This window comes from Cupressus sempervirens, chromosome 9 (assembly GCF_028749045.1).
Source record: "Cupressus sempervirens isolate cs-2001-9-10 chromosome 9, ASM2874904v1, whole genome shotgun sequence".
Classification (NCBI taxonomy): domain Eukaryota; kingdom Viridiplantae; phylum Streptophyta; class Pinopsida; order Cupressales; family Cupressaceae; genus Cupressus; species Cupressus sempervirens.
Window position 1 is genome coordinate 403923315 of NC_143126.1, and position 72089 is coordinate 403995403.

The following is a 72089-nucleotide window of genomic DNA, read 5'->3' on the forward strand; positions in this document are numbered from 1 at the left end:
TTATCTAAATCTTGCACTTTTGTAGACGTGGTTTGCCATAAAATCCTTTTTTGAGCATTATTAGTTGGACCATATACATTTATCATCGAGAAAGAACAATGCAATTTTTTTACATATACTTTGATCCATTGCCAGTTAGTGTCCAAATGAGTTTCAATTATTTCTAAATTATCTAATCTCCATAAAACAACCATACCTCCTGAGGCTCCCTGAGCCCTTGTCAACAAACATTCCTATCTTCTGAATTTGCTTTTGAAATTGGTAAAATCCTCCTCCTTAATCTTTGTTTCTTGTAGAAGCACCAAGTCTAGCTTCAATTAATCAAGACACCTTTTGATCAATCGAATCTTTTCAAGGGCATTGTAGCCCTTGACATTCCACGATAGAGTTTTCATGGCTCTCGGGAAAAGGCTAAACCTTTTCCCAATCTCAATATTTTTGATTGGCTTGCTACATTGCCTGCCAATTCCAATTTTAATTTGATAGATTTGGGGCCTCTTTTCTTCTTGCTCCCTACATTTGGTTTCTTCTTTTTAGAGCTTGTTTGCTCTATGGATCTTTCCTCCTGAATGCTTGGATATTCTAATAAACCTAAGTCATTTAGGTTATCTTCCTCTTCTAAAGCTTCCTGAGATGATTCTCCTCCTTCCTTCGTGCTGCTACTATCCATTGTTTCCTCAAAGGATTCACCTAGGTTTCGGCTTGGGGATAATTCTATATCCTTACAGACTTGGTTTTCTTCTCCCGGTATAGTCATCCCACTTTGATCTTGTATTTTCAAGGGTGTTTCTAACATTTCCTAAAAATATTTTGAGGTCTAGATTTTCAGGTAGGATAATTTCTCTATTCTTATTAGACATCAATATTTGAGAGGGAGTATCATTTACCTTTTCATGCATCTCTCTTTCCTTCTCTAGATTTCTCATTTGCAAGTCCTCTCCCCTATTTGCTTTCCATTGTTCCATAGGGGTTTCTGTCACCAATTGGGTTGAGATCTCTTTATCCTCATGCTCCCTTACATCTTTTTCCAAAAAAACTTTCTCCATCATGATTTTATTGTAGTTGAAATCTCCTGATTCTCACAGAGATCTTTTAAGTGAATATGACTATTTAAGCTTTTTTCTTTCTCCAATTGGCGTTCCCTCCATTCCAATTCCTCAAAAAGTTTGTTAGCTTCTAACCCTTTCCCTTTCATAAAACTACTAATTTGTAATTCTTCTTCTGGGATTTGATTTTCTTCCCCTTCCCATACCTCGATAGGCTATTTCCATACTCCATTTTCCATGCTTAGAGTGATGAAGTCTAGGCAAGGGTTTCCTTCCTTCATATTGATTAGAATCCTTGGGTGAGAGGAAGAATCTTTAATGTTCAGAACTTCCTCTACTTTAACAAAAGTTCCAATCATGTTCGCAATCTGTGCTAGAACCTCCTCCCCCCAATATTCCACTAGTAAGTTGTACAGATTAATCCATAAAGGAAACATCTGCAACTTTTCTTTGCCTGGGTCAAAATTTGGCTCCCAATTCTTCATAAATATACCTTTGCCTTCTAAAAGGTAAGGGCCATTGTTTAGGATATCCCATTTGTCTGTTTTGCTCTATGCTAACCCCATGTAAAAGCCATTTGTTAGGGTTTTCAACCTACATTCCTTTCCCCATAAAGCTTTACATCCTAACCTTATTGTTCTTACAAAAGGCCATGGGCCTAGCCGTTTGAAAAAGAAAGCTTTTTCCTTTAATTCACCTATAGTCATTATCTATGTGAATAGTAGACATTACCTCATAGGTGATATGCTCTTCTGGGTTTTGGGAAGGGTCTTTGACTGCCTCTTTCTCCTTCGCCAGAGCTTGTTGCTACTATTTGGGTTTGTAGAACTTATGTGCAATCTTTGTAAAGTCAAATCTATTGAACTTCCTGTAGATCGGCTTTTGTCCATGGGCCTGGTTTCCCCATTTCCTCTCATTCCCCCTATTTTGTCTCCTTTGTGGTGGATTGAAATGGTCATTTCTTTGGGGGTAGGGCATTGGTCTCTGAAAACTTATTTTATTATATCTATTCAGAGGCCATCTATTGCTCATTTGCTGCTCGTAAGACTAGCTTGCATGTTGACAAAAACTTGATTGAGCATTTGCTTTCCATTCATGGTTTCCCCTGCCATTTGCAGGTAGTCATTGCTTCCATCGTTCAAAGCGCTCCTGCTCTCGCTCCCACGCCATAGCTTTTTTTTTTTTTTTAGGTTCTTTGATATGTTAATATTAAATTAATTTTTTAAAGATGTATATGATTTTCAAATTTAATGTAGAAAGATAAAAATTAACGTTAACACACTCCGCCCTTTCCCATTGTAAAATGACATTAATTAGCAACAAATTCAATAATATTTTAAATTTCTTAATCTATATAAAAATAACACTAATCATGAAGTGTGGTTCCTAAACAATTAAGAGTACTATTATCTTTTTGACATTTTCCTTATTTTTTGAATCTAAATCAATAGAATAGAAACTTCTTTCTTGATTGATAATAAAAAGATCTACAAAACAAATTTTTTTATGGTATGACAAATTTTATTTGATAATAGAAATTTTGTTAAGATAAAAATAGAAATTCTACTAATTAGCAAATCTTGATTAATAATTAAAATCTATATGAAATTAACTTGCTTATCTTTAGAAAACTTAACATTAATATATGAAGAAATATCATTATAGAAACAATTAATTTAATTAATTTACATTATTTTCTATATTTTTATTTTTTATTACATTACTTATTTATATTTTATTAATTTTTTTAATTTTAAAAAATTATAAAAACAAATTAGTTTTTTAATAATAAAAATGATTTTAATTTACATTTTTTTTTTAATGCTTAATTTTTTAATTTTATCAAAATTATATGTATTGAAATGTTTGTTATATTTAAACTTTACATTAAGAAATGATTATGTTCAACTCATAGTTACAATTATTTTATAATTATATACTCACTTAAAGATTTTTCATATTACTTTAATGTAATTGTATTATTTTTTATAGATTAAATAGTGAGTGATTTACATGCATACTCATAAATAATTTAAACAAATATTTCATTCAATAAACAAACTGCACCATTATTACCACTACGATATTAGCTTTTGTGCTCTTTTTTTTTGGGTTTTTTCAGGGGCAAATTAGCTTTTAAAAAATAAAATTACGTACTAAACATTTTTACAAGTATCATATTATTAAAATTTAAAATCAGTTTGCCTACGGTAAGTTCGTCAGGTTATAAATCGAAGGCTTTTTGTGAAATCTGAGGCGTCGGTAGCGTAACATGAATGCGAGCACGCAAATCTGAAACTCTTTATTTTTCATGCGTGGGATTGATAATTCATCATTTCTTCATCTATCATTAATCAAAATGGACATTGATAACGAGAAGCAAGCAAAGATTGCTTCTTTTGTTGAAATAGTTGGTGAATCCACAGACAAGGCACGCCAGTTTCTTCAGGTCGGTAAAAAAACCTAAAATTTATTTGCTTCCTTTATTCTTCTGAACCGCCTGGTTTTATGATAGTGAGACACAATGAATTACATTTTACATTTAATTGTTAATGGGGATAATATTCCTTTCCTTGGCAACACGTAGTTAGGTCAGAGAGTGACGCATCTCCTGTTTTCAAAGATGAATGAATAGGACTTACGTGATAAACAAATAAAAGTTCCGCAGATCTTAATTTGTTAGATGTAGGCTTCCAAGGTTGTCTGTATGATGTTAGCAGTGCTGCATTTTATGCATTTCATAATTATAAAGTAGTAAGCTTTGGACTGGTGTGCAAGACAACACAAAAAAACTGATATTTATCAGGCAAACTGCGGAATGCATCCTTTCTTAAGGAATATATGAATCAATTTCTCACATCATGTGGAAAATTTGAGACGAGTCCGAGATGAAATTGGTGTGGTTTTTTTTGGATTACAAGATTTGTTTGAAGGATTTGTTAGCATATGAGGTTAGATTTTTATTTTATTTTTGCAAAATGCTTCACTTTTCCAATAAATTTACATTATAATTCAAAGATCGCTGACGCAAAACAGTGGGCAAGGCAAGGCACATTTCTAATACAGGCCTGGGACGGGATGATGGTCAAGTCCAAAGGGCTATTAATTCAAACTTTATACAGTAGGCGCTTCAAACCAAGAGCAGCTAACCCAATTTCGCCAAAGTCAATTTTTAAGGATAGTTTTTCTGATAAATAACTGGAAGGGAGGCCACTATTAAGGGGCCAGGCTGTGGCTCAACCTGGACCAGCATTGGGATAGTCCCAGGGCTTTACTAGTGGACCTAACTCGCATGCCCCAATTTAAGGATTTAATAAGATTAAGAGTGAAATAATTTAAAAAACAGTAACTTGTACTCCATTTAGCTTAAGGTAGCCAAGGGTCTGTATTCTTTATTTTCCAGCTGTCAGTGGTTCAATTGCCTTGATCTTAGTGACATATTCAGTCCAGAAAAAAGGCTGTTTTGGGGATTTGTTATTACTCAATGATGGGACTTCCTGTGTTAGAATATTGAGGAAATTCATAATGCTCTTGAATCTATAGTGTTCGGTGGATGGGCTCAATTGTGTTCATTGAAGTAGCCTTTAGATCCATTGCCATATGGCTTTGGCATCTACTCATACGATATTTGTGAGCAGTTAGATTAGGTCTTCAGAATAACTCTTCTGACATTGCATGGAGCTTTCTACCTTAACTTGGAATGAGCTAGCAAAATTGAATTCACTTTCTCAGATTGATATTATGTCCTTTGTAACATAACTTTTAGTCTTACATGCAAGCTGCTGTTAATTATTGGGTTGATTATAGGACTCATGCCAAAATGGGACTTAGAAATGACTCTTTTGAGTCTTTTCAACTAGTCTAGTCCAAAAAGGCATCATTTACTTGATTAACACTGTTGAGATAGGTTTTAACTAGAGGAAGTTGAAATACCTTTTCATGAAATTATACTTGTTTCTAGCATCCCTGCTCAATCTTTGTTTGATTTTCAGTGGTTGGAAGTTTTTGGCAAGATTATTGGAGAAACTATTTTAAAAATGGTATTAACTATTATGGAGCTTGGAAAAGTTGTCTAGTTCTATTATTCAAGCATATTTGCAGGTATTAATAACATGGCTCATCCAGATCATTATCAATGAATATCACATTTTAGATTTTTTTGGGGAAAAATCCGATGTTTTGTAATTGCAATATTGCAAGTTTATAGATCTAAACTTTGAACTTTGAAGTATTACCTTTTTGAGTGAGATACCCCTTTATATTTAAGAAATCATTATTGTATGCACAATCAATTAACTGGACTAGCGTAGTCTTAGCTGAATACAAGTCTTGAAACTGTTGTTGAGTTGCCTGCATTTACAATCAAAGACTACCATTTTCTGAAAATGTGTATTGTCGATTTTGCTATTGTACCCACAAAAAAAAAAAAAAACATTACTATCTTTCATGGGTTAATATAGAATTGAGATATGATCAATTGCCACGCTTTCTAAAATTCAAATTAGTAGTGTTACATATATCATAAGAGAACCACCATCCAAGGTATTGGATTGGAGGCCCAAGATGGTTATGGATATCCATATCATCCAACATCATGTGATTGTTGTTTTGGGGCAATACCATGACACCTTCTTGGCATATGAAGACTGTAACAGAGAATGTATCTGTGGTCCAGGAATATGAAATGAACTAGTCTTTAACATATGCATCAATGCCAAACTATAATGTATTAAAGAGAAAGCAATGCATGCTGTATTTGGCATGACTGGGGCATTCATGAGCCTCTGGATCTTGAACAGCCAAGTTGCATACTTGGAATCTAATTCCTTGTGATTGTTGAGCTTTTCATTCAATAATAGAGTTCAGGCAGTGGTATACATCTCTAGGGTCTTTGAGTTGTTTCCAAGGAACTCGATAGCCTCTAGAAAACAATACAAATGCTGAAAAGGAAAAAAAATGGTTGTGTGATTAATCCCACATCGATAATAATTTTTAGAAAATGTAGACTTACAAGGCATTAAACGCACGAAAAATGTCTCCAATCCGGAAGCAGGAATTGGGCTGAAAATTCTTGGGTTTATGTGCTAGCATTGTAATGACCCATACCAATAAGCCACTAAACAAAACCCTAAATTTAATGCACGGCTAAAGTATATTGCTGAAATAAAAGAAATAATAGTGCCAATGTATTCATTCAATGAAAACCAAATGTTTTTACAAATGATATGGAAAATTTCAGCACCAAAACATTATGACATAGCACATTACAGAGAAACCCTAATTGGCTGTATACAATTGAGAACTTGTTGCAACTATAGATTGAAATGAAGAACCTGGACTGATCAAATACTGGAGACTAACTGCTGAAGATGATATGGTGAAAGTAGAATTCCAACTGAAACTCCAAATCAGCAATTAAGCACAAATGAAAGGACTGAAATATCCTTCCCACAGCTGCAATAATTCAAGTGATCTCTCACACCCTCAAAATTGCGTACCAATTGAGAGTTTTCGTTCTCAATGGCCAATTGTGACTATTTGCAGAAACCCTAGGCTCCACAACGCACGTAAGCAAAAATCAATAATAAATCTTGATGATAGGCAATGAGCCCTCAATGCCTATTTATTCTATTTTCCTTGATAGGTCGGCCTCCCTTTTTAATTTTTTCTCCGCTTCTTCCAGCAACCTCTAGAAGCTTTTTTTTATTTAATTTATAAAGTTACCTTGTAATATATATTTTTTAATTGATAAATTTATAATTAATTCCTCCAAAAAAATGGGACATTACAGGTCCACCCCTCCTAAAATTGCTTGGCCTCAAGCAATCTTAATGCTGGATGCTGCAAAATCACTTCTCCCTCCCAAGTAGCATCTTCAATAGGTAAATCTTTCCACTTAACTAGATACTCTCTGATTACTCTCCTGTGAAGCTGCTTCTCTCTAATATCCAAAATGGATTCTGGCACTAAGATCAATTTCCCCTCATCATCCAAGGGAGGTAATACTGCAGAAGGCATGATATTTTGACTCAACGCCTTTTTGAGGCGTGATACATGAAACACATTGTGCACTCTACTATCTGTGGGAAGCTCCAACTCATAAGCCACCTCACCAACTCTTTTGATGATCTTGAATGGTCCATAATAGCGTGGCTTGAGTTTCTCTGTACCACTCTTCTTGAGAGTGGACTGCTTATATGGTTGCAACATGAGGTAAACTATATCATTTACCTCAAAACTACGCTCAGTCCTCTTCTTGTCTGCATACTATTTTTGCTGGTTCTGAGCTCTAGCAATGTTGTCTCTGAGAGTAGCAACTATATCCTTACTTTCCTGTAATAGTCCACCTGCACGGGGTACTCGACTGTCTCCCAACAACAAATCTAAGAAACTAGGTGCCTCATAACCGTAAAGTGCTATGAAGGGTGTCATTTGTATAGTCATATGATATTTAGTATTGTAACAATACTCACAAAGATATATCCATCTGACCCAAGCTCGCTGTTGATCTACCACATAATTCCTCAAATACCCTTCCACCCATTTGTTTACAATCTCTGTTTGACCGTCAGTCTGTGGGTGATAACTGGTACTAGGTGTAAGCTCAGTGCCACACAACCGAAATATCTCCTGCCAAAAGTGACTCATGAAACGGCTGTCCCTGTCACTCACAATGCTCCGAGGCAAACCGTGTAATCTAAAAATCTCCTTGAAGAAGACCTCTGCCACCTGAGTTGTTGAGTATGTAGTAGTGATAGGGAAGAAGTGAGCATATTTTGTCAGCCTATCCACCACCACATAGATACAATCACGCCCCTGGGCCCTAGGCAAACCCGTAATAAAATCCATAGAGATGCACTCCCACTTCCTGTCAGGAATAGGCAGTGGCTGTATGAGCCCTGCTGGATAAGTGTGCTCTTGTTTGTTCTGCTGGCAAACATGACACTCACGCACATACTGCAAAACATCAGCCTTAAGTCCCTTCCAAGTGAATCATTCCCGTACTAACTTGTAAGTCTTGAAATACCCAGGATGGCCTGCTGTAGGTGAATTATGGAATGCTCTAAAAATCAACTACTTCACTTTCGATCTGGGGACTAAGTGAATCCTATTCTTGTAAATGATCAAATCATCTATGAGAGTGTATCTGGTGTCAATTGTTGTCCCCTCCACTATAGAAGAGGCCCACGTGTCTTTGGCATATTCTGCTACAATCAAGTGTCGCCAATCCTCTGATATCTGAATCATAGAAGTGAGGTGTGGCCTACGGGATAAAGCATCTGCAACAATATTTTGCGTCCCCTTAACATATGTGATATCAAAATCATATGCCTGTAACTTACTCACCCACTTCTGCTGACGATCATTCAGGTCCTGCTATCCCAAAAAGTGCTTCAAACTATTATGATCAGTTTTAATACAAAATTTGCTGCCCACAAGATATTGTTTGAATTTGGCCAAGGCATGCATGATGGCCAACATCTCCTTATCATATATACTGAATGATCTCTCAGCCCCTCTGAGTTTCCTACTCTCATAGGCTATAGGATGCTTGTCCTGCATGAGTACAACACCAACTCCCTCTCCAGAAGCATCACATTGAAGCTCAAATGGCTTCGTGAAATCAGGCAATGCTAATACTGGGCATGTAGTCATTATTTCCTTGAACCGCATAAAACACTCCTGTGCCTCCCGAGTCCACACAAATGCCCCTTTCTTCAACAAATCTGTCATGGGCGCTGCATGTCGTGAGTAGCTGCTAACAAACTTGCGATAGAATCCACATAGACCAAGGGACCCTCTTAACTGTGTAAGGTTCTCTAGTGGTGGCCAATCAACAATAGCACGAATCTTTTCAGGATCCATTCGCACCCCTTCTGCACTAATGATGTGTCCAAGATACAACAATTCTGTCATCCCCAAATCACATTTGGACTCCTTGGCATACAAGGACTCGATCTGTAAAATGCTTAATACTGTCTCCAAGTGCTCTAAATGTTCCTGCCATGTCCTGCTATAGATCAAAATATCATCAAAGAACACTAGCACAAATTTCCTCAATTGATGGTGGAAGACCTTGTTCATAGTGGACTGAAAAGTGGTAGGTGCACTAGTCAAACCAAAAGGCATGACTACAAACTCAAAATGCCCATAATGACATCTGAAAGCAGTTTTTTCAATATCCTGCTCTCGAACTCTGATCTGGTGATAGCCTGATCTCAAATCAATTTTTGTGAAATAACAAGCCCCATGCAATTCATTTATCAGCTCATTGATGCGTGGGATGGGATACTTGTTCTTTATAGTTCTCTTATTCAACACCCTATAATCAATACACATTCGTAGAGTTCCATCTTTCTTTTTTACCAAAACAACAGAAGATGCAAAAGGTGACTTACTTGGTCTGCTGTGTCCCATTGCTAGCAACTCGTTGATGGTCCTCTCGATCTCATCTTTGAGTCATTTTGGGTGCCGGTATGGTGTGATCATGATAGGCTTAGCGCCTTCCTCCAACTCGATAATGTGCTCAATACCTCTGTCTGGTGGCCTGCCTGGTGGAATCTCACTGAATACCTTCCCATACTTGATTCTCAATTTTTGAATATCTGGATGATATTCAGTCTTATGTTGCTCCCCCTGGGTAGGCATCAAGGCACATATTGCTGCCCACTCTATATTATTATGCCTGGCTAATCTCTCCAACCGCCTAAATGAGATAGTCCTAACATCACCATTACGGATAGCCTTCAGCACATGAGTCCTACCATCCACCACGAATCGTATCTCCATATCCTCCAATCTCAGGGTAAGCTCCTTCAAAGAATGTAGCCATTGCATCCCAAGTACTATGTCCATGTCACCCATGTTGACCACATGATAGTCTGCCTTAAACTCATATTTGTTCAGGCGCAAAGGTAGATCTCGCACCATCCTATCACAACGAAGAGTATATCCATCAGCTACCTTAACTCTCAATCCCTCAAACTCCTCAGTAATGAGTCCACGCCTCTCCACAAATCATGCATCAATGAAATTATGCGTGGCACTTATATCCAACAGAGTAATAATCTTTTGTCCTGTCAAGACTCCTCGAAATCTGAAAGATCCCTCTCTTTGAATACTAGACAGACGTGCCTCCTGTAAATGTATCTCTGGAGCCTCTTTTTTCTCAGCACTATCTACCTCTTGTTCACCCTCTACCTCATCAGGATCCTCATCATGTTGCTTTGAGATGTCTGAATCTGAACCTTCATAATAAGCCCACATCACTCGGTTAGCCTTCCCCTTAGGCTTCATAGGACAATCATGACCAAACTCATAGGGACCTTTGCAAAAGAAGCATAGCTTCTTCCTACGCAGGTCATTAAGTGTTTCCTTATCCCAAGGTGCAGCTAGCTTGCCTTTTGAGTCACTAACCTTCTCTTTACCCTTGCTGAATTCCCCTTTGTTATCTCTAAATGATGAAGAACTCTTTGAACTAAACCGGTTTGCTGGAGCTGCAAGTTCCATACTGCGGGCTTTCTTCATGGCTTCCTGTAATGTAGGAGGATCAAAGGCCTTTACCCACCCCTTGAGTGGTTCAGTTAATCCCTCTGCGAATAAAATGACTAGCCTCCTTTCTGAAATGTCAGGGACCATCACTGCAAGCTTCTGGAAGTCATTGATAAATTGTTCTAAGCCTCCTGACTGTCTCAACTGGGCTAACTCCCAGAAATAAACTTCAAGATTCTTTTTATCAAACCTTTCTATCAATCTATCCACAAACTCCTGATAAGTGGTTATCTGATTGTGTTGCAATGTGATCATGCCATGTGTCCACCAATCATGTGCTGCCCCATCTAAGTGTAAAGTGGCATACTTGAGTGCTTCAAATTCTGTCATAGTTTTTAGAGATAGGAAAGTATCCACCTTATGAATCCAAGCACGAGCAGTCATTTTTCCACTGCCATCAAATGTGGGTAATACCAACTTGTTGGTGACCTGTTGCAACTCACTGTGTTTATCTACTTGCTTCTGCTTGGCAGCTCTATAGTTCAGGTACCTGTCAAATGTCCATCCATCCTGTACATATTCTGGTAATGAATCCCACTCATTCCTCCCTTGTCGGAGTTCATCTACAATATCTGTTACCATAGCATCAGGTGTGCGTATTGGAGTTTCTTCTCTAAATGTAAGACGTGTGGGTCTATCAGCTGTTCCAGACTGTGTCCTATGTTGTGATCCTGCTATGCTTCTATCATCCTGATCATGATTATTTCTCCTAGTTTCCCCAATCAAATGTTGCATCATAACCATCATTGCCTGTGTACTTGCCTCTATTGACTGTAGAAGCCTCTCCTGGTGCTGTAAAGTCTCATCATTTCGCACACTTTTGGATGGACTTTGAGAATGTCTCTCAGCCATATTCTTAGTTATGCTGGTTCCTTTGTAAACTAAATTAAATGGTGGCTGGGTAACCCTATTAGGCTGGCAGGAAACTGCTCTGATACCACTGTAATGACCCATACCAATAAGCCACTAAACAAAATCCTAAATTTAATACACGGCTAAAGTATATTGCTGAAATAAAAGAAATAATAGTGCCAATGTATTCATTCAATGAAAACCAAATGTTTTTACAAATGATATGGCAAATTTCAGCACCAAAACATTATGACATAGCACATTACAGAGAAACCCTAACTGGCTGTATACAATTGAGAACTTGTTGCAACTATAGATTGAAATGAAGAACCTGGATTGATCAAATACTGGAGACTGACTGCTAATGATGATATGGTGAAAGTAGAACTCCAATTGAAACTCCAAATCAACAATTAAGCACAAATGAAAGGACTGAAATATCCTTCCCACAATTGCAATAATTCAGGTGATCTCTCACACCCTCAAAATTGCGTAACAATTGAGAGTTTTCATTCTCAATGGCCAATTGTGACTATTTGTAGAAACCCTAGGCTCCACAACGCACATAAGCAAAAATCAATAATAAATCTCGATGATAGGCAATGAGCCCTCAATGCCTATTTATTCTATTTTCCTTGATAGGTCGGCCTCCCTTTTTAATTTTTTCTCCGCTTCTTCCAACAACCTCTAGAAGCGTTTTTTTATTTAATTTATAAAGTTACCTTGTAATATATATTTTTTAATTGATAACTTTATAATTAATTCCTCCAAAAAAATGGGACATTACAAGCATCGTCCTCTTATATGGGGCAAACAACACTTGAAGGTTCTCTTTGTGAGCCTCCTTGTGCTGCCAGTAGTACCAAATTACACATGAGAGAAGTCATAGATGAAATGATATTTCTGGGAAATAGGTTGCTGAAGGATCACTCAAGTACTTAATTTTATATGCCACCACATCAAATAATCGACAAAAATAAAGTATCTAAATTCCTTAAGAGTATTACTCATAGAAAATAGACCCTTGAAGGATGACTCAAGTGCTAAAATATTAAATACGACACATAGTTAGTAATCCCACGATGACTCAAGTTGTGATCTCCCCTTCCTAGTTTGCCTTGGAATCTCAATTGTGACAAATTAGGGTTAGGGTTACATGTACCAATTAAAATATCTCTTCAGATAGTGTGCTTTTCGATTTGAATCACGCAATCATAACAAGCATAAGTACATGTATAATTTATATCCATTATCACGGTTAGTCTATAATACATGATATTCATACAATATCTATAGCATCATTTCAAATAGATTAGGGTGTGGGAGAAGCAGCACGATAAGTCCGCTTGAAGGCATCCTACACTAAGCCCAACAACAAATTTTGGCCCTCTTGGCCCTAGATGTAGGCAACATGAACAACCACCCTCGGTATCGTACCTCATGGGGTGCTTGTACTTGCTTTCCCAATTCATTCTTTATTTCCTAAGATTAATAACCATCATTATGGAGTCCTAGAGAGATCATGATGGAGGTTCCTCAATTGTCCTATCTAAGACCAAGAGTGGAGCTTTGGTCCTCTTGGCTCTGGTGGCAGTGAACACGGACATCCATACGGGGTATCCTAACTAGTGGCAATCCTCATGATTCCCCCCTTCCCTACACCTCCTTCCTTCTATACGTAATGGTGGTTTATAAACATACTTTTGACGTATGCATTTAATATCTTTATATATATATATATATATATGATGGGGGTTTACAAACTGACTTCTGACTTATGCATTTTATAACTAATCATTCATGTGTGTGTGTATATATTTTACATGATGATTGACAAATAATGTACAGGCAATATTGGTACCACAAGATCAATTGTTAGATTACTAGATGCTGGTATGGACAGTTCTGAAACACCCAGGGGTCTGTTGCTTTTTTATACCTGATATGGATAGCTTATTGTCTAATTCCTGTAATTGCTTCTCATCCGATGACTGTAATTGGTATAATATTCCCCATTTACGAGTCTTCTTTTCACTGCTCATGCTGTGCCTAATTCTTCATCAAATCAACCTTTCTCCCCTTTATATCTTCTAATTTGAGGGAGAGTTGCACCTCTTCATCATGTGTGCCCCTTTGCAATGGTCACAACCTTTCATAATTATTAATTACCCCACCCTTTGAGAGCGTCATTATCCTTAATTGTTTATGCCCTTTAAATGAGTGCTTTCCTTATTTTCTTCCCATTCCTTTCTTCTTATATTAGTCCTTTAATTCCTATGCTCCCCTCTTTCTTTCTTTCTCCACATCTCCCGTCATATGAATTCTCCTCCCTTTTATACCTTATGTTGAGAGAGTCACAAATCTTCATTGCATATCTCTTGACCTTTCTTTAAACTTAATTAACTTGTAATATATATTGTGTTATATTTTTATTTATTTATTTTATATTTCAATTTTATTATTAAATTCTATTTCAGAAAGGGGACATTGCATAAGTACTTAATAGTAAAATTTAAATCATACACAGTTAATAATCCCACAAATTAATGTATCATAGATCCTCAACAGTATTAATTCCATTCATATCGAGATTCAAGTCTGAGAACCGGCCCTGCTTAGTGAAGCAGACACCATGTATATAAGAAATTGGTAGAACCTTAAGGAATTGAGATTTAAACTAACATGCACAGAAGAAATGGGAAGTGCCTTAGTAAATGAGGATTAAAGTTAGTTACTGAGAAGAACAAATCAGATCTGAATTCACAACTCTACCACTTAAGGTGTCTCCCTAAATCTTGGGGTCATCAAAGTACCTTGGGCAAGGAGAATACTTTATGGAAGCAAATCTGTCTGTTCTTATTTACCATGAATTTACTAAGGTTTGCAATTCTGTGATAATACCTTCTAGGTCTACTTCATTTAGTACAAGCTAATAAATTATTCATTTGGCATATGGAGAAAGATCAAATGCATGAGAATTACCCATAACTTGCCTTTCTTGAGGTGCAATAAACCCCTCATCTCCCTGAAATTTTCGACAGCCATTTTGGTAGCCCAAAGGCAAGAATATGTAGTCTTGAAGATTCTACTATGCATCTAGGTAGACCAATCACATCAGAGATAGTCAATAATATTAGTGGCTACTAGAACCTTATTGATCTGATTTACATTATTCTTTCATGTTCACTGCAAACATTGTTGTTAAAGATCTTAAGGTGAGGCCCCAAGGCAAGGAGGGTAACTAAACATCTGGCTTGTTGGAACTTGAGTTTGAAGTTTTAGAGAACAATGTCAAGGAAACTATTTTTCATTTACTGTGTAGATGATAAAACACAAAGGTTGTTGAATACTTGATGCAGTTATGGTTAGGAGTCCCATTGAAGGGAAGCCTCTGATCACGTAGCTCCCAAAGTTACAAAATATGACACATGATTAAGAGTCCCGATGAAGGGAAGGGAAGCCTTTAACCATACAGCTCTTAAAGTCACAAAACGTCTGGCTTGTTGGCACTTGAGTTGAAGTTTTAGAGAATCATTGTTAAGGATTTTTTTTTTTCATTTACCATGTAGATGATAGAACACAAAGGTTGCTGAATACTTGATGCAATTATGATTGGGAATCCCAATGAAGGGAAGCCTTTGATCTTGCAGCTCTCAAAGTTACACAATAGGACACATAATAGATGAAAAAACAATGGGAAATGGACATGAAATATTATTATTTTTGCAATGTTCAAATGGAGAATTTTCAAAGTTATAATGATCCCAAAAGATCTACAACATACACAAATTTCAATCGTTCAATATCTGTCCTTGCCTTGATTTTTTGCTGCTACAATCTTACTTATGTTTGGTTCTAACCCCTTGTTGGCTTCCAACTAACCTCCTTCTCAAGCTTAACAAAACATATAATTGCCCTTGTTCTCTCTTGACCAACCTTTGCTAACTTTCATTTGTAGTTATTCATTTGAGTACGGGTACAAGAATTACGGTATGTGGGCACGTGCAATTTTTTTTTGGGTTTTGGTACATGTGTGTGTGTGTATAGTTATATATACAAAACAAAAAAGAATAAATATATAGAATTGTAAAATTGAATCATTTGATAGTATGATACTTCATCATTGACCAATGCCAAATGCCAAAGATAAATATTCATTGCCAATTGAATAATAGTGTGCAAACTCAAAGTTGTAGTGTATTTCTAAAATAAAATGGGGTTTTGGGGAAAATGCCCCTAATAGGGTCAAGGGGTAGCACCCCTTGTGGGGGCTTGGGGGGTAGTGTCCCCAATGGCGTGGAGGGGTGATGCCTCTTGTGGGGTTTTGGGGAAGCACATCATTTTATGGCCTCATAAATGGTCGTTTTAGGTCCACGAACTATCCCCTTTGAAAAAAATTACATGCTTTTTAAAATGCCGAACTGTGAGTTGAGAGCAAAAGAGCAAACAAAGTGACATGCTTTTGGGTTGAATGGCCTCATGACCATTAACTTAGGTTATAGAGGAATTTGCTAAATATAGCAAGAACCTAAGATAGTAAAAAATATTGCATTACCGTCCCTTAATGGTCATTGTATCACTTACCTTGCAGAGAGACAATCTATGTCTTATGGTCACAAATACGCAGAATATTCGATTGTTGCTGAGGCTCTCCCTAGATTTGTAGAATGTCAGTGACCAAGAGTAGCCAAGGCAAAATAGGGAAGGTGGTCCCCTTCATTAGAATGATTTGTTGGTGCGAGAGTAGAGCCTGCCACAGTTCTTCCGCTGACCCTCCCAGAATTTGCAAAACCGGTGGTCATAAATAATCACAAAAACAACCAAATTGATGTTGGATAACTAAATTGTCCTTGGAAACAAAGATACACATTGAGAACAGTTGGTGCGATTTTGAGATTTTTTTTGATAAACCCTCAATACTTTGCAGATGAGCAGGATGCCCCAAAACAAATTGCAAGATACTATGGTTTGAAGTTTAGAAAGCATTTTTTTTTGGGAAAAAACAGAGAAAACCTGAAATAACATTCCATGCAAACTTTACATACTATAGAATCTAGAAACAATTTTTGAGGTGGAAAATCAACCAAAACCAAATATGATTTATCTGGAAAAAAATCAATCAAAACCAAACAAAAATAGAGATATGGATCAGAGAATATAGAACTCCATTTTGAGGAAAACTGGTAAAACCTAACTGATTTTTTTTAAGTGAAACAATTATGAAAACCCATTAGATAATTTTTGAGGGAAAATTATTAAAACTCACATAATAGTTTTTTGGAAATAATATTAAAATCCACTAGATAATTATTGAGGATTTTTTATATTAAAACTTCCCCAAATTTGTTTTAGGGAAATAATTAATAAGCCCATTAGATATTTTTTTGAAGGATAAAAAATAATGAAAAACCCAAAATAAGCAGAAAATCCCAGACAAAAATTACAAAGGTTAGCGCTGAAAATCACGGATATATGTTGGATTGTTAAGAATAGGAAAACAATATTGGCTTGAGGCATCTTGTTTGGTGGAAGGGGTATGTGGGGTTGTAATACACCTTGCCAATCCATCTTTGCTTATCCACTAGCTTGCTACTAGACACTGGAACAAAATGATATGATCCTGCTCGAGAGCTCGTATTTTCTTAAAAAAGAAAAAGAAAAAAGAAAAAGAAAAAGTGCCTTGGTGAAAACCACTTCTTGTGGCACCTTGGTAGCAAAAGTAAAAGAAAAATAAATCCATCCTATGGTGAAAACCACTTCTTGTGGCACCTTGGATAAATACCATGATGAAAACTTGGTAAACAGGTGTCATGCATAATTCTTCCATCCATGACATCCTTTCATGATCTTGCTTATCGTTTAGATGTCTTTATTCCCAATGTCATTCACTCATAACCTCCATAACAAATTTTGCTATCCTATTCATTTAACCCTTTGGTCTTGATCAATGAAAGAAAGAAGAAAACTCAGTTTTTAGCAATCTCTTGACATGGTCATTTTCTCAGATTACTTAGGTGATATCCTTCACTACACCATGAGCTTATATTGCTCTATCCTATTCTCTAGCTTGGGTAATCTTATGGAGACTTTCCTCGAGGGTAACATTCACTACTCTGCCTACATGGTCCATTTTCTTCTCCACAATCTACTTTCATATTCATCTATCTGATCACACTCCTTACTAGATAATGGGGGCAAAACTAGTGTGATTCTTCTTGAGAGAGTAATCTAAAAATCTAAAAAAGTTGTAAAAATTTGAAAATGTCCTGAAAAAGTTATAAAAAATTGAAAATGTTCTAAAAAAATTCTAAAAATTGCAAAAAGTCCTAAAAAATCTATTATCTTGGTGAAAACCTAGCAATAGGTGCCTTGGTAATACAAAAAAATGGAAAATTGAGAAAGTACAAAAAAAATAGAAAATTCAAAAAAAATCAAAAAAATTGAAAAACAAAAAAAAGTGCCATTGATGAAAACCTAGCAAACAGTCATCATGGTAGCAAAAAAAAAAGAATCTCTGCCAAGAAGGTGAAAACTTGGTAAATAGGCGCCTCTTGTTTCAAATGCTATATCTTGCAGCACATCTTCTGGCTCCTGTATAGTTGCTTTCTTGCTTTAGTTTGTTGCTTTCGCTCATGCATCCATGGATTGAATCTTGTCATAACTTGGGGGCAACACCCTATAGTGTCATAGAGATCTCTTGCGTCAGTCACCAATTGTTCTAATTGTGTCTGCCTATTGTCGCTCATGTCATTTTAGAGATTTCTCTCATGGAAGATCTCTCGCGTCAGTCACCAGTTGTTTTAATTGTGTCTGCCTACTGTCGCTTGTGTCACTCTTGAGATTCCTCTCAAAGAAGATCTTTTGCATCAGTCACCAATTGTTCTAACTGCATCTGTCTACTGTCACTCAGCTTCCTCCTAAGGATCTTCTTATTGAAGATTCCTCTTTGACTTCAGTCACCAGTTGTTCTAACTGCGTTTGTCTACTGTCGTCACTCTACTGAAGAGATCTCTTTCATATATGTTCTAAACATTGACACTTGACATCAATCCTATGACACAAAAATTGAACTGAAAACGATGAACTTGTTTGAGATATGCTGAGCTTTTCTTTGTTTGTTTTGCTTTCGCTTTATCATGTCTCTTTGAGCCACTCAATGATGTCTCTTTTGACTAGAGCAACAAGGACTAGGGGCATGATCGTTTCTTTGCTTTCTGTTTGTTGGTCTAGTTCCAATGCTCTGAAACATCTATATAAAAGGGGTGTCCACTTTAAGAGTCTTTATCTCGTATTGGATGGCCGTGTGTACCTCGACTCCTTTTACATGGATAAACTTAGTCAGGTTGGTTCTTTTCCTTTCTTGTTTGAGTGAATTCCCTAGGCTACAATAAATACTAATACTCGTCTTGGTAAGTGAACGTACGGGTCACCGCAAGTATACTTGGCACACTTATGTCTTAGGTTATGAATGTAAGGGTCATTGCGGACAAAATACTTATTGATTACTTAGCATAAGAAGGATCTCTCGTGTGTCTGGTGTGTCTACACGCAAGAAACATTCTAGTCATCCTAGCGTTTATGCTCTGATGCTTATGTTAGTTTGCTACATTAAAAGGGACAAATGTTGTGGTTATTCTAGCTTCTTGTGCCTTAATTCTTACTTTTAATCTTGACAAACTAAGACAAATGTCATATTCCTATTCTCATGATTGCAATGTCAGTGGGAATTGTACGACATTTGTGGGTTTAGCTAAACACTTGGTGATGATAATTCTATGAGTTCGGTAACCAGACTTAGGGTTGCATCTAGCATAGGGTTGCATTCCATACTCCACTTGCATAAGAGCACATTTCGATCACTACTTTAGTTGCATCTTTTGATATGAGAGGTTGTTGGTTTCTTCAATGTATCACGTTTCATCTTAATACACAAGCGATCAATTAATCACCCCCTTGGCTAATCTGGCTGCTTTGATCTCATTTTCGAGATCGAATTCGAAATTTGACACACTTAGCTCAAATTCATGCTTGAAATTTTCGGACCAACACAATTGAACGCTTGTGTAGTCCATTTTTTTGATATTTTGTAAATTTTGGAATATTTTCAAATCACATTTTCTTCAAATTTTCCAAATTTTTGAAAAAAGTCAACTGTAGTCAACTTTGGTCAAACTTGGTCTTTTGGACCTCTACATCACTTCGAATCGACTTCAAATTTTCTTTAGATTCTTTTGATCTCTTCTATATTCTTCTGAACCTTAGATTTCTTCAGTATCTTTCAGTATATTGCTTTGTATCACTGTGTCATTTTTCGATTTTGCTCCCAAGAGGGCAGGATGATTACATCATTGAATCTTTCAAAATTGGCTTCAACTCAATCTAAATCTTATGCCCTCATCACTGGGGGCATCTGATCACTTGGGGCATCTTGTTCCCCTCTATCTGGCATCATATGCCATCTATCTTATCTTTTGATCATTTGATCAACCTTATAACAGTTCTTGCCAGAGTTCAATGGACAGGTATCGGGTTAGTCTAACCCTGACTTTTGAGGATTAAGCCTCATTCTAGGGATGATTCTATGATTCATAATAGGTCTTGTTATCTTTATGGACTAGTATTAAGGTGTTCTATCTGGACTCTGGGGGAATAAGCTCTCTTCTGGAGATAATTCCAAATTCTTGTTAAGGATTAAGCTTCGTTTTGGAGATAATCCTAAGTTGTGCTGAGAATTAAGCCTCGTTCTGGGGGCAATTCTAAGCTCTTGCTTTCAATCACTATTCAATGGACAGGTATTGGGACAGTCTATCCTTGACTCTTGAGGATTAAGCCTCGTTTTGGGGATAATTCTATGAATCGTGATTAATCTTGTCATCTTCTAATGGATAGGTATTGGGATGGTCTAACCCTGACTCCTGAGAATTGAGTCTCGTTCTGGGAACAATTTTGTGAAGTTTGATAATCTTTGTTCTTTCACATCTGTATCTAGGTGTTTAATCTGGATTCCCTAAGGTTAAGCTTCGTTCTGGAGATAACTTTAAAAAGCTTATCAATTTCGATAATCTAAGTGTTCTATCTGGATTCCCTAAGGTGAAGCTTCGTTTTAGAGATAACCTTAAAAATCTTATCAATTTCGGTAATCTCGGTGTTCTATTTGGATTCCCTAAGGTTAAGCTTCGTTCTGGAGATAACCTTAAAAAGTCTATCAATTTCAATATCTAGGTGTACTATCTGGATTCCCTAAGGTTAAGCTTCATTCTGGAGATAACCTTAAAAAGCTTATCAATTGGTCCCTGTGTCATCAATTTCGGAACAATCTCATTTCTTGATCTATGCTTCATACTTCTGATTTCTTTTAATCAAACGTGCTACTCACACATTCATTCAGAGAGGGGCAAATGTAATGCCCCAAAATTGGCACATTGCCATGCTAAACTAATTCTGGTCTATTTAATCAATCCTAAGTCCTATTGTACTAGGCAATCCTGATTCTGATAATCGCTACTTGACCTAAGTGTCAAATGCAGAAAATCCCTAATCGGCGTTAATCACATACTTTAATTAATTCCTGAATATTCATAGGATTGGGTAAATTAACCTTTTAATTTAATTAATTTAATTATGAGTCCTAGTACTTTAATTAAATTAAATTCACCCCTTTAGCTAATATACATGAGGAATTAAATATATTTGATTTAATTAAATATCCTCATTCTAATTATTGAATTTAATTAAATATCATCATTCTAATTATTCAATTGATTAGAATATTCAATTATGAGGTCATATTTAATTTCCTCAAATCAAATGTCTTCTCCAATATTCTCTTTTCAATTTAGAAATGGAAACATTGACTTGACTGAAATCTGAAAAGGAATTAAATCAGTTAATTCTTTATTCCACTCAAAAGCAATCAGTTTATTCCTTTTCATATTATGAGGTCATATTTAATTTCCTCAAATCAAATGTCTTTTCCAATATTCTCTCTTCAGTTTAGAAATGGAAACATTGAGTTGACTGAAATCTGAAAAGGGATTAAATCAGTTAATTCTTTATTTCACTCAAAAGCAATCAGTTTACTTCCTTTTCATAAGGAAACTTTCTATTCTGACTAAATCTTCGTTAGATCTCAACCGTCCATTCTAATCAATCTTGACCATTGATCAATTCTTGGATTCTATTTAACAAACTCTCAACTCCTCATTTTGAAAGAGGTTAACAATTGATTTGCATCGAACTTTTGCTGAATTGCCGACTCAAGCATTTTCACATTCTTAGCTTACATTGCCATATTGTTTTCATATAGATTAATAGGCATACATTTAGATGAATGGTTCTTTCTTATTCTTAGATTAATACTTGCATCTCATGTAGCTTAATATTGCATCTCATTTAGCTTTACAAAATCCTTCATTCTAGATGTTTGGTTGCTAGCTTCTCGGTTTGAGAGCAATAGCATAATCATTCTAGTTAGGAGGCAACAGATCGACTTGCTGAATTGTTTCAGATGAACAACCCAATGTTCATTCTGGGATGATTCTGCATATAAGGATCATGTTGAAGCGTGTGTGAATACAGAGGCCCACATTTCCTGCATACAGGAGTCACTAGCTACCAAAATAGGAAAACATTAAGATGCTATTGTAGAAACACCAAAATAGGTTGCTGAAAATTGTGGGCATTTGAAAACCGTCAAAAGATGGAAAATTGCAGGCAGGAGAGACAGGCGGAAGTTGCGGACTGACATTATTTAAAATATATTGGGCAGCTCAAAAAATACTAAGTGCCAAGAAACTTCTTTGACCGGGCATTGCTGACTAAGTCCAAATTGCCCAAAAGGAAATTGTGGGCTTGGGAAAACATAATTTTTTTGTCGTTGTCTGTTGAGTTGGATGGGTAGTGAAAAGAACAAATACCACTAGAGGAATGCGGACAAAATTGCAGGTCAAAGATGGCTAAAAACAAAACTGCTAGAGTCCAAAAAACTCACGCCATTTGGAATAGGATGGGGTGCCAAAGTAGTGGACTGAAGTTGCCAAAATAGGCAAAGTACATTACATGGGCCAGAAAAAATCCAGTGTTGGCAGAAAATATAGTGTGGGCCAAAATAGAATCCATGTGGGCGTGAGTTAGCAAAATTGCAGACGTGGCAAAAGGGACAAAAAATTGTGTTTTCAAACTACCATTCCTATGTACTCTTTATCTCCCTTTTCTCCTTTAGAGTGGGATCACATTGGCTCTGCATTTGAACCGACCTTCAGATGCTTAGGGAGGACAAGATTTGCCAACTTTATAGCATGGGGGAGGTTGAGGTAGAGACACATTTCATTTTCCGGTACCTTGTCTACTACGGGATTAGAGGGAGATTCTACTGCTTGTTCAGGAGACTTAGTCTCTCTTCTTCTCCAGGTACATTGTTCAGAGGTGCCTTGCGCTTTATCTCCGGGTACATCGTTCAGAGGTGCCTTGCGCTTTATCTCTAGGAGGCCTTGAGGCTTCAAGATCACTCTCTACAGCATCAACTCCATAGGAGATAGCACATTGCTAACTCATCACCTCTTTCTTCTTGGCTTCAGGATCACTCTCTACAACATTAACTCCGTAGGAGATAGCACATTGCTAACTCATCACCTCTTTCTTCTTGGTGGTTTCCCTTGTACGTGGTATGAAGTGGCAGCTTGGTTCTCCTTCTTCTCATACCAGATCTGTGGGGCCTTGTAGAAATTCCACTCAGCAACAATCTTTTTCTTCCTCCTTTACTAGAGGTCTTTAGAGTCGTCTTGTGGTTCCTTCTTGCCCTATGGCCTATCCTTTAGTTCAAGATTTTTTCTCGGCCGCTTAAAGCTTATTGTGAGCTGTCTATTGTTTCTTGCTTTAGTTGTTTCATATTTTCTCCTGGAGCATTGTTTGGTGTTCCTGCTATGGGCTGGCCATCTACTTTGTTTTTGGAGTCCCTTAGACTCCCTTTGTGGTCTTTTGTTGGACATTAATAAATTTATCTTATGCTCAAAATTCTTTAGTTATCTTCTCAATCTTATGAAAATCAAGTGGAAAAGACAATTTTTTTAGGGGCCGTAAAGTATCCAAAGAAAGCTTGGAAGGACAATTCTTGGCCTGCAAACACAATATATATGGGACTTACTTTGGAGGTGCCTTTTTGAGTACTACAAGGTATGTGCAACTGACTTGTCATGTTTTAGTCAGGATTTGGTTTTAAAGAACTATCATTGAAGAAAGCTGAGTAATGAAGAAATTGATGGATAGTGGTCTTGTTTAAGCATGGTTATTTCTAATATCCGCACAAAGATTAAAATTTATCTTGGCTTGTATGAAACACTATAAATTCAAAGAGAGATAAGATCTACTAATGGACATGTCTGATGCAGCCTCAAATCCAATGACTTTATCTTTCCTCGTCTATATCTTTGTATGAGGATATGCTAGAAGTAGATCTTGAGGAGTGTAAAATGGTTTGAAAAAAACACTTGGGAGAAGCAAGTAGTTAAACTTTGGCTAAGGAGAATAAATTAATTTTGCCAAAGAATTTGGAGTAAGCAGAGTTTAGAGATAAGTATGCAATCATGATTACCCTTCTCACTTGAATTACAGGCTTAGAAGAACCTTGTAGTTTCAAATTGTGGATGTTGTATATCTAACCACTACATGCAGTGACAATGAACATTTGATTAGCCAACCTGGATAAGTGATTGCTTACATTATAGAATTTGGGAAAATTCATGATTCTTAAACGGCATCATATTTTCTATATTTGATGGTGAATTGTAGCACATTCATGGGCTTGATTATTATTGGCTCACGACAACATACTCCCATAGACATGTACTTCCCACAACTAGAATAGTTCGAGTCTCTCAAACATTATAGAAAAGTGAATGATGCTTTCCTTATGCACACGGTAGAAAATGGAGGCATAGAAGACTATATAAGAAGGACAGAGCAATCATCTTTAATTGTGCAAATTGGTAGCTGTAGTTCCCCACATTTACCTACATTTGGATTTATGGATTCATGTCTCATCCTTAAGCATAAGCTAGGAGTTAGTTTCCAATTTCAATTGGGAATCCACATGTGTGAAATGGTGATAGATTCAAAGTTATCAGTGAGGAAATTTGCAAACTCAAATTCAAGATCCTTTTATGAGAAGTGTACTTATGATCCTTGTTCAATCAAGGTTAAAGAACAATTATATGTGCATTTTTTGAGGGTTGCTGGTTTTTGAGTCAATGATCTTTAAGTATGGAGAAGGGATTTAATTTGCTCAATATTTTGCCAGTCTGCTAAGTTATTTTTGAAGGGTGCAGAGGGCATTTTTTAATGATGGATATGCTGTATTATCATCACAATTTGTAAAGAATAACATACAGCAACAACCCTTGTCTTTTGTTAATTGGTCAAACATGGTCAAACAAATAAATTGTTTCAATTCAGGAAAGGGCCAAATATGGTTCTTGATTGTAGTAGGTTCATCATGAGTTCTAAAATGACTAGAAAAACTTTGACAGTAAAGGAGAAGACCCTAATCAACACAAAAGGTGCATCCAACTTCAAACTAGTTGCAAAGAAAAAATGGAATGAAGACGATACCAACAAAAAATGAGAATAAAAAGTTACAAAGCAATGCGAAGTCAAGGATTTTGAGGGAATTTTAGAAGAGGATGATTGGCATTGCTACACCCATTCAACTTGAGCAGTCCATGTTGACTCTAGTCCCCCTATTGACTAGAGATCCTTCTCCTAAGGAGCCTGTGTGCACATAAATACAATCAGAGCTTCAGGTGCTATCTCCATGGATATTTCATTAAAATAAAAGGTCTAAATACTTTGGATATTAAATTTTGTTTAATTGGATTCATGGTCTTTGTTGTTGCTTTAAGAGTAATTAAATCTTACATGATGTTAAATGTTTCATTTAAACTTTACTGTTTGATTTAAACCTTACTTTGTTTCATGTTCCCATGTTCAAGTTTCAACTTTGAGTTTGATATTTTTGGTTTTAATGCTGCACACTTGCCCAACTTCTGGGGTTCCCACACCTTGCATACTCTTTACATCCTTTCACCTACACATCCAAGTTGTGGTGCTTTATGCCATGCATATCTCTATTTCCATTTACCCCCCTCACCTATTAATAAGTACAATACGCAAGTCATAACTATATTGGTGAAACATTAAGCTCAAAGAAACTATATTTTAAATTATAATGTTAAGGTGGGAATTAGTCAATTATTGGAATGTCAAGTAGTTTCCAAACTTTGGAAACCAAGGGAATCCTGGTGATGCATTTTCAAGATTTATTGGGGTGTCCTTGTTTCCAAAATGTCTAGTCACAGGAAAATATTAGGTTGTCCCCAATTTTTGAAAAAAACATAGGGGACATCCCAGAAAAACAAAAGAGGATGACCAACTGCCCCTAGGATGGGTGGGTACGTTTGTGGCTTCCCCCAACCATCTGGCTGCCCCCATAATAAAGTAACATGTAAAAGCAGTAGTAAGTCTTAATTTTTTCTCTTCTCTGGCTCAGCCAATTGGTAGGTGATCTACATCCAGCCTGGCTATAACCTCTTGGCCTTTAGGTCTTCAGCTGCACCTGGTGCATATGATTCACTGCTCTTATACTCTTCATCAGCTATTTAATTAATGCCAGATAAAGAAAAGTGACTTCACATGCAAAATAAAGAAAAGTGACTTAACATGCCAATAACTCCCTCAATCCAACTTGCCCTAATTGAGAAGGAAATAAAATGGTACTTTTTATTATTATAAAATTTTCATATTGTAGTTGAAAGTGCAACTTGCAGCCTTTGAGCATTTTGTTGTAACTTGTAGACTATTTTAAAAATCTTCCATATTGAGAACAAGTTATGGAAACAATTAAGTTTTGACATTTGCTAATTTGTTCAATTCTCATGTGAGCTCTCAATTCAACACAAATGTTATGTATTAACTAATAAGGATCTATGATGTATATGATGAATGTTTTATCTATGTTATTATATGAATATGTTAAATTTCCCTATCCTTCAAATTTTTTCTTTTTATTTCTCTTTGCTGCCCTTTTCTGTTCCCAAAAATGGCTCAAAAAACACCATCCCTAAATCTCGTCCATCCATTCCCTATTGCCCCCATCTTGGAGACCTGGGGTAACATAGATTAAAACTTTTATAATGTGTTTTATTGGAAATTTTGTAATTTTAAATAGTTTCTTATCAATTTCATGCCTAATTTGTTTCATTTTAGGCAACAAACTGGCAGCTAGATGAAGCAATACAGCTATTCTACGTAGGAAATGAGGGTGTAGCTGGGACATCTTCTTCTAATGTACCTCTAGAACGGAAGTCTCCTGGATCTCCATCAACGAATGACAGGTTTTGCAAAACTAGCTTATGTTTTTGAGAATTATCACATATTTTGTTCATGTTTCTGGAGCACTTAGTATCATCTGTCAATGTTAAACTATGATTGCCTATTGTTTGATGATTTATTCACGCTTCCTAGTATTTGTTTTGTAGGTTTATTTGTTGTCATCACATCCTCATGCTTTGCCAGTCTTTTTTGCAGTATCGACTTACTTGTTTTTATACTTTAATATTCATGACAGGGAAAATAATGCTTCTGGTGATTATGTGCGCCCACCATTACCAGTTAAGAGAGAAGCACTATATGATGATGTTTTCCATTTTAGGTGTGTTAAATCATTCTTGTGTAGCTCAGCAGTTTTTAACATGTATGCCTTATATGATGAACTTCTACATTGAACTGGTTGATTAAGGACGCTAAAAATAAAGAACTTGTGAAGTTTACAATCTATAGATGAAAATAAGGAAGGTGCACATATAAAATGTGTTAGAAAAGCATACCCCCATACATCAAAAGACGAGGAGAAATAATTCTTAAGATCATTCAAAGCAAAGGAATTGACACTATTCTTAGCAATAAATATCATGAGAAGCAAACTTCACTGAACTAATTGCTATTTTGGTGGGAAACTTAATGGCAGTATATTCAATTTTTTACACCTTCTAAAGGACAATATTTTTTGGAATTGGGAAGATCTGTTCAAGCCAAGTTAAACAAACACAGTGGACATCTCAATTGCCAAATAATTGGATAATTAACATTAGTAAAATATCTTAGCACTTTAAAACATTTATTTATATATATTGAAAGCATGAAATTTCTGATCAGAGAAGATCTCTACACAAAAAGATATTAGGAAATTGGTAGAATGTTAACAATCTGAATAAAGATGGTGGTTGGTACTTGAGCAAATCCTTGTAATATTATAAAAAATTAAATAGATATCTTGACTATCAATATTTTATCTCTAGTGTCTGATATTTGAGTCGATCATTTTGAATTACTATCAAGATGTTACTCACTTCAGGCAGTAACTTTATTATTTGCATGTCAGAGCACAACAACTAGCACAGCCAGCTAATCAGCCCAATTCTGTAGACGCCTTTCGAAATTTTGGGGATGAAGCTAAATACCGCTCTGTTTGGGCATCTGATCAGAATGGATCCTCTTCATCAGATGGGCCAAGAGATAATCTTGCAGCACTTTATCGACCTCCTTTTGGATTAATGTTTCAAGGAAGTTTTGAGCAGGTCATGTTTTGTTTTAAAGGAGAATATAGATCCTATGTGCCTTTTGAAGGTCTAGCTGTTTTATTGCTGGATGTATGCATTCAAATAGTTGGAACTTGAATCGCTTATGCACAATGTAGCTGTAAAACTTTTAATGGATATCCTTCACATCTTTTGCTTTTGGGTATTCTATTAATGATTCTCAAGCTGGTTAAATAATTTCGTTTCCTAGTTTCTCTGGTCTTTTTCAAGAGCATTTCATGTTCATATAAAGTCTATACAGGCAAAAATTGAAGCTGCTGGACAGGGAAAATGGCTGATAGCAAATGTGCAATCAACAAAAGAGTTCAACTCTTACATGGTGAACAGTGTTTTGGCTTAGTATTTGAATTATGCCTTTTCTTTTTTTGACTGCTAACTGACATTCTAATTATACTTTGGCATGCAGCTTAATAGGGACACTTGGGCTAATGAAGCTGTGAAGGAGACCATTAGTACAAGTTTTATTTTCTGGCAGGTTAGTTGGCACATCCTTGTGCTGATGGGTCGAGATCCTAATGTTTACAATGTTTCACATTAGATGAAAACACCTAGTAACAATGAATTTTAGATTGTATCTTTTTTTTTGGTTCTTTCATTATTTTAGTTATACAAGCGAAAAGTGCCCACTATTCTTTGGGTACAGTAACTGCCAAATAGAGTATTCATATTTGCGTAGAAATTCAAAATCTGCTACGGTTCTTCAAACACAAATAAACTAGACTAATCCACACCCTGCACAGATATTCATCAATTGTCACCATAAGAACTTGTCATATAATCATGAGAGAACAAGGACAAAATTCCTCATTAGAATAACATAATCTTAAACTAGAATCATCAATTCTTCTTTTGGTGCACCACTTTTCTTGTATTTTTGTCTTCCATGCTTACTGTCTTTATTTTTGTATTTTTCAGAACTGAGCTGAGTGATCTGATGTTTTGTTTTAATATATCTACTGTGTGTGACATGTAAGATAGTGCATCTGAGTCATTGTAAGGCACTTTAGTTCAATATTTTTGGTTGAAATCTGAATATATTTTCTCGAGATAGGTATTGTAGCAGGATGCCTGAATAGTCAGTTTCTCTTAATTTATGAATGCTACTGACTCTATTTGTAAAACTTGGGTTCCTCAACTTTTTCTAGTTGAACTTTTGCATGTAATACCTTTGGAGCTATAGTTTTTTTGAGATACACAGTTAAAAAAGTGGGTTTCACATTCGTTTTTGATCGAAGACTTGTAAGTTGTATTCATTACACTTCGTGTTACAAAATCAGTAGAGTCCAGCTTGTTAAGACAGTCAAATATGGAGATGTTTTGAGGGTTTTGTTTGATGTCAAATTTTAAATAAGATCAGATTTGAGATCAAAGATGTGGAAATAAGGATTTTGAATATATACTTATTTTGAATTTGATATCCTCAAGCTTGTCATTTTGCATTGTTTCAACTGATAAGTTGATAACACAGTTTGAAAATTGAAACAAGAATAGCTTTATCTACATTTTTGAGAAAAACTCAAATCAGTGGCTACATTCACTGCTCTCCTAAACTACTAAGTGGGTCAGCAGAAACTAAATTTCATTAATTTAAATGATATTCATGGAAGTCATCTTTAGATTAGTTAAAAATACACAATTAAAATCCGTACTATGAAAGAGTGCTTGTAAAAAAGCCTTCAATGTTTAACTTTACTTTTGATTTTCTGTAGCATGGAACCAGGTCCCAGTCTGGTTCAAACCAGGTTCATCGTATTGGTCTGGTCAGTTTTGTGAAGGTCTTGCATATTGACTGTGGGTTTGGTGTTGCCAAAACCCAAGCAAACTTGTGACGTCTTCTTCCTAATTTGCCCTCAATTCACCCTAGAATCATAATTGTAACAAATTAGGGTTGATCAAGTGACTTGCACTACTGTGGTTCTTGGCATTGAGGATCATGGGATCGAGTAACAAAATTGGTTGTCTTATAGTCACTCTTAGGTTGGATAACAGGAGTGAGTTTTGTTAGAAATTTATTAACTACTTCCCTTGGGATTCGTGACAAGGGCTTAACTGCCTCTTGTGTACTATAATTTGAGTCGCTGTATCGGGCATTGACAGATTGGTCTTTTGGGGGAGATTGTTAGAAATTTATTCAACGCATCCCTTGGGATTTGTGACAAGGGCTTAACCGCCTCCTATGTACTATAATTTGAGTGGTTGTATCGGGCATTGACAGATCAGTCTTTTGGTGCAGCGACAACCCCACTTTAACAAGTTGTGCTCTACTACTTTCTCCAATTTTTGTGATAAATGTGGCATTGAATGCCAGTTAAACATACCTTACACTCCTTAGCAGGATGACGTTGAATGTCGAAACCACACTATAACTAAAATGGATAGGTCAATGATGGAATACAAGAGTTCCTAAGAAATTTTGGGCAGAAGTAGTATTCATCACAATTTATTTCCTTGATCGGTTTGCCACACAAACTATTAAGGGGAAGACTCTTGAGGAAGCTTAGATTGGTCACAAACATACAAACATAGGATCAATCATTTGAAAGTTTTTTGGTTTTTTAGCTTATGTTTGGATTCAAGATGCCCGACACTCCAAGTTGGATTCGAAGAGTCAAAAACTTATGTTCATACTATATAATAACAACCACAAGGCTTACTAGCTGATGGATGTGGACACCGGGTGTGCAGAATCTTGAGGAACAACCTCCGAAGGCTATTGATTTGGGTCTTCAACTTCCATTTAGTTCAATAGATCAGAGGGATGATGCAAGCTTTGAGTTTGATGATGACCTTTGTTTAATTTCCTCTAGATGACGTTCCTTGTGTTGAGCCTATTTTAAATCCTCTTGTAGTTATTTCTATTGCAAATTGGTGAAAGCACTTTATGGCTTGAAACAACCTCCTCAGGCTTGGCGTATCAAAATTGATAAGTACCTTATAGATAATGGCTTTCAAAGGAGTCCATCTGATTATAATTTCTATATAAAAAACACAGGTGGTGATATTCTTCTTGTTATCTATGTTGATGACCTGGTTATCATTGATAGTTCAACATTTTTGATCAATCAGATTAAGCAAATCTTTTGTCAGTCCTTTGACATTACAAAACTAGGACTTTTGGACTACTCTCTAGGTGAGAATTTTGGCAGATTGAAGGTAGTATCTTCTTATCTCAGTTTAAGTGTACCCATAGTTTGCTAGACAAGTTTCAGATGCAAGAGTGCAAACCTGCATCCACACGTATGGAGAAAGGGCTGAAGATGACAGCCAAATCCGATTCACCTATGGTAAATGAATCAATGTTTAGGCAATTCGTGGGCAATCTCATCTACCTTATTGCTACTAGTCTTGATCTCAGTTTTGTGATGAGCTACCTTTCATGCCTCATGATAACCCCCAAGGTTGTATTAAAATAACCTTCATGTTTCTTTTTAATGCTCACTATTGTATCTTATTATATCTCGGTAAATATTAGAATGTTTCTAATATTTAGTATAGTCTAGAATAGAATGTTTCTATTCTATTCGACTCTCCTCTTTGTATATATAGATCAGTTTGATCTCTATTATATCTCTGTAAATATTAGAATGTTTCTAATATTTAGTATAGTCTAGAATAGAATGTTTCTATTCTATTCGACTCTCCTCTTTGTATATATAGATCAGTTTGATCTCTGATTAATTCATTAAAATTTTCTGCCATTTACATTTGTAACATGGTATTAGAGCATCAGATGACTCATATAAAATAGAAGAACCCAAGTCAGAGATTGCTGAAGACTGAATCTCGGAATGTGGTGGGGAGTCAGAGAGCGGAAATGGTGCAAATTCCTCATCAAACACAACATCACGACTGAAGATTAAACGATCAGTATTTACATCAATCAGTCTGTAGGCCTTATGTGTGTGACTGTATCCTGTAAACATAAGTTTCTGGCTTTTGGAATCCAACTTAGTGCGTTTGGCATCAGGAATCCATACATATGCCAGAGAGCCAAAAACTTTCAAATGGTTGATCCTAGGTTTGCGACCAGACCAGGCTTCCTCAGGAGTCTTATGATTAACTGCAAGGGTGGGTGACCGGTTAAGAAGGTAGACAGCTGTGGATACTGCTTTTGCCCAATATTTTCTGGGAACATTTCTATGTTCTAGCATAGCCCTAGCCATTTCTGTGATGGTACGGTTTCGACGCTCTACAACACCATTTTGCTGAGGGGTGTGAGGTGTGGTGAACTGACGTCTAATGCCATGAGTAGTACAGAAGGCAGAGAAAGCAGAAGAACAAAATTCCCCCCCATTATCGGTCCTAAGAGTACGGATGGAGGAACCAGACTCTTTTTCTACTAGAGCTTTAAACTGCTGAAATACAAGAAAGGCATCTGATTTTTGCTTAAGAAAATATACCCACATTTTGCGACTGAAATCATCCACAAAGAGTAAAAAATACCTGTTCCCAGTAATAGAAGCAGTATTCATAGGACCACATACATCAACATGGACTAGCTGGAGTACTCTGTATGCCCGCCATGATTCACCATTCTTAAATGGTGTCCTATGTTGCTTCCTTGCATTCAGCAGCTATTTTCACTAAACCCCTTGGTCCTGACAAGTTTGTTAAATTCAGGGGATCTATTGGTGTAGTAAATAGATTGAGCATTAAGGGGGGGTATTAAAATAACCTTCATGTTTCTTTTTAATGCTCACTATTGTATCTTATTATATCTCTGTAAATATTAGAATGTTTCTAATATTTAGTATAGTCTAGAATAGAATGTTTCTATTCTATTTGACTCTCCTCTTTGTATATATAGATCAGTTTGATCTCTATTATATCTCTGTAAATATTAGAATGTTTCTAATATTTAGTATAGTCTAGAATAGAATGTTTCTATTCTATTCGACTCTCCTCTTTGTATATATAGATCAGTTTGATCTCTGATTAATTCATTAAAATTTTTCGCCATTTACATTTGTAACAGGTTGATCAGTGGGTTGTAGTGAAGTGTGCTTAATGTTATGTGAATGGCTGATTTGGGTGTCTGCACAACAAAAGTCATGATCCTAGAATTATTGGTTTTATAGTCTTAGATTGGGTAAGTTCCATTGATGACAAAAAAATAACATCCTGGTATGTGTTTAGTTTGGGGTCTACTGTAGTCACTTGGACTTGCAAGAAGCAGTAAGCAGTGGCTCTTTCCTTGACAAAAGACGAGTATTGAGGAATAATTAAGGCAACTTGTGAGGTAGTTTGTCTTTGGAGGATGCTTTCATACATTCAAATGTCTCAAGTAGGTCTACTCTTGTGTACTGTGATAATCAAGAAGTGCTTAAATTAGCTAATAATTTGGTATTCCATGCGAGAACCAAACATGTTGACCGTCATTGTCACTTCATTCAGAAATTGGATAAGGATGAATTAGTTTAGTTTATGTATGCTTCTATTGTGGTTTAGACAACAAATATTCTCCAAGCCTTTGAGCTAGGACGAGTTTGTAAAATTTAGGGGGCAACATGGTGTAGTTGATAGATTGACCATTAAGGGATGTTATTAGAATAATATCTTTGATATTTTTATTATTTATTATTTAATGGTCAATATTGTAACTTATGTAATTATTAGATAGTTTCTAATTTATGAGTGTTTCTTTATATAAACATCGTCTTTGTACCCCTAGAAATGATTGTTCGATCCTTCATTTAAGTCATTCAGTATTTTACAAAAACCATAGTGACATGAGGACATGTCCTTGCCATTTTGGCTGCCACACCCGAGATGAGGACGCACACAGGATAGGTGGACGACGTTCCACAACGGCGCTACCAACTCGCCTCCGAGAGGGGGACGTCCCTGTGTCCCCATTCGGGGACTTGGGGACGAGGATGCATCCCTCGACCTAGCTGGGGACCGTCCCCCATTTTGTCACATTAAAAGGTGCAAAAAATATATTATAAAAGGTAGTTTGTATTTGAGACTTGGATATTTGAAGTTTGAAACATTGAACATTGAACATTGAACATTGAACATTGTGATCATATCATGTTTGTTGCTATTTGATGTAATTAACTATTAAGTTTATGATGCCATTGAATGATTGATGAGATAATGATACTCTACTTTTGCTAAATTGATGATAGACATCTATGACACCAAGTTTTTGAATTTGAATCTTCAATCTTTGATTATTTAATTTATTTGATAGAAGTTAGAAGTTAGAATTTAGATCAGATTTTAGATCTCTTTTATTTTTCATTGTTCAATGTTCAATGCAATGTAAAACTAAACTAGCAATAGCGGTTTTGATGAACTTATACTTCATATTTATGTCTTATATTGTTATACATCTTTTCATAATTAGATATTCATTTTTTCATAATTAGCACTATAAGTATCATATGTATAGTATACACTATATAGTACATACCCCCCCTTCGGCGCCCCCCCCCCCCCCCCCCTCCCCCAGTGTCCCCAAATTGAGGTCCCTTTGTCCCCCCATCCCGGAAAGATGTCCCCTCGTCCCCGCGTCCCCTAGACCGGTGTAACTATCACAAAAACATGTTCTCGCCATTTTTTGCATTGCCTTCAAAAATTGCTTCAAGAGCTTGTTTTGCTTAATTTGCGACATCTATAGGGCATCCTATGCAAATGGTGGTGTTATTTCTTGCTTCTTTTGTTAAATGCCTTTTGAAGCAATAAATTCTACTACATACATCACTTTGACTCCATTTCCATTTTACCTTTGTGCTACCCAAGCTTGATGAGCAATGTCTCCATGCATAGTCTTTCTAATGTGGTATTATGATCAAGATTCAAATCTACAAAAACATTTTAATTCAGTCCTTCATGGCTGGAGCTATCTCATTCAAATGATTAGACCAGGGAAATTGGAAGTGCAAATGTAATCAAATTCAGGCTTAGAAGCGGATAAATGTTGGAGAAACCCAGCAAGTCAGAAATGTTTACTAATTTAAATTGTTTACAAACCTTTTATCATGAATCATGAAATTTGGACAGGTCTATGATGGTTGTATTGATTCTCAATCAGTCAGTAAATTTGGACAGATCTCCGATGGTTAAATTAGCTTACAAGATTAAAAAGATTCTTACAAGCATAATACAAACTATGAGTCAATTAAACCTCTACTTGCCTTGATCTACAGCTCAAAATTGTGAAGAAAAAGATAACTACATTTTGGATGTAAACTATACTTCTGAAATGTTAATGATTGGGGATGTAATGTGTGCTTCTAAGAGTAAATGACTATATAAATATAATAATGTTATAAGAAATACTGAACAGAATTCTTGATCAGTACAATGCCTATGACACACTGGCTATGGCCATTTTAGGTTTGTCAATGTGTGTTGTAAAGTGGACCTCATATACAAATTAAAAAACCATCTATCGAAAAGATAGGATAACTATGGTTAAATAAGTTATTAAAGTAATATTTTATTATTTACTAGTCATTTAGGAATGTTTAGCATATTTAGTTATTTCTATTTAGACTTAAGTTTACTTCTGTATTATTTGGTTCATTTGGAAACATAATAATGTAAGATAGGATAACTATGATAAAGAAGCTATTAAAGTAATATTTATTAATTAAAGGTCATTTAGGAATGATTAGTTTATTTAGATAGTTTCTATTTTAGACTTCAGTTTAAATTTGTTTGATTTGGTTTATTTTGAAACATCGTAATGTAATTGCCAATATAATTTAACTTTTTTTTTTTATATTCAATTGGACAATTACCATTACAGTGTATCAAAGCGGATTGACTCTACCAATTTTTTCTTTAATTTTTTTTGTAAAAATCTTTCAAAGGTTTTTCAGTTTTTTATTTGAAATAGAAATTTGTGCTAAGAATTCCCAGAGCTTTCAGTTTAAGAGATTGCAGGTTTTCTCTGCAAATTTGATGGAATTGAAAAACTGCAGCTTTGCAGTTTTATTTTAACAACATTTTTCAAGGTGTTGTTTTGTCTATGAATCATGTCTATTCCTGCATGTTACGGTGATTTCTTGCATGATTTTTATTGTGTGCATTTTTGCTTTTCCGTCATTTTTGAGCAATTTCTCTACCTCTTGTCCGTTTTTTGAAGTGCTTGCACTTCTTTTCCTCCTCAGCAAAATGCGGCTTATGGGTTTTTCTATCTGCAAGCTGTGTTTTGACAGCTAGGGTTGATGACCGCTCCACAAGCTCACATCTTTTTTCATTGCATTTCTTTAGTTCAAGGCACTGCGTTAGAATATTTTTGGCCCATGCAACATTATTTTCTATCTACAAGCGTTGTTGTGCAAACTTTATGATGAGAATATTTGCACTATTTAGCTCAGTTCACATGCCATTTGAGTTTGCTAGGCTATGTTTTTTTTTCAAAGTTTATTCTCTATTTTTCCTGAAAAAAATTGGCTTCTACACACTTCGTACCTGGTTTTTATTGCTTGCATTTTTGTAGAGGGCCATATTTCATATTTGAATGCTTTTTGATTCGCAAAATCCCTTGTCACTAGTACTATTTTCTAAATCACATTGGGATCTATGTTTAATAGTGTTTTTAATGTCTTGATATTTGTGCTTGTTTTTGGATTTGATTTTTTAAATTAGGTGCTTTTGGCTTATTTTATGCCTTCACAAGGTTGACTAGCTTTGAGCTCAGTATTTGTGGTGGCATCTTTGACCAAAATTATGTTGGAACATGGTTAGAAGCTCATGACAACAACTGCAACACCTGGAAATAATGTAAGATGATGATATTTGAGTATCGATGTCTTGATCAGGTTGTTCAAGGACCCCACTATGGCGGGAAAGATCAAGACAAATGTGTTGAGGGTAAACTAGTTTTTTACCATGATGAATGAGAAAGGGTCCTTGTAGGAACATTTGATAGGTAAAAGATAGTTATGACTAGTTGGAGGATATTGGTCACATTTCAAAAGAGGACATGGTAATCGTTGCCATGAAGAGTTTACCACAGTCATATGAGCACTTCATTGAGACGCTCAACATTACTTCCAACAATGGTGATCCCAAATTTCCCGATCTCTGCAACAGGCTTCTATAGCAAGATTGATGGAAATAACAATGGGGCCAACACCAACATTCCCTCTGCCAACAAGCTTTCATATCATAAGCCTTAGATAAGGACAAAGTTAAAGGCAAGTCTTCCCAATAGAAAGGACAAGATGAATCTCAAGAGAATCCAAGAAGAATGTTCAATCTAATCATTGCCCAAGTATGGTTATATGAAGAAGGAATGCAAAATACGATTGGTTGTTGAATAGTCAAAGCAAGGAGGGTTCGCAACAAAAGGCCCATGTTACAAAGAGTATGCCTTTTATGACCATGTCAATTGTTTGCCTAATACATAGATTTAGGAGCTCTTGGACATTTCACTCATTGATGGGATTGGTTCACATAATACATGCCTATCAAAGATTTTGTAACCTTTAGAGGAGGAGAAGGGTATACTGTTGTTGGCAAGGGCAACATTTATATTATATCTAGTGAGAGAAATTTGATATTTCTCATTGTATACTATATTCGAGGCATGAAACTCAACATTCCTTTTGTAGTTCTGTAGACTAGGCATAAAAAAAGCTGGAAGCCATAGTACTGTGAGCCAAACATAAATAGATCAATAAAAATAAAATAAATAAATGTATCAAATCAAGTCAAAATGTAAAAACTTTCAAAAGTTTTTGCTAACTCGGGAAATGACCAACCAACAAAGGACACCGAGCTCGGTAAGAACAAGGAGCCGGGTGGCAGCAAGGAGTGACGAGTTAGCTCGACACCTATAGTGATTGAGTATGCTTGGTCAACACTGAGACGCGGTGGACACTAAGCCGAGTTAACTCGGTTAACAAAGTAACCAAGTGAGCTCGAACAACTTGGTCAGGTAAGGACCTAGTGAGCTTGGTTAACACAGTGACCGAGTGAACTCGGTCAACACTACTAGGTGGAATACTTAGTCAGCACAAAAAAAGGACAAAGGATCAAGTTAGGATTGGAACTTAGTTTTCAAAGAGATCGAGCAAGAATGAATAAACTTGGTTTGCAAGGGGACCAAGCTAGAAGACAACCGACTAACAATTTGGTTAATCCACCATTAAAATACAAAGACAAGAACAAAAACTGGCAACTCTATTTTGCATAAATACCAAATACAATGCGGAATAGATAGAAATGGAGACAATTGCAAGAATAGAATGAGTTGGAGATAGTCAAATAGGCTTGTCTGCTTTTTATTTGGAAATGATTCAACCTTTTACAGATCTGTGAGCGTATGGCTTCAAACCAAAACCAAAATACATTAAATTGCTATTCCTATTGATAAAATAAACTTGCAGCTATAAACGGCTGCATATAATAAAGGCCTGGAGCAATCATTGCTTCAACAGGACGACATACACTTGTAGAATACAGAAAGAGATCCAACCTTGCTGCTGTAAACTTTGTTATTCCTCTGCTGTTGTGACTCTGCAACTTTCTCCTTTTGTTCTTTCTACTCGGCTCTGACTTCTTTGTCTATCACTACGAAAATGGAAGACATTCCTTCTATTTGTCTCCACACAAAATTTTTCCCCCTCATTTCGAACTTGAACTTACCTACCGAGATAAATGCTTTGCCAAGTAGGTGAACGGTTAGCTCAAGGGGCAAAATATAATTTAATATTTCAACAGTCCCCCTTTGTCCTAAGCCAGACAAACAAGGATCACTGCTGATCCAAATTAACTATGCCAAGACTTCTTCTTAGATGCACATAACTTGCTATGTCCAAAGGCTTAGTGAAAATGTCTGCTAGCTGCTGCTTAGTCTTAAAGTATTCAATCTTGATTTCTTCATTCTCCACTAACTCTGATGAAATGATATCTTATCTCAATGTGCTTGCTTTTCCCATGTAAGACTGGATTCTTCGACAATGCAATTGAGGAAATGTTGTCACAAAAGATTGTGGTTCCATACTCTTGCTTTTCATTCAAATCTGCCAAGATTCTTCTTAGCCAAATAGCTTGACATGCTGCTGCATTTGTTGCTATGCATTTAGCCTTTGCTATAGATTGAGCAACATTGGTTGCTTCTTGGATGCCCATGAAATTGCACCCGAGGCCATATGAAACATTTAACCGGAAGTGCTCTTCCTATCGTCTAGACTTCTAGCCCAATCACTATCAGTGTACCCAATCAGCCTAAATTCATTATCAGCAGTATACAAAATGCCAAGTCCCTTGGTGCCATTCACATATCTTAGGATCCTCTTTCCCGCTTGCCAATGGGAATCCTTTAGAGTTTCCATGAATCTGGAAATCAAGTTTACTGTATGCATAATGTCAAGCCGAGTTGCTGTGAAATACATCATACTTTCAATCGTGCTTTTGTATAATGTTGGATTCACATTTTTGCTACAATCTTCTTTACTCAATTTCAAACCTATTGCTGTTGGTGTGGGGGCTGCCTAACTATTTTGCATTTTGAATCTCTCCAAGATTTGATTTGCATATTTCTCTTGAGAGATAAAGATGCCATTATGTCTCTTTGAACTTACCAATCAGGAAATTATCATTTCCAGTGAAGATTAAGTCATCTACATACAAGACAACAATCAAAGCCTTACAATTTGTTGTCTTGATGTAGAGAGTGGGCACACCATTGCTTTTGCTAAAGCCATTGCTCATCAAGTATGAGTCAATTCTACTATACCATGCCCGTGGAGCTTGCTTGAGCCCATAAAGAGCTCTCTTCAACCTATACACCTTGTGTTCCTCACTTGCGACTTTATAACCAAGTGGCTGCTCCACATATACCTCTTTTTTCAATACTTCATTCAAGAAGGCAGACTTCACATCCATTTGATATACCTTCCATTTGTGCTAGGATGCAATTGCTATGACAGCACACACGGTTTCCATTCTTGCAACTGGGGGATAAGTCTCATCATAATCTTTGCCATATTGTTGCTTGTACCCATTGACCACTAATTGTGCCTTATGCCTATTTATTTTAAATTTAGCATTGCACTTGGTCTTATAAACCCATTTAACTCCAATAACTTGTTTCTTGGGAGATAGATCAGTTAACTCCTATGTTTCATTTCTTTCTATAGCATCTATTTCCTCATCCATGACATTACACCATTTCTTTTCTTTCATAGCTTCTTCAAAACAGATTGGATCACTATAAGAAAATAATACAAAATTAACACTCTCATCATAGTCTTTATCATACCTTTAATCTTGGTATATCTCCCTTAGACTCTCAGTCTTTCTTGGCAAATAGGGAGGTGAGAGTGGGTTCAAAATTTTCAGTATTGCTGGTGTTACTGTTTTGCATATTAACTTGCAGCTGTCTAGAGCTGCTAAAAATTGATTCTCTACATGTTTGAGGCTGCTTGCCTTTTTGCCTTTGTCTAGATCTATCTATATCTACTGATCATCTTGCTGATCACCAATTTCATCTTCTTCATCTATAGTCGACACTTTACTTAAGTGCTTGAAGATTCATCTACCAAACCATCTCATGATTGATTTTCAAGAAACTCCACATCTCTTGAAATGATGATCTTCTTGGTGATTGGATCATACAATCTATAGGCCTTTGATTCCGAACTATAATCTGTGAAGATGCACTTCACACCTTTATCATCCAACTTTTTCCTTTGCTCCTTTGGCACATGTGCATATGCTACACACCCAAACACTCTTAAGTGCTCAACTGTCCATCTATGTCTTGCCCGTGCCTCAAGAGGAATCTTGTCACGAACTGCCATTGTAGGACACCTGTTTATCAAGTATACTGCTGTTGTTATAGCCTCTCCCCAAATATTCAGTTAGGAGTCCCTTTGCTTTTATCATGCTCCTTGCCATCTCAATAATGGTCCCATTCTTCCTCTTAGCCACTCCATTTTGGTGTGGAGTATAATTGGCTGTAAGCTCCTTCTTGATGCCATTTTTCTTGCAAAAATTTATAAAAGAATTGGAATTATACTCCCCTCTATCTGATCCTAGGACTTTCACAAAATGTTCACATTCTTGTTAAGCCTAGGCTTTAAATTCAACAAAATTATCAAATTCTTCAGATCTGCTTTTCAAAAAATACACCCATGTCTTACAATTGAAGTCATCTATGAATGTCATAAGATAGGTACTCCCCCTAGTAGAAATGGTTTGCATAGGGCCACCTAAATCAGAATGCACCAACTCTAATAGTGCCTTTTCCCTTCTAGAATTACTAGAATTAAAGGGAAGCCTATGTTACCCAAAATACAAGCCTCACACTTGTCACATGAATTTACAATATCTGACAAACTTTCTATCATTCTTTTCGTGGGCAATAAATTTAAACCAGCAAAGCCAAGATGTCCATACTTGAGATGCCACAGCTTGTAGGGGTGTTCAATCATGCTCTTTAGAGTTGATTGTTGATGTATTGTTGTACATGCATGCTTGGGAGGTGCAACAATGACTTGAGAAGAGAAACATGTCTCTATCTTCAATGGGAACATCCGGTTCTTTGTCATTTGGACTGTTGCTAGAATCTTCTTACTCTCATCCTTTTCATGAATGACTTAGTTGTCATTTTCCATCAGCATCTTGTAACCATTTTGAATGAGCTGTCCAACACTCATCAAATTGTGCTTCATACCTGAGGCAAAATAAACATTTTGTATCTCCTTCTCAGCTTGCTTGGTGTGGCCTGTGATAGATCCTTTGCCCACAACGGGAATGGTTCCATTGTTTCTCATTTTAATTTCACACTTGAAATTCTTATCAATAAATGAAAATAGGCTTTCATTACCACTCATGTGGTTGTGGCAATCACCGTCCAAATACCATACCTCAGGGCTGCCTTCTTCACCAATGTTGCACATGATGAAGGCTATGAGATTGTTTACATTTCCCATATTCACATCAACCACATTTGCACTCTGCCTTGATTGATCACCTTGCTTTTTCTAGCATTCACTTGCATAATGCCCGAGTTTATGATAGTAATAGCATTCTACATTACTCTTGTTTAAGAGTTTAGTTCTTCTTACCTCCTCTAGAGTTATTTTGAGAGCTTCTTGCTCCCTCTTGATTGCCTACTTGTCTTGAGCTTTCTCCTCCAACATTCCTTTGACCATTTCTTCCACGACTTCTACTTCTTGAGCCTCTACTAGAGCCATTTCTTCCTCTTCCCCTGCCTCTTGAATTTTATTGAGCTTTGAAAGCTTGGTCTTGGGAAGATGTAGGCCTCTTGAATTATCTTGAGCTTTGAAAGCTTGTTCTTGTGAAGATGTAGTTGACCTGTTAATCCGGTGCTCATGGGTTTGAAGAGTACCCATCAACTCATCCATTGTCAATGTGGTGAGGTCCTTTGGTTCCTCAATGGTCATCACAAGATTGTTATCCTTTTGAGGTAGACTCCTCAATATCTTCTCCACTATTCTTTGCTCTTCATACTCTTATCCATTTGATTTGAGCTGGTTTATCAAACTAGAGATTCTTGAGCTGAAATCTATAATAGGTCCATTATCTTTCATTTGAAGGTTCTCAAACTCCCTTCTAATCATTTGTAGTTTCACTACTCCAACTTCATCAATTCTTTTGAAGTTTGTCTCAAGGATATCCCATGCTTCCTTTGAATAGTTAGCTGTTGCTATCTTAGAAAAAATTGTTTCCGTCATGGCTGCCTCAATCAAGCTTAAAGCTTTTGCATCCCTTCTTTTTGACTTCTTCAACCGAGTCTTTTGATGGTTGGTGAGGGTAGCATACTGTGTTGGGTCGGTTACATCATTAAACCCATTTACCACAAATTCCCACAAGTCATTTGCAACCATAATGGTTCTCATCTTCTTTGCCGAAGTGTCATAATTTTGTCCATTAAAGGACAGTGGCTGCTGCCATGGCTTTCCTGCATCTCTTGCCATGTCAAACACCTAGAAAACTATGCCCAAATTCACGAGGATGTGGATCTTTACAGCTCTGATACCATGACTTTCAAAAATTTCTGCTAACTCGGGAGATGACCAACCCACAAAGGATGCCGAGCTTGGCACCTATAGTGACCGAGTATGCTCGGTCAACACTGAGACTCGGTGGACACTAAGCCAAGTTAACTCGGTTAATAAAGGAACCAAGTGAGCTCAGACAACTCGGTCAGGTGAGGACCGAGTGAACTTGGTCAACACAACTAGGTGGAATACTTGGTCAACACACAAACAGAACAAAGGACCGAGCTAGGATTGGAACTCGATTTTCAAAGGGACTGAGCAAGAATGAACAAACTCGTTTTGCAAGGGGACGAGCTAGAAGACAACCGACTAACAGTCTGGTTTATTGACCATTAAAACATAAAGACAAGAATAGACACTTGCAACTCTATTTGCACAAATACCAAATACAATGCGGAATAGATAGAAATGGAGACAACTGCAAGAATATAATGAGCTGGAGATAGTCAAATATGCTTGTCTGCTTTTTGTTTAGAAATTATTCAACCTATTACAGATCTAGGAGCATATGGCTTCAAACCAGAACTGAAGTACATTAAACTGCTATTCCTATTGATAAAATAAACTTGCAGCTATAAAGGGCTGCATACAATAAAGACCTGGAGCAATCACTGCTTCAACATGATGACATTCACTTGCAGAATACAGAAAGAGATCCAACTCTGCTGCTGCAAACTCTGTTATTCCTCTGCTGTTGCTGCTCTGACTTCTCTGTCTATCACTACAAAAATGGAAGACATTCCTTCTATTTGTCTTCACACAAAATTTTTACCTCTCATTTTGAATTGGAACTTACGTACCGAGATAAATGCTCTGCCAGGTAGGTGAGCAGTTGGCTCAAGGGGCAAAATAATAATTTAATATTTCAACAAAAAGAACAAATAAAAAGAGTTGCAGAATCGCGAAACTGAGGAAACATTTGCTCCCTCCTACTGACCTGAATCTCATTGCAACTGATGTGTTTAACACCTATTTCACCTCCCTCATGTAATGGATGCTGGATAATGTTGTGCAGTAGAGTCTTCTAGATTTTTGCCGCGGTTTTTTCAGGTCTTTAAACTTTTTTTCCTTGTTCATGGGAAAAGAAAACAGCACTTTTAGGGGATCAAATCATGATCTACAATGCAATTTCAGTGATTAAAGTGCCAAAAAAATTGGGGACTTTTGGGCATTGATTTTTTATGCAATGATGGCAAACCTATTGACCTTGTTGAGATTGATCTTTCTCGATCCTTGAGACTTTTGAGATTGGACCTCATAGAAGGTGCTCTGACTGAGGAGTGTAATTATCAGGACCTGCAACCCTATAGCATAGCTCAATTAGTTGTGGCCAATGGTTACATCTGATTTATTACCAACCAACACATATGCTTGAGATAATATATAGCTTGTGCCATCATTGTCAACAACTTATTGTCAATTGTTGCCTGATAGGTTCCACAAGACGGGATGCCACTGCGTAAATCACACAAATTAAAGACCAAAGTGCAAATCTTATTGTGGTACTTGGCATTTCTGCTTGTGTGATGAACAATTTTTGTTTTCTACTATTAGTATGGATTGTTTGGTCTGTACTAAACGCCTCCCTGTTAAATGTCATTTAAATTTGAGGGAAAGGCTTGCCGGACGCTAGCATGTGTCTTTGGATTCTACTAACTGATTGCAAATAAAATTAATTTTTTCCTGAAATGAGTTTGGGATATGTTCTGTACTGGTTTGGTAATAAAGAAGCTTTACGATACTCCTTTTTGGTGCTCAAGTAATGGGGAAAAGTGTCAACCATAGTTGGAAAACTCGCCAAAGCCAAAAACTCGCCAAGGCCTGAATAAAATTCAAGAAAAAAAAGGCCATTTTTTTGAAAAAACTCGGAATCTTAAAAGTTTGGTTAAACTTAATTAGAAATGCTTTTTTTGGAAAAAATCAATGAGAAGATGTATCCAATATGAGTCAATAAATGAGAACACAAGAAACAAGTTTAGCCTAGACATTTAAATGCAAAGTGGGTAGAAAATTGCATTCTTGTGAGAAAATGGCTGGAAGCAAAATAGTAAATAATTTATGTAACACTAAAAACAAATGCCTCAGTCCAATTACATCTTCCTCTTCCCAGCTCTGATAAAAACTAAGGGAGCGGTAGAACTAGAAGATCTAGTCATAGAAGTCTGCACTGGCATGACTGTGCCTCCTTGCTCGGTATGTCTGACTCAATCTGTGGCTCGTCCTCTATCCTGGGTGTAGCTTTGCCTCTAGATTCTTGTAGCACTAGCAATGACTGCTCATTTAACGCAATGTCATCTAGTGTGAAACCAAATCCACCTCCCTCCATAGCCCATCTCTCCAAATCATTGATGTTATGCTCTATAAAAACCACCGCAAGTCATCTATCCAAAGAAAATACCACAAGTCCACTTGACTTTGATAGAAATCAGTTTGCAAGTGTTGGGAAGACTATTTCCTCCCTCTTAGCAAAATACAAGTTATAAAACTATGACAAAGTTTTAACATAAGCTCACCGAGTTCTTGGTAAAAACTCGGCAAGATCTATGTGAGTTTTTGCCAAAAATTCAGTGAGTTTTTTTGTACCTGTAAAAGTTGCAAAAACTTACCAGGCTAGAAAACTTGGCCAGTTCTTGTGACTCGGAGAGTACTCTGCCAGTAGTACATCTATGGTGTTAACCACTTCAGCTCATACTGTTAATAGTGATTGATTCTGCAGCTTGTGTATTCTGTGATCTTCTTGTTTTTTTCATTTTTCATGGAGGTATCCCCGTGACCTAAGCCCAGCGATGACCAGCAGCCGATGTGAGCTTAGGGCGAGACTAGTCCCCCCATGGGTGAGAGCAACAGCACACAAGCCACTCTCACCAGTAAAACCCAGAGGCGGACTTGAACCCGAGACCATGGATGTGACCCAGACTTCAAGCCTTATCCGTCTACCATGCGCGCTAGGGGTTGCCCCCTCTGTGATCTTGTTGTTATTACTATGTTGTATGGGTACTTGTACCCATCCCCCTGGGATGTGTACTGGGTACTCTTACACGTATTCAAGTACCAATACTCAGTGGAGAGCATCATAACATTTCAGATTTTTTTTCAGTTTTTTGTTTGCATATCAGCTCGCTGTTAATCTAGCTTAATTCAGTATGTAATCAGTCTGAAACTTTGATACAGTACTGATTCACAGTAAACTTTATTACAGTTCAACTCAGAAGTTTATCGTTTACAATATGTCATTGTTATCTGATTTATGTACTTGTTCATTTTTAAAGTTTGCCATCTCTGTTATGCATCTAAACATTTAGCTTGTATTTTTATTACAAGCATATTGCAATCTGAAACTTAAAACAATCGATAATATCTGCAACTTTATCACTGTTCTTGTTTTGAAAACTCTGTCATGACTCATATTTTCGAGTTTTCTATGAAAGATTAAATTATATTAAAAAGATTGACATACCCAAGTACCTCCGCCCCCTATATAAAAAAATAGCTGTACCCACACCCGCATCCATACATGTACTCAACAGTAACCAAGGACCCCTGTCCCTGTGCAACCTTGTGTTATTTTACTGAGAAAATTAACTAAAGTGGTGACAAGGGTTGGAGCGTAATGGCGTGAGAATTTTAACAAAAACTATTGAATTGCTGACATACATTTTAAATAGAAGTTAATTAATTCTTCATTGAATAAAAATAACTCTTAAAATAAAATTAAAGTAAACTAGGTTAAATATCCTAAATTAATGAATTGCACTAAAATAAGTAGCTAAGTATTTTCAAATTTATAGAAAAGCTTGCTCTTCAATACATTTATATTAAAGACACCAAAATCTAAGAGACATCTCTTGATTTATTTAAAATATCCTTACAGTCATAAAAGGGTCTTAACCAGGATTCATCATAGAGGTTCTATTTGAATTTAAATTGTAGGCATGTGGGGTTCATATGTTATATGTACAATTTTTGGCAGAGAATCCTACAGGAGAGAGTGCCTATCAGTGAGAAAATTTCTATATAGAAATGGTTACTATCTGTCTAATTTATCCATCTTTCCTTTCATGCAACCTTTAATTTTGATGCTACAGATATATGATGACACTGAAGAGGGAAGAAAGGTGTGCACCTACTATCATTTGACAAAAATGCCGACGATTCTTGTGATTGATCCAGTCACTGGACAAAAAATGCGAGGATGGCATAGTATGATTGATCCAGAACATTTATTGGAGGTAACCTGAGTTGATGTACAGTGAATATGTGAACATGTTCTTACAAAAACCAATATCATTTCCTTTTTAAAGAAGTCAGTTTTTGGTATTTACTCACATTGTTCGAGAGGTTGCTGCTAAAGTCATGCATTCTTAAGTTTAATGCAGGTTTGTCCTTATGATTATGCAGGATCTGATACTCTACATGGATAAAGGTCCACTGGACCGCCATCGGAAACTTCCTCCTCAGAAACGACAAAGAGAAGTTGATGAGAAGGCTTCACCAATTTTGCAAGGTATGCCATATTAGCGTATAGACTCAAAATTTGCAAATCTTTTATCACACGTATCGAAGTAAGGGACATACTGGTTAAATTGACTTACATACAACAACTGGTTAATTTATACTCCGACTTTACTCTTTATTAGTTTTTGGAGAAACATTTAAAGCATAGATACAATACGTTAATGACAGCAAATAATATAAACCTGTACATTGATCTATCATTGACTTCACATATTACTGGTTTCAAAAGTTTTGTCTACTAACCTTTTAGACAATAATTTTAGACAAGTACCCACTGTATGACAAAACAATAAAGTGATGTCTCTACAGTGACGAGAGAAAGCAACGGAATAAAACAAACATGATATAATGGTGAAAAGGATGCCTATATCCATCAGGTAGGTTAAATACATCATTATTGTTGGGGATGAGTGCTAGCTAGTTGAGCTCAAGGACATGCAAACTGCCCCAGGTCTGGGAAGATAGAATCTACTGTGGTTAGTCTTACATGCATTCAGTAAGGCAACTGTGAGATGGGCCAACTGTTCACAGATAATTACAAGATAGGAGCTACTTGTAATGATGAGTTTCATATCCTCCCTATTGAGAGAAAGTTGTCTTTGACTTTTAGACAAGGAGGCTTATTGCAAAGCTGTCTTTTTTAATTACATGGCTTGTGTTTCCAGTTTGCTTTTGTTTCTTGTTGTGAGACCAAACATTGACCAAAGCATTCACAACAAATGGATGTTGAAAATATGGTGTGGTGGTCTGAAGATAAATGGTGGAAACATCCTGTTTCAAGTAGGACGGCTTGAACAAGTTGAGTTCACTTGCATTACTGACATCATGGATGCCAAGTTGATCTGAAAGATATGAACAAAAGTGTTAGGTCAAACTGCTTGAAGAGTGGAATAAGGGTTCTCCATGTGTTAGACTAATAAATTTTGATTTTAAGTATGATTTCTCTGCTTTTCTCAGGGGAGGCAAATTCAATCATTAATACAAAACGAATATGTTGCTCTATAATTCTTTCAGGAGGTGAGTAAACAACCCTGAAACAAACTTAAGGAAAGGGCTTTGTCATTATGTCTTGTGCCTCTAACTTGATGGAGAGGTGATTGAATTGACCAACGTACTGTTGGAGTGAGTAAAAATATGATAAATATGGTCCAATAAAGATGCAGTCAATGTAATGAAAGGCCCACATTGTATAGATGGGGTTAATAGAGTTCTTGATAGTCTATATGAAGACTTTCTGGGTGGTGGTGACTGGTTACTTTATTGCAGCCAGAAATTGGACATGAAATTGCTGCAAGGTGAGTGCTACTGCTTGATCATTTGTATAAACTTCGATGACTATATTACTTTTGAGTCTCAGAGTACACTGCAAATTGAATATTCAGATCTTATACTTGTCTTTTGCTTCTGTTGGATGGGGAATGAATGCCTTTTTGTCTTCAGTGTAAAAGTAGGTTAGGCAATCTGCCGGTGCTAGGAATAGAGCTACAGGCCTTTTCAGAACCATACAGCTGTGGGAACATGTTGATCCCCTGCTGCATAAGATTGAGTTCCTAATCAAGAAAATGAAAGAGAACTGAACAATCAAGAAATTGTGAAAATGGCATGCCTTGCTCTGGTATTTTTTCCACTGAAATTCTCCTTCTCACAGGGTAGACATCAAGAGGATAATTTTGCAAATTTTTTTTATCTTTTCCATCATCTTCCTTCTTCCTTTATCTAGTATAATGTTTTGAATTTGTAAAATTTCTCTTAATCCCGATGGTTTCCCTCTGTGTAATCCTCAACAAGACCTAACTAGGGTCTCAACAACAGAACCAATGTTAGCAAGAAATTGAGGGAAAGACTGTAGTTTGGAGCCCTAGTCACTTTATAGTGTTGTAGTCCTTATACCCCGGACCAGTCCTATTAAGGGAACAAGGAAGTAAATTCAGACAAAAAGAGTTATCTATTAACCAGGACAAGAACATACACAACATATTAAGACTTAAAAAGTATTGGTGTTATTTGTATTCAATTATTATGAAAAATAATAATACATATCCTTATAAATCCATATATATATATATATATATAGACACACATACATACACCCACATCTGTATCATATACATTTCTTTTATGCTGTTCTGTATCCTTTCCTATATTCACCTTACTTCCACTCTCCTGGTAAATGTATCTTATGATATATTTATATCTACAAAATGAGATGCGACCCTTACAGTGTACCTCCATTCTACATGCTATGTTCCAAATCTTATGCTCTGCATGCTTTATGTGGCAAGATCTCTGGATGTCTATTTGCTGTCCTTCTCTACCAATAAGTATATTATGCTTTTGATGAGGGGATAGTAATCTTATGCCTGCTTGGAATTGAAATGGCTCATGAAGCTGATCTATGTGATCTTTTATCTTGTGAGCTGAATAAAATCTAATGACTTTTGTAAGATTTTTATTGCAATCTCTTTTCATTAATATTTACAGTTTGTATAGGATCTCCAATATTTCAGAGGTTTTATCAAAATACTACCATGTATTCCGAGTCAAACTCAGTTGTTGTGAACCACTACTTATGAGCATTAATGGTCCACTTAACACTCATTGCATCTAGGTGATAATCATAGGGGTTAAATGTCTGAACTGCTTGGTATTCACCCATCCCAGCATGCCTTTAACTCAAGCATGCTTTACCATGGAGTTTTCTTCAGGATCAAGCAATTGGGGTAGTAATCTGAGTGGGGGTTGATCTTAAGGTAAAACTCCATAGTGGAGCACACTTGAGTTGTAGGAGCATTGGGATTGGTGTCCTTGTGGGAAATCCCAATGCTTCACCCTTGTAAGCATCACTAGATGCAATGAGTGCAAAGTGGACTATTCATTCCCATAAGAGATGTGTTCCTATGACCCACTAATAAAATATGGTTCAATGAGATCAACTTAAAGCTATGCAGTTAAATCTAGAAAATAACCCACATAAAATGACACACTGAGATAGTAAAAAAAAAAATCATATACCCATTAAATGGATTTTTTAATATTCAGATTCATTTGGAATCATGCCAATGTGTACTCAGGTAATACCAAATATGTCAAGGCAGTTCTGGAGCAATTACAAGAAGATTTTTGGAAAAATTCCCATAGTTCTTTGTCTCCATAGAACACGTCAATATCTACATTCCCTTTTCATGGCATTTATAATTCCTTTGCTTGTATGTATACATTGGCAGGGGTGTCTGGTTTGGCTAGCTTTTGTTCTCTTTGTTTGTTCTTGTACTCATGTTGGTTAGAGTTTGTTGTTTTCTTGACTCCTTGCAGCAAGTGAAATCTAGTAAGATGACATATATTTTGTTGAAAAATGCTCAGAAATTCTAGAAACAGATGATGAAGAACTTCGTCAAGCCTTGGCTGCCTCATTAGAAGACATAAATGTGCCTGTGGTTAAAGCAAATGACTCCCAGATGTTAAATATGCAATCAAAAGATCAACCGCTACATGATCAAGAGTTAACAGCTGCACCCTCTCAGAAACCCAAGTTGGAATACCCATCCCTTCCTGAAGAGCCACAAGGTCAAAAAGAAGTTATTTGCAGGGTGGGTGTCCGTTTCCCTGATGGCAAAAGGATTCAGAGGAGGTTTCTACGCTCTGATCCGATACAGGTGAATTATGTTGATTCTTTATTTTTGACTACTATTTTTAGATGGTATTTAGTTGAATCTTCTACATATGTTTACACTTCTATGGATGTTACAGTTACTTTGGTCCTTCTGTTGCTCTCAAGTTAAAGAAGCCGCAGAGGGAAGGCGATTTAGATTGGCACATGCAGTTCCTGGTGCATCAGAAGTTTTAGACTATAATAGCAAGTTTAACTTCGGGGAATCTGGAATTTCTAATTCGGTCATTTCAATGACATGGGAATGAAATTTGGATACCATGACCTTAATATATTTTTGGCCGTTTCCACTTCTTTTGTAAATGCAAAATTCTCGGTCTCCAATACTCAAATCATTTGTGGATTAATTTTGTTTAAGTATCATTAAATTGACTATTATGCTTTACGGGAGGGAGGAGAAATATTCAGATTCTATATAATTTATTGTATATCTATTGGGTTGAATGTAACTTTGCTCTTTCGTATCTTGCTTTGGTTTGGTGTCCTTGACAGCCATGATCTTTTATTGCTTTATATTGGATAGTTGATTTTGTTCGTGGATATTGATTGCACTGCATCTTGGCCAGTGTTAAATATTTTCTTTTAGTGAAATGAAATTAAGATTGTGGATACTGCTTCCCCAAGAAATTAATTTGATATCGTGATAGCTTGAACTCAAAAAATCAAGTTATTTTTGAAGGCTTCTTTGATAGCATTATAGTCGACAGTAATATCTTTATTAGTACTGGGATGGATGACCTCCCGGGAAGTCCTGGTGCTTCACCCCTGTGAGCATCACCTAGATCTATTGAGTGCTAAGTGTTCCATTTATTCTAATGAGAGATGGATTCATGTTGAATCACTACTCATGAAACTTGGGTCAATGAGTTTGACTAAAAATCACACAGTTATATCCTAATAGCAATATCCTAATTTGACTTGCTGTGGAAATTATCTCCTACTTATCAAGTAATATCTTTGTTAGTGGTCGTCAGGGACTACTTGCAACTTTTCCCTTCGAAAAACTATAATGATTCTCGAAAAATCCCGCTTGCAAATTCCACCCTTAAATGATGTTGCTTTCAGTGATTCTGGCTCTCTTTTACAGCAGCATGTGATAAATGTTAAACAACTGACATCTATTTTCAAGAGCTAATAAAAAATTGGGAGGTAAGAGTTGCTCAATAACAAAATACATTATAGGTTCCGAGGCATATGTACAACCAAAATAAATGAATAAATTGGTCGAACTTTGTTCAAATGACCTAGAAATAGAAACATTGAAGCTTGATGCGAGGAAACTAGATAGATCGATGAGCATATAAGAACATCCATTAGAGATATTGTTTGGTTTGTAATCAGTTGTCATAGTGGGACTATGGAATATTTTCTCCTTGCCAGCATCTTTATTGTTTGTGTTGTGGGACACCTTTGATGGTCGTGCAAGGGTCAGCACTCTTGTTATGCTGCTGATTTTAATAAAGAACACTCATTGGCTATACATTTCTGTTCAAACGGCATTTGCCATATTAAGATCGTGGATTGAATTTTTTTCAATAAAAATGATGCATTTATAACAAATAATTAAGATAATTAATTAATTAATGCATATGTTGAATGGATTGCAAATAATTAATTGTTTCCTATAGATTAAGATATTGGATTGATTTTTTTTTCCAATAAAAATGATGCATTTATAACTTGCATTTTGCATAGGTTGAATGGATTGCAAATAATTCATTGTTTCTTATAGACTTCTAAAGCCCTAGCCTCCTAGTTTATTGCAGCCTCTACATTCAAATTCTTAAAATTTTGATTTTGCACCTTAGAAGTATTTTTCCCTCGTCAATAGATGCCTCGTTGGATCTTCACCTGTAGACTACTGGAAAAAAAGGCCAAATAAGAAGAAAAAGCTCAAGCTTATTGCTTTGGACACTAGCTCGAGTCGTAGATATCCCATACAAACAAAATATAGAGAATGGCAATGAGTTGAAAGATAGACTAGAATAAACATAATATGACTAAACTAGATAACACAAGATTATATATGATTACAAAATATGATTAAACTATGAAAATCACAAGGGAAGAGGAAGATAATTTCACAACCACCTCAAGTTGATGAAGTTGAGATTCCAAATATACGGTTGCAAACCTACATGCACATAAATGAGGAGATAGGCTAGGTGCTTGTTTCAAGACTTGCCTTAGGCAAAGCTACACTTCGATGTTTCCACCTCCACAACAATTGATTAGACACAAAAGCAATGATAGACACTTGTGTGCGAATTGATCGACATAATAATGATAAAATAAATAGATAAAAAATAATATATGATATGAACGAGATAAAGCAAGGGAATGGAGAGACTCTCACTCATTGCTATGAAGCAAATTTTGATAAGATGAAAGGCAAAGATGAAAAATGGCCGCCAAAGCATGAGTTTAGAGCCACCAAGAGTGAAAAAACTATCTAGAGGGTTGGAGATTAAAGAAAATTATTTGTAGAAGCTTGTACAATCTCTAAAGGAGACCCAATGAAGTTATAAATGGGATTAAAATGACAAATTTTGAACCCTATTCTTAGCAGGTAGTGGAATCAAGTGTTACGAGTGCAGGGTGGCAATTTATAACACTCTAACAATGGTATGCACATCTGTAAATTCAAGGACAAGTGCACACCACATGAATGTCTCCATGACATGCACACACATTTCCTATGTTATCTATGCCATGTGGCCAAGATTTCAAGAGGGCGGTGACAAAGTTAAGATGAACAAGCATGAAGGCTGTGGATTTTATTTCTTAAGGCTAAGGTATGGTCATTGTTAAATGGAAAATTACATGATGGTGCAAATTTGTGACATTACATTTTTCTCCCCACTTTACCAAGCATATCAAATTACGAGAGAGATGTGAATTGAAGTAAGAAGACTTACATGACTTATCAACTGGGATTCTATCGCGTAATGTTGCTCCTAGCTAGGAAGCCTTGATGAGTTGTTGAGATGCACCCAAAAAACAAGCTGTAGGCGAGAGCACTGGATGATGGAGACAACCCCAACACACAAGTTGCAGGCAAGCATGCTAGATGACGAAGACAATCTATAGACTCAAGACCGTCAATGATATGTTGATGTGGATAGGAATTTTGATAGTTCTTTGACATGAGTAGTGGATGCTAGATAGGCATGTGTGACAGGAAGGCTTGGTAAGGTGCATCAACATGCATAGCAAGGCTAGATATGCATGTAATAGGGAAGCTCAGACATGCATTGACATGTAGAAAAAGCTAGATAGGCATGTGCTAGGGTGACTTAGATCACATTGGTTCGCATTGCACATGCTTATGAGGGAGTGAGATTAAAAAACCAAGATAGTGGATTAGTACCCATAAAGGCAAATAGTGAGATAAAAAAGAAAATTGTACAAGAAAAACCTATAATGTGGAGACAATATGATCATTCAAGAAAAAGACAATTGGCCACATAAATGCAACAACCCTCCCTGGAATATACTAATAAAAGGGGAGCATAAAACATTCCAAGGAGCGAAGACATATTGTGGCACGTTAACATATGTTGTATTACCATGGATTGTCACTCCCTGGTGAGTGGCACCTGATCTCCACCACATCTCCACATAGATAGGGGGATCCGATGGATTGACATTAGAACTTAGAAGAGAAATACAAACACACACACATATAGATGGATATATATACACATACATATACATAGACATAAACATATTCATAGACATGTTAGAAAACTGACAGGGGATGGGGGTGAATCAATTATCCTTAGGTCCTTAATAACACTTTCAAAAGCTTAAACAACTTTAACTTTTCAATGAACAAGCTTGGTAAAAAGATCTAAACTTCACAATAATGCTCGGGTCAATCTTTTCTAGTAAACTGTTAGCTTATATATCGAGTAGCAGAGTTAAAAGTAAACTTTGTTAACTTCACATACCAAATTGCAACAATAGACTCCAAATATTTAATCAACATGCAACACAATCATTCACACATTTTGACACAAGTATGTTTAACATGGAAACCCTGTTAAGGGAAAACCCACTGACCGATAACCTAAAATTTTCACTCTTCTAGAGTGAGCTCGATTAGGAACTAACTTGGTTAAAGTTTACATGCACATTGTTCATGTGATTCTAGTAGGGGATCTACACCTAAGATCATCTAGACCTTATCACTCCTCAATCGAGTGGCCTACTCTAAAGGGCTTACAAACATTCAATGGACTGTCACCTTAAAAAGGATTTTCAAATAAGACTATTAAGTCTACCAAGTTAAGAGATTTTGTGCAACAGTTGTTAGAGAGTAACAGTAAAATGATCTGATAAGTAATGCAACTACCTTTGTTGTTTTAGATCTCCATTTTGCTCATTCTTTGTCCTCTTCTCTCCCTTTTGCTTTCTTCTGGTTGATCCACTCACTTACACATCAATTTGACACTTCCTTTGTTGGATTCAACGATGCTACTTTGTTCGACGACCCTTTTGCTATCAATTACAATATCAACTTGATCAACAATAATGAACATCTTGTTCATCCCTTAATTAATAGAAATGTTATTGCCGCTTCACTAGATTCTCCAACATTTTCTTGCTTTAATCACAATCATCTGATTATTCTCGAGCTTAGAAACATTGAATCTAGACAACTACATGTCACGTGTTGACCTTGACATTTGAGCTCCTTCACAAATCAATGAATCTCCATCATCAGATCATCTTTGAATTTCTCCTTTCGTAGATCTTATAACAAACTTCATCCTTATCTTAGAAACTTCTCGACCAATCCTTTTTTTATTATTATCAAATATTGGCCTCTAATTGAATCTTCTAGAAATTGTTCATCTTTCCCTTGCTCGGTTGACACTACACTTGCTTAGCCAATACTAAGCTCAATGAACACTATTCTTTCTTAGTTAATATTGTTCACCCTTCACTTCCTTAATATGTTCTCAATGACTATTAGTCCTTCATTTACCAACCTCACTTACTAGCTCAGTGCAACTCACTCTTTCTTTGTTTTTTCACTTCATGACTTATTTCCTTTTTTACTAACCAACATAACTTTTTTACACATGATCTCAACATTTAATCAAATCATTTCAAATAATTAAACCAATATTATCTTGCCAAAGTCTAACTCATCAAGTGCCCATTGAAATTCACATACTTATCAATACTTTCTTCCATTCTTTTTCCTTCTTCATGATTATATTTACAAATCTTCTTCATCAATCAACACTACATCCTTTAGATGATTTGACACTTTTTTGAATTACCATAATGTCTTACCAACAACATAACAACTGATATGACTCTTTCACATACATTATCTTCCTTTTCTTCAACATTATCAATTGGGGCTAACAATCTCCCCCTTTTCCATTGATGACAACACATTATCACATTATGAAACAAAACCATACTATACCAGACATTAACATCTCCAGTAGTTTTGTCCAACAATCAATTATGTCTTCAATTGGTTATCCACTCCATATACTCCCCTTTAGGATATGTTTTACTGTTCAACAACTTCTTCTTTAGTATCTCTTTCTCTGACTTCATCATACACTCTCTACTTTACTAATTATCTCCCACTTTGGGTTTACTTATATTCTTTCTTCTTTGAGAAAACAATGATCATCTTCATCATCATCTCCTTCTTACTCATTCTCTACATCATCATACATCATCTCCTACTCAATACTTCTCCCCCTTTAACAACTTGTTTCATAGCATATCTCCTCCTTTAGTATATTCAATATTCTTCCCCTTTAACAACAATGCCAAAGGTAACTATAAGCTTCAATTAGAAACTTATAAAACCTTTTAGTTATACCTTGTACCTTGCATGTACTAATTACATCCTTTGCACCGTAATCATTTTCAAAACTCTGGGACAGTTCCTAAAGAGAGAACTCCTACATCAAATCCATAATGATATTCTAATTAATCATGAATTGATGTAATCCCGCATCTTCCTATAGTGAACGTTGGATAGAACTCCTACTTTACCTCTTAGATACTCATGTTAATCTCAGATTGGTTTCTACAAGGCAGTTACAAAATACTTAGTCATAATCTAGTAGAATTACATTGCAAGCCGAGCACATAGTGTGTGCCGAGTGATCAGAGCGAACCATGTGATCAAGGCATGCCGATCATTAGTTGTTAGCCAATACATGCCGAACAATAAGAATAGTTAGTGTCGAGTCACTCAAGTGCAGAGCAGACTACACATGTTGAGTAAACAGAGAGTGTCGAACTATTCAAAAGCCAAGTTACAACATTAGGAGCACAATGAAGGCCAAGTATCAGAGTCTTTTGATGTCGAGTGAACAGTTTTTGGCATAGTTGTTTGTAATGAATCAAACTTCTATGTAAAATACTTAGTCATAATCTAGTAGAATTACAGTGCAAGCCGAACAGATAGTGTATGCCTAGTGATTAGAGCTAGCCGTGTGATCAAGGCATGTCGAGCATAAGTTGTTAGCCAATACACGTTGAGCAATATGGATAGTTAGTGCCGAGTCACTCAAGTGGCGAGTAGACTACACATGCCGAGTAAACAGAGAGTGCCAAGCTATTCAGAAGCCAAGTTACAACATTATGAGCACAATGAAGGTCAAGTATTAGAGTCTTTTGATGCCGAGTGAACAATTTTTTGGCATAGTTGTTTGTAATGGCACAAACTTCTATGTAAACTATTTTTGGGCCGATATAATCATATTTTATGATTATGAAAGATAAGTATGGAGGTATATTGTGAATCCCTATGCAGTACATGCAACCAATCAGAAAAAGGGAAGCTTAAGGTGACAATATGGATCAACCACAACTATTGATTCTTATCTAATCCATCCCCACCAATGCTTATTTAACAAGGAAAAACCTAAAGAATTTGTAAGTGCATGCGAAGAGATGGATGCTAAGTGTAGAGAGAGAATTCATGGTGGCTGAGATGGCTACGACAGAGCTATGCATTGAAGAATCAATTTGAGTAGAAGTGAAAGGACAGATGAGACATATCTGATAAGGAGGATCAAGGTTTAATCTGTAAGGAGAAGATCAAACATCAAGCAAAAAGGTGCTAATCAAAAGATCATGGTGCTGAATCATTCTAACATGTGATACAAAGCAAATCTCTTAACCGAGTAGTCCTAATAGGCTTTTGTAAATCTCTTAACCGAGTGTTTGCTTTATTGTAAGTTCAAATCCTCTAACAAGGTGATACCTAACAATCTTTGTAAGCCTTTAACATGGCATACCTTTCACAGGGTAGATCATAGATTATGATCAAACACATTGTAGCCATAATAGGCCACACTTTACAACTGTAGTAGTGAAGATTTGTGTATGTCATCCTGCCCTAGTTTTTACCTTCTCATTGGAGGGTTTTTGGGTAACCAATTTATTGTGTTATGTGTTATTTACTTTATGCTATGGATGTGATGTGTGTTATGTTATGAGATAGATGTTGGTGATATGTTTTAGTGGCAAAATTTTAAAGTGCTGATTCACACCCCCTCTCAGAACTTACTTTCCCATTGTTATTTCCAATAATTGGTATCATAGCTTTGTTCACTAGAAAGAAAAGTTTTACAAATTTGGAGGTAAGATCTTGAAGATGGAAGTCTATAAGTTGGGAAAGACTATTGAGAACCAAAAGATTGAAATACAACTTTCCCTATATCAATTCAAGGTGGCAAGAGATGAATTGCAACGTTCATTATAGAGAAGAAAGGAAATAGCTATCTAATGTAATGACACTCAATTCCAAGAAGAAGACACTAGTGGATTATTTGAGGATGGAAACTCAATTCAATTTGATGCAACTGTTGCTGACCTGATGGAAAAGAATAATGCCCAAACTGAAGAGGTCAGAAATCTTAAGATAGAACAAGAAGTCCAATCAATATTGCCATGTGAAGTAACTGAACATAAAAAGAAAGATGAGGAAGACAAAGTCATGATTGAAGATGACAAAAGGATATTGACTAACAGACTTGAAGAGAAGACATTAGATGTGCAAAAACTTGCTAACATGCAATTGAATACAATGAATCAATTGATACTTGCAAACCATGAATTGAATGGAAAGCACATTGAGATCAGAACTCTGAAGTTACAAAATGATCAACTAAGAAATGAACTGAACACAAAGAAGGAATTCATTGAAAGATTCAACAAACCAAGTGAAGCCATCAAACACTTTGAGAAATTGATGAAATCTCCAAGACCTAACAATGATACTATTGGAGTGGGATACACCAATACTGAGAAAGGAGAATAATCTAAAAGTGGTGAGAAATAGAATAACAAAGGTAAGAACTACAAATCTACTTGTCATAAGTATGGAAAATTGTGTCATACAACAAATGCTTGTAGGAGAAAAACTATCAACCATAACCCCAAACCGAATTACAGAGGATTTGCTACAACTACAACAAACAAGAACATCAGACAAATGAATGAAAGACCAAGACCATGAGTACTCAGAGATTTGAAGGATACTGCTACAATTGTTTGAAGTATGGACACAAATCATATAATGCAGATCTAAGGCCCAGTGGACATCAAACAAGTAGACAAAGGTACAACATAATGGAAACTACTATGATTGAGATTATAACACAAGGTAAATTGTCACTATTGTCAAGAATATGGACATGTTCTTGAGAATTGCATTAGAACACATTTCAGAGGCAACTGCAATAGATGGTGGAGTGAGACTACATGCTTTGGTTGTCTCAAGACTAGTCATGTCAATAAAAATTGTCCAATTAGGTCACCACCACCGAGTAATGAAACCAGTAAAGGCAAAGAAAAGGTTAATGTTGAGAAGGTAAAGGTGCAAATGAATAAGACACGAAAAAATAAGGAAGAATGGAGTACATCAAGCTTAGATGAGGTCACTTCATCCAATGGATCAGGTGATCACATCACCCCCAACTAGGCAATAAAAGGTATGTGTGGGACTGATATTTGAAAATTTATATTATACATCAGTTCCAAGAGTCTCAGATCTGAAAAGATCATATATGCATGAATTGAGATGATGCAATGTAGTGATGAAAACCTAGAGGAAATCTATAGTTTTGTTATTTTCTATGTTGGTGCCGAGCATAGAAGATTTCACTGTTGTTGCCAAGAAAGGAAATGAATAGTGGTTATAGTTGAGTTAAGGAGACATGGTAGTAAGTGCCAAGCTCACTATGTTGACCGAGTGTGTTGAAAGTCCTATGATAGCCAAGCTTACAACTGTGTAATCACTGAGCATTTATTTCCAAATATGATGGGTTATATAGTCAAATTTTGACTCATTTTTCGCTTACTAGAGTTTATAGAGTGCACAAAGAGCACAAAGGCGAATTACAAAAGATGATTCCAATGTTTGCATACTGAATTCAACTACTACTCGACATTGTTCATCAGATTTGAAAGGTATTTAGCTATTATCAAGTTACACTATTTTATTTCTCACAAACCCTAGGTAATCAAAATGGCAGCTAGCTCTTTTGCAATTGTTAGAAAATAAGGGAAAGAGGTTTTCAATATACAATTGATAAGTAATGATGTTAGGCAATCCCTATTTCATGCTATTCCCAAAATTGCTTACAATGAAGATCCATTTGGTGCGTTATCTATGATACAACTGAAGGTTCTCATGATTAAAAATGTTAGATGCTACTATACTAGAAAGATTAGAGAGGTAGGAGATATGGAGATACCAGATGCCTACAACAAACTATGTGATAATGGAGTCTTGAGGGAAGAGTATAAAATTGTTGAACAAAATGGGTTAACCCATGCCCTAGATTTTCCTCAAATGTTCAAGACCAAGTGGATTCAAACTATTCAGAGCTAGATTCATGACAACTATTCTTGGTTGGAAGGTGGACTGATCAAGATCACAAAGAGGACTATAAACCAAGTATCAAGGTACCCTACCCTAGATAGACCTAAGAGTATGGGAAGTGATGCAAACGAAACCATTGAAAATAATACATGTGTCATATGGAATAAGAGAGGGATGCCTATTGACACTATTTCAGATCCCCTAGTTGCCTTTGCAATGAGATTGATAGCTCACAAGTTCCTTAAGCCAAGCTGATTGAATAGTGTTTCATGTATGGCTATTGATTTGGGTTACAAGATAGTAAAGAGAGACCATTCCTATGACCTTGCCGAGTTATAATTGCAACAACTATTAGAAAACTTGGAGGCCATAAGGAAAGCTAAAAGTGCATCATGTGAGTTTGGTTCTTTACTTATTTGCATATTCTTTTATGTGCAAAAAAAATTTCAAAATTTATTGAGCATCTTGGAGATGACTTTGAGTCAGTGATGACTAGCTATTTTGAGGATTTTAAGAAATCCATGAAGCAGAGATTGAGGGTTCCTGTATCCTTAGTGGAATAACATTATGATGATGTGTGTTTCCTAGTGGATGCAGATCAAACATATGTGCAAGCAGCAATACCCAAGGTCAAATGGCTGAAACCCTTCCATATGAGATCAATGTGGATGAAGCCTCTACAATAATTACAAATTTATTAGCAGAAAATATTGATAGGACTGCAACCTCATTTGAAAACTATGAGGAAGCCAAATCGAGGATTACAATTGATTTGAAGACAACTATAGTTATTAGAAAGAAGAACAAACTGGTGAAGAAGATGAAAGAGAGATTTGGTGAAGGAGGTGAAGAGGAAGAAGATGATGAAGAAAAGGCAGAACAAGGCCAAGCCCCACTAGAATTAACTCAAGGCCTAGGTGAAGATCAAGGTGAAGATATAAAAGGTGTCAAGGGAGAAGAAGCTAAGGAAGCACCTAAAGATAATACCAAGAAGAGGAAAGCTAAGGAGCAAATAGTGGAGAAAACAAAGAAGCTTGCGAAGAAGCCACAATAGAAGATAGCTATACCTATGACTAGGTCAAGCACAAGGGCAACCACTATTAAGGCTACATAAGTGACAAAGCCTAAAATAAAGAGAGCATTTGATAGAACAGAGCCGAGTGAGCCTACTAAGAAGACTTACAAAAGATTGAGGAAGAAGAACACATCTTAGAAGGATTTAGATGAGGAGAAGACCGAGTTAGATGACTTGAGTCAATACAAGGTGGTAAGCCACAATCCCTATTTTGATATTGATAATTTGTGTGAAAACATTACTACAAATGCAGATTTATTTGGTTTCACACATGTAGATTTTGATGATTTAGGAAAATTTGATAACAATAAAGTAGAGGAGGCCATATATGACATGACGGCTACATTTAAGACAACTCTAGAAATTTCCAACTCATTATCCAAAACTCTATATAACAGAGTTGATTAGAAATGGAAATATAACTTGCAAACTGAGATACAAATAAGGGAAACAAATATTAGCCCAAGTTATGCCAAAGTTAGATAAAAGGAAGATTGGTAAAGCTATGGAAAAGAAAAAAAGTAAATTTTCTCCTAAATACAAATCTTTCCATATCTTGAAGAAGAATATTGAAGATGTGGTTAACAAAAGTACATCCATCTAGAAATCAATATATGGGTTAACCACTCCAACAATCACAAAGAAAGGTGAGTGAGAAATGCAAGAACTTCAGAAGAATGTGGAAGGAGAAAAAGAAAAGGATGAAAACCCAATCAAAGAAGTTGATGTGGTAGCTATTGAGGAAAAAATAGAAGAGGCTACAACTAAAGATGAGCAACAGGATTTACAAGATGTACAAGTGTCGAGAACTAGTCCTCCACATAGAGATAAAGAGAGTCAACAAGACAGTTGTTATTATCAAGGATGTTTATGATAATTCAACACAAAATGTGAATCCTTTGGCTGAGGATGACTTAAAGAAAATCCTAAAGGACTCTATCAATGTAGTAATGCTATGCACAAATCCTATATTGGTGAGAGTTCATGAATTTCAAAAGGTAGAACTTGTATCTACAGGGGAGTAACCAAAAGAAACATCAAATGTGCCCCCACCATCTACAAAGGTGAGAGAAAAGGAGTTATAGGATATTTCATAAGATCAAAGTATAAACCAAGAACAAAAAGAGGTCACACAACTGACACCACTTGAAATGCCCACAGTTGTATATCAGATGAGAGAGGCAGAAGAACAAAATGTAGATATTGTTGGAAATATTTAAGACTATGCTAAGTTACTGAGAGGGGAGGGGTGAATCAATAAATTCTAAAAAATTGACAATTACAATTTTTAATTAATTAACACTTAGTTCATCACATTTGATCTAATTGCATGCATGAGAAACTGAAAACATGAAAGTATCCACAACACTTGAACACAAAGATTTGGTGACCCATAAACCTTCTGAATAGAAAGTAAAATTGGGGTGGGGATGATATCACAAACTTTAGTACTACAACATAAAGTTGGCATGTTAAGGCTTACGTTGATCACTTCTGATGATCTACCCTATTAGGAGAAAAAAGGACTACTAGGTCCACTTTGTGAAAGGATTTATAAACACACAATGAAGTATGCACTCGGTAAAGAAATTTTATGAAAGACTGTTAGGTCTACCTTGTTAAAGGATTTTGACTAGTTCACCTGTTAGGATGAAGCAGTAGATCTCTGACTTGCAAATGAGATTGTTGATAGAGATTCCTTAGTGTACTGATCACCTTTTTGTGATAGATTTGTCACTGCTGCTCCTTATACTGATATGGCCAATATAATTATTTATCTGTTGCATTCAAAACTTGAACTTTTCGCATCCACATTACAATACATATGCTCACATTAGCATTCTTGTCCTTACATCTAAATATTGGATATGATACAATACATTACATATATATACCACTCCAAATTACAAAATTACAAAGTTGGCCATGACACAAGTTAACACAAATATTACAAAGTCGACCCACATGAAGATACTTGAGTTCTAAAGACTGACTCAGTGAGGTTTTGATACACGACATCCATTGTCATTGCATGACATCGTCATGCTCTTGGTAGACATAGAAGATTGGTCCATATTGATCACTTTCAAGTAGTCTTGAACTCGGTCTGCACTGGCGACTCGGTAGATATTGTGCAACTTGGCAAACACTGAATCACTTGGTTACCATGGAGTGGCCCGATTAACACTAGCTTTGCATCACATGAACTGAGAACTTGGTAACCACTGATAAGCTTGGTAACTGCTAAAATTCACACTACCTGAATCTACTCGGTAACCACTGATATTAGTCTAAAATACTTGGTAGCAATTTTAGAGCTTGGTGGCTATTGAATTACATGACAAACATTGTAAACTGTTCAATGAGCTCGGTAGCTATACAAATTATGAATAAGTGTGTGTCACTAATAACAAACTTGACTGATTTTTCAACAATCTCCCCCTTTACCATTGGTGACAAAAACACTTATTAGCCCAAAACTGAATACCTTGTATTCATTACCATGTGATACTAGCTCAATCTATTTTGAGATTTTTCAAAATTGATCTTTGTAAGGTATATATAGAGTAAATCTCCACTATAGCATATTTCTCCCCCATACTATGTGATCTACTATGTACATATAACTTTTCTCTTATATACTTATCTCCCCCTGTAACTCTTCTCTTCTCCCCCTTTTTGACAGTAATGCCAAAGATTTATTCAACATATTTACATGGAGACACCAAAATGAGATAAGAATTTAGAGTGTACCTTGAAGGTAATTGCCAAGGTTTTATCCCAGTTCTCTTGTAAGACCTTGCATGTATGAATTGTAATTTGTACTTCTATTGATAGTTCAATCATGTGATAAAAAACAAAGAAGTTGTTATCATGGATTAGGGCTTTTGAATATATAATGTGTTTTTGCATAGCATCCCTGACTAGAAGGATCATATTTTGGATGTCAATCAATGTTGAACGGATCCTTGTTTATTCTCTTAGAAATTCAACTTTCATATCTAACAAAAATATGATCTTCCTAAAATGTGCAGAGCTTGAACTAGGGTCAAGTTGTTGCTGTTGAGCACTTGCTTTAACCTTTGTATCAATTTTGGACAATTTGTCCTTTACTTCCTTAGTATACCCAGTGACATCACATAGTTTTGCAAAAAGTGACAACACATTTGAATAGGACGCCTCAAGATTGACCAAAATTGTTGAAAGCTCAACTTGATAAATAGCTATTTGCTGAGCAATGTGCTCCAACACTTTATTGTTGAATTTCTTTTCAGCCTTTTCAACCAACTTTTCTTGACCTTTGGTGTCCTCATTGAATTTTTGGATTGCCTCTCGAAGCTGAAACAAAATAGGTTGAGAAGAATCAACCTCAATTCCTATAGCCTCAAACAAAATATTCTTGGCATCATCTATAATCTTATACTCTCTGTCTCTCTCTTCTCTCAACCTTTATTGTTTGGCCTTTTTTTGGAGGAGTTCACCAAGTATGTGCATTTGGTTTGTAGAAAGATTGTAGATATCCCATTTAGGAATTTCTATTTCCTTATCCAAATCTATATCTTCCTCTATCTCCTTTTCCTTTTCCAAAATTTTTGTACTCGATTGAGCCTTAGGCTCAACTATCCTTGTACGTATTGCCTTGGTACCCAGAATGGAAACAATAGTGGACATACTCGGGCTTGCAGTAAAAATTGATAATGTACTGATTGGTGGAATACTTATAGAAATGATTAAAGAATCCAAAATTGGTGAAGTCAAAATTGTAGAATCCAAAACTAAAGTAAACAAAATTGGAGTGCTTACCATGGATGTACTCAAAACTGAAGAAGTCAAAATTGGAGGAGCGAAGATTGAAGAACTCAACTTGGCGGATGAAGGAGTCTGTAGCTCAGTGGATGAAGTAGAAGTCGCTTCTATTAATGATATGCTAAGCTGAGTTGGTGCAAAGAGCGATTGGACATTTGGTGTATCAGTAGTAGTCACAACCAAACTTGCTAAAGCTATCTTCATACTTGATGTAGACAATGGTTTTTTCAGGAAGTGAGGAAGTGATGCAATGACTGCATCAACTATCTTGATTGGATTAGTCTCATCACCATCTTGCTTATCTTCCTCAGTAGCTTCTACACCTTGATCCTCTTCATCTTCTTCATTATCAAAATGAGTCACTTCTTCAACATTTTCTTCCTCATGTTTCTCCTTATCTTCTTCTTCATCAACATCCTTTACTTCAATTAGAAATTCATTTGGTTTATGAAGTTGATAAATGTTTTTCCAAGTTTTTGTAGCATTTCTAACAACATGCTCTATATCCTTGATCAAAATTAAACAAGTATTAAATCTTAGAGTCAGTTTTTCTTCATTTTTCTTTAAAGACTCTTTAACCTCAACACTTGATATGCTAGGTAGTAACTACCTCAGTGTTTGTCCATAAATGTCTTTGACTGTTTGCATGGAAAAATCCCATCTTGGCTTTATTTTCTCTAGCAATTCATTAGAGATTTGAGAAGCAATCTGCTCTGGTAAGTACTTCCATTTACCCATTTTGCTCAACACCAATTCTTCAACTTGCTTCTGCTCTGCCTCTGTCCTAGTTTTATATTTCAAAGATTTAAATTTTTTTATTCCAGCTCCTTCCAATTGCTTCAACTTTTCTTGGAAGGTGGGAGGAGGTCTGCCGAGTACAATGTCACTTCCTTTCTTTCGTGACCTTGTGAAGATTGCAATGGATGATTTTTCAAGCTTGGTGATGATCGCCTTGCCCTTTTTTTTCAAAGTTTCTTCTTCTTTTTTAGATTCTTCCTCATCCTCTGCCTATTTCTCATCTTCACCTTTGCCCTCGGTTAACAAGAGAGGTGCACTAGATTGCAGTTTGGCTATCCTTCTTTTACCTTTGTTAACTACCAATGGGATCTTTACCTCTAGCTCTATCCTTGCCTTAGCTTCATCATAAGTTCTAAAATAAGGGGCATTGGGATCAACAAGTTCATTGAAAAGGGCTTCAATGATATCCTTGGTCTCATCAATATTCACCTCATAGCCAAGAGGTTTGACCCACACAACTCTAGGCTTGATTGCCTGGATATATACCTTGTCACAGTCCACCATGAAGGACACATCATCCTTGTAGTCTTCAACTAAATTCTTTGGAATTTTGAACCTATTGTTCATTTTCTCTTTGAACACTTTGAAGTAGTTGTTCATGATGCTGCCATAGTTCTCACCCATTTCTGCAATATATTCATTTATTTGGTAAAGTACAAGCACATCTTTTCTCCAGACTACAGTGCCTTTAGAAGGGAAGAACTTTTGAACATAAAAGAATAAATAGGTTAATAGTGAACTATATTTGCAACAGTTGTTCTTGGAAGTTCTAATACTTTCCATATTCTTATTGAATTGCCTTGATAGTAACTCGGCAAGGTCATAAGATAGGTTGTTCTTAAGCATTTTATACGCCAAATCCACAGCCTCACATCATATGCTATTAAGATGACTTGAACTGTATATCTTATGAGCAATGACATGAATTCCAAATTTCAGCTCTGCATCTATAACACTCCTTATTTTCATACTTCTGCCATCCCACTTGGCTAGGGTTTTCTTCTCTAATTCGGCTCGACCTAGGGTTTTAGTTGTTTTGGCTTTGGTGAGCATGGGAAGGCCAATGATTTGATGAATCATTTTCTTCGTAATCAAAATTGGCTGCTCTAACCATAGCTATCTGTTATGCACCTAGCTAAGGATATACCTAATCCATTTTATTTGAAAATCTCAGGGCATATGGGGAATATGTGTTAATCCTTTTGCTTCCAAATGTTGATGCTCAGGTTTTAGGGTTCCATCAGCACATAATTGACCTAGGGCATCATCCATCTCCAGAGTACTAATTTCTTGAATTGCCCATTTAAAATGAGTATGAATGTTGTTAACAAGAAGTACCTTGGGAGGGATTTGGGATTATGCTTCACTTGGGTCTAAGGTTTCAGCAAGTGCAGGTGCAAGCTTGAAATATGACACTTTCCATTCACCACCTCAAACCAAAATGTCAGATCCTTTCTTCACCTGGCTGCTACCGGATGCCATTTTCACTTGGTAGCTTGAGAGAACTTTGAAAAACTTTTGTACAAAATTTTCTCAAGTTGCTTGATCACACTAAAGATAACTCTTCACAATAGCACTCAAAGATTCATAGTAAGAATTGAATTTGATTCCATGCCTTTTGTTAAAGCTTCACCATTAATGCTCAATACGGAGGTAGATAAGTTGACATTATCCTTGACAGTTTGTCATCCACTATGCCAATGATCACTCAATGATGTCTTAATGATTCGATAACCATAAGTACCTTAGTTACTCCCGACCTTTCTCGGTAGAGTCTATGACCCATCCTTACTCGATAGAGAAGGTAATTCGATAATAACTGATACTAATCAATGATCCCTTTGTATCTTGTATATGGATTTGGATCTTTGTCACCTTTCAACTGGAACTAATTCATATGTCTTCTTTGATAGCCTGGTTCTAGTTCTTCCTTGAGAGCTTAATTAGAAATGGTAGAGTCACCCAATTCTTGAGTGACTTGACCATCATTATTCAGACTAGTATCCTTGGTAGACTTAGGAATCCATTGCTGTCTCATCTACTTTCAGATGTTATCAGCCTTTTCTTTCTTCTCATCTTCAATTTTACTAGTATTCATACAATTTTTGGCAAGATGACCAAGTTCTGCACAAATGAAACATCTTTTAGTGGTATCTCTTTTCCTCATATGATGTTTAACACAATTCATACCAATGTGTCCAAATTCTCCACAGTAATGACATCTACACTAGGTATTGTAATCCCAACCAAATATTGCTTTCACAATTTGTTCTGTAGGGTTCAATGTCTTTGTTTTGCATTCTGATGCCTTGTGTCCATGTTTCTTACATTTATGATGGTTTCCTTCAAATCTTGGTTTCTCTTTGCATTCATTAGCCCCATGACCATGTTGATTGCAATTGTAGACTTTTTCTATTGAATTTTTCTTTTCCATTACTCCAACATTTGTTTGATGTATGACCTATCTTACCACAGTGATTGCAAGTAGGTCTTTGATTCTTTTGAGCACCTTGTTTGGAGGATTCATCTTCTTCTTTGTATCCAATCCCTACTTTTGCTTTTTCCCTATAGAGGTTTTTCTCATTTAGTTGATCCATGTCTACTTGAGATTTCATCATTCTCTCATTGATTTTTTTCTCAGTGTTTAGGTCATTTCTCAATCTTTCACTAATTTTTTTTTCCAGATCCTAGCTCATTTTCTATTCTTTCATTGATTTTCCTTTCAAAATTTAGATAATTCCTTATTCTTTCATTTTCAAGTCTTAGGCTCATGAATTCCTCATTTGTATTGGATATTTGATCAATAATGTCTGCTTGTTGAAGGGATTGGTTTTGGATTTCACTGTTCCTTCCATCCATTTCTTCTTTTATCTTGTTTCTCTATTCCAAAACTTCACATAACCTTACTGATTAAATTTCTTGTTCTCTTTTTAGCTTTCTTACTTCTTCTTGCAGGGAACCATTCTTCTCTAGGAGTTCTTTGATTGCATCATTTGCTTCATCTAAGCTACTTGAAGGAGTCTTCAATTCTTTCTTCAATGTAGAGATGATCATTCATTTGATTTGCAAGTTCCTTTCTTCTTTTTAGGGATTGGGAAAGTTGCTCCTTAGCTTTCTCGAGTTGGGCAATGGCCATTTCCAGATCCAACTTTTCATTGTCAATAGCTTTGTCAAGTTTGAATATCTCCATATCCTTGATCTTTTCTCAAGCTTGTTAAATTTTCTCCTGAGAACCAAAAAGCTCTGATACCAATTGTTGGAAATATTTAAGACTATGCTAAGTTACTGAGAGGGGAGGGGTGAATTAGTAACTTCTAAAACTTTGACAATTACAATTTTTAATCAATTAACACTTAGTTCATCACATCTGATCTAATTGCATGCATGAAAAACTAAAAACATGAAAGAATCCACAACACTTGAACACAAAGATTTGGTGACCTAGAAACCTTCCAAATAGAAAGTAAAAATGGGGTGGGGATGATACCCAAAAAATTTATACTGCAGCATAAAGTTGGCCTATTAAGGCTTACATTGATCACTTCTAATGATCTGCCCTGTTAGGAGAAAAAAGGACTGCTAGGTCCACCTTGTGAGAGGATTTATAAACAAACAATGAAGTATGCACTCGATAAAGAGATTTATGAAAGACTATTAGGTCTAACTTGTTAAAGGATTTTGACTGGTTCACCTGTTAGGATGAAGTAGTAGATCTATGACTTGTAACTAAGTTTGCTGATAGAGATTCCTTAGTTTATTGATCACCTTTTTGTGATAGATTTTTCATTGTTTCTCTTTATACTAATATGGCCTTTATAATTCTTTTTCTACTGCATTCAAAACTTGAACTTTTCATATCCACATTACAATACATATGCTCACATTTGCATTCTTGTCCTTTCATCTATATATTGGATATGATACAATATATTACATATATATACCAATCCAAATTACAAAATTACAAAATTGGCCATGACACAAGTTAACACAAATATTACAAAGTCAGCCCACATGAAGATACTTGGGTTCTGAAGACTGACTCAGTGAGGTTTTGATACACGACATCCACTATCACTGCTTGGCATCGTCATGCTCTTGGTAGACGTAGAAGCTTGGTCCATACTGATCACTTTCAAGTAGTCTTGAACACAATTTGCACTGGTGACTTGGTAGTGTTGGGTGATGCAACACGCTCCCTTGCCCACAGGTGGTTAATTATGTGGTGTTCCATGTTCACTAACAGTCATGGCTTTTGGTGCAACGGTAAATGGGCCCTACAAGTGGTATCAAAGCCTGGTTTTGGCTTGGTCATTGGTTCAAATCTCCCCGGTGCCTTCCCGACCAGCGTAAGCACCTGGTATGCGCATCGAGGGGGAGATTTTTGAGTGATGCAACGCGCTCCCCTACCCACAGGAGGTTAATTATGTGGTGTTCCATGTTCACTAATAGTCATGGCTTTTGGTGCAATGGTAAATGGGCCCTACAGGTAGATATTGTGCAACTTGACAAACATTGAATCACTTGGTTACCATGGAGTGGCTCAGTTAACACTAGCTTTGCATCACATGAACTAAGAACTTAGTAACCACTGATAAACTTGGTATACACTGAAATGCACAATTTGAATTGTTGAACTTCACACTAATAGAATCTACTCGGTAACCACTGATATTAGTCCAAAAGACTTAGTTGCAATTGTAGAGCTTGGTGGCTACTAAATTACATGACAAACATTGTAAATTATTCAATGAGCTCGGTAGCTATATAGATTCTGAGTAAGTGTGTGTCACTAATAACAATCTTGACTGATGTGTCAATAGATAAATTAGTGCCAAACCTACAAAGTCCAAGTTTATCAGCAGTAACAACTATTGAAAAGGATGGAACTGAAGTTCATACAAGTTAGGAAGCAAGTCCTTTACCTATACCACCATAACAAGGTGTATTACAGATGGAAGATGACAAAACTAAAGAGTTGGATTTGATTACTAAGCTTGAGGAGTAGATTTCTATACATATACTAGTCATATTTCCAACTTCTACATCTCCTCTTAGCAGTCAAACTCTTCAAAGGCCAAGTACACAGGAAACACCATTGCAAATATCAAGGTTGAGTACTAGTACACCCAAGAGTGCTGAAGTTACATCATTTGAGGATGTAAGTTTAGATGAAGTGATTGAACTCTGAAAGTTTGATTTGAACACAATCACTATTAAAGAAATGAGTATTCTATAGGAAGCTCTTCAAAGGAAAA

The 72089-nt window shown here is 36.2% G+C and overlaps 1 protein-coding gene across 1 annotated transcript; it reads left to right on the forward strand.

The window, feature by feature from the left end:
- Positions 1 to 3302: 3302 nt before the first annotated feature.
- LOC149538968 (plant UBX domain-containing protein 7-like) lies at positions 3303 to 51738 on the forward strand. Its single transcript, XM_089800357.1, has 10 exons — positions 3303 to 3495; positions 26709 to 26836; positions 27070 to 27153; positions 27883 to 28078; positions 28341 to 28418; positions 28506 to 28574; positions 47178 to 47321; positions 47491 to 47596; positions 50968 to 51260; positions 51355 to 51738. The coding sequence occupies exons 1-10, from the start codon at positions 3358 to 3360 to the stop codon at positions 51520 to 51522; spliced, it is 1404 nt and encodes a 467-aa protein (XP_089656483.1). The 5' UTR covers positions 3303 to 3357; the 3' UTR covers positions 51523 to 51738.
- Positions 51739 to 72089: the final 20351 nt, after the last annotated feature.

Excerpts from the sequence above, each read along its gene's own strand:
- LOC149538968 (XM_089800357.1), top strand. The coding sequence starts at position 3,358 with ATGCGTGGGATTGATAATTCATCATTTCTTCATCTATCATTAATCAAA. Across the intron at positions 26,837-27,069 it reads TCTCCATCAACGAATGACAG|GGAAAATAATGCTTCTGGTG; the intron begins GTTTTGCAAAAC and ends TATTCATGACAG. Across the intron at positions 28,079-28,340 it reads TTCAAGGAAGTTTTGAGCAG|GCAAAAATTGAAGCTGCTGG; the intron begins GTCATGTTTTGT and ends AAGTCTATACAG.